The sequence below is a fragment of the Saccostrea cucullata genome, unplaced genomic scaffold (assembly GCF_032062105.1).
Source record: "Saccostrea cucullata isolate Sc308-1 unplaced genomic scaffold, CSIRO_AGI_Scuc_v1 ctg803, whole genome shotgun sequence".
Classification (NCBI taxonomy): domain Eukaryota; kingdom Metazoa; phylum Mollusca; class Bivalvia; order Ostreida; family Ostreidae; genus Saccostrea; species Saccostrea cuccullata.
This window is the reverse complement of record NW_026925701.1, coordinates 150,558-202,500: the sequence shown is the minus strand read 5'-3', so window position 1 is coordinate 202,500 and position 51,943 is coordinate 150,558. Positions and strand designations below refer to the sequence as shown.

At 34.4% G+C, this 51,943-nt stretch overlaps 4 protein-coding genes and 1 long non-coding RNA gene across 5 annotated transcripts in view; 3 read left to right on the top strand and 2 right to left on the bottom strand.

Moving 5' to 3' along the window:
* Nucleotides 1–1,599, top strand: part of LOC134269630 (transcription factor ATOH8-like) — a 2,290-nt gene extending 691 nt beyond the window's left edge. Inside the window, exon 1 of the mRNA XM_062751835.1 lies at nucleotides 1–1,599. This exon is cut by the window's left edge and continues 691 nt beyond it. Within this exon, the coding sequence (XP_062607819.1) occupies nucleotides 1–861 (861 nt within the window). The 3' untranslated portion in view covers nucleotides 862–1,599.
* Nucleotides 1,600–6,169: 4,570 nt separating this feature from the next.
* On the top strand, nucleotides 6,170–47,499 carry LOC134269622 (uncharacterized). Its single transcript, XR_009992614.1, has 2 exons — nucleotides 6,170–6,224; nucleotides 47,464–47,499. It is a non-coding gene; the product is annotated as an uncharacterized LOC134269622 (long non-coding RNA).
* LOC134269620 (phenazine biosynthesis-like domain-containing protein 1) lies at nucleotides 23,537–30,416 on the top strand. Its single transcript, XM_062751825.1, has 9 exons — nucleotides 23,537–23,721; nucleotides 23,907–24,006; nucleotides 24,949–25,047; nucleotides 25,882–25,991; nucleotides 27,593–27,622; nucleotides 27,871–27,959; nucleotides 28,189–28,382; nucleotides 29,577–29,639; nucleotides 30,302–30,416. The coding sequence occupies exons 1-9, from the start codon at nucleotides 23,632–23,634 to the stop codon at nucleotides 30,412–30,414; spliced, it is 888 nt and encodes a 295-aa protein (XP_062607809.1). The 5' UTR covers nucleotides 23,537–23,631; the 3' UTR covers nucleotides 30,415–30,416.
* Nucleotides 32,362–36,679, bottom strand: LOC134269616 (uncharacterized). The gene is made up of 2 exons (XM_062751820.1): nucleotides 36,298–36,679; nucleotides 32,362–32,957 (listed from the first exon to the last, which is right to left on the bottom strand). Exons 1-2 carry the CDS (start codon nucleotides 36,545–36,547, stop codon nucleotides 32,362–32,364), a joined length of 846 nt encoding a protein of 281 aa, XP_062607804.1. The 5' UTR covers nucleotides 36,548–36,679.
* Nucleotides 47,200–49,723, bottom strand: LOC134269621 (complement C1q tumor necrosis factor-related protein 4-like). Its single transcript, XM_062751826.1, has 4 exons — nucleotides 49,540–49,723; nucleotides 48,954–49,393; nucleotides 47,783–47,951; nucleotides 47,200–47,689 (listed from the first exon to the last, which is right to left on the bottom strand). The coding sequence occupies exons 1-4, from the start codon at nucleotides 49,718–49,720 to the stop codon at nucleotides 47,250–47,252; spliced, it is 1,230 nt and encodes a 409-aa protein (XP_062607810.1). The 5' UTR covers nucleotides 49,721–49,723; the 3' UTR covers nucleotides 47,200–47,249.
* Nucleotides 49,724–51,943: the final 2,220 nt, after the last annotated feature.

The window sequence follows — 51,943 nt, the reverse complement described above, 5'->3', positions numbered from 1 at the left end:
AGTGAACCTAAGAAGAGGACGGATTTCAGCATCAAGCGATTCTGTCCGGATAGCCCAAGTCCTGGAAGCACGTGTTCGGACAGTGGCCGGAGTGAGGACACGGACAATAATAATGACTCTCCTCACTCCCCCGCAAGATGTCCGAGCGGAATGATCCTTCACGAGAGGGAAGAACCGCGCGGGGGACACCAAAGTGATTCTAACGGTTCTCCGCCCGTACCTCATGGACTTATGTTATTTCCCACACACATCCCTCCGGGGTATTTAATTCCAGGATTTCCTTACGGACACCCGGCATTACCTTTTCCACCCCAGCATCCTCATTTAAATGTTCCCAGAGTGGATTACTTAAACAGAAACAATACCTCAAATTATGTACCCCCGCCTGAAAAGGTGGAGGCTCGAAATCGTGTGAATAAATCTAGTGAAAATAAAAATGTGACTTCTAGTGAAAAAAGAAGCAATATTGCAAGTACAAGTAGTAATATCGCTGAAGAAGATCAAGAGGACGGATATGTCTCGGACGGTATGTGTAAAAATGGAAACAAAAAATCCAGGAAAAATTACAAAAATATGACGAGAGAACGTCGAATTGAGGCGAATGCCCGAGAAAGAACTCGAGTCCACACAATTAGTGCTGCTTTTGATAATCTAAGAAGAGCCGTCCCGTCCTATTCCTATAACCAGAAATTATCCAAACTCGCCATCCTGAGAATAGCAAGTAGTTATATCATGGCTCTTGGAAGATTAGCTGAAATTGACAATTTTGATAATAAGGAATCGCGGAGTGAATTTGGTGAGTGTGTTGATTTGTGTACACGGACAATTCAAACAGAAGGAAGAGCAAGAAGAAGACATTGATTTACTATTAATTAACTTGTTAATTAAATAATCTTGGAAAACATTCAAACTTTCTAAGAAATATGAAATAATATTTCTGTTGCATTTTGAAGGAAAAATTAGATTTTTTAACCGTCGGAGAGAAAGAAATATATTATTTGCTTCGGAGGAAATTTACAAGTGAAACATCTGGTTGAATTATTATTGCTTCTGTCGATAACGGTGCGGAGGGAAAAACTTGGCTGCAGGATTAACGTCGGAACCACTGACTGTAGATCATTTATGATATGATCAAACGGGCATCCAGATGGTGTTTTCGGCATATTGTGTTGCACAAATAAGCCCCTGTATTCGCAGCGCTTTATGAATACGTTTATTTTTGTTTTACACGCCGCCCGTTTGATGCGGCGCCAGCTGCTAAACTAAGAAACCCAATACTTGTTGAGACATTGTTAGAACACACGTTATAGGAAAGAAACTGGTCAGGACTCGAGGTTCATGCCTCATTTCATAGTCAATTTTATTTCTAGTGTTGATTCCTTCCTTTGTTGCAAAGATTGTTTTTTGTCCATAACTGTGATACAGTCAATTTTTTTGTTTGTTTGTTTCACTTGAGAAAAAGAAACTCTTGAGAAAAAAATCAAGTGAATATTGAAAACATTATGTGCAATGATCCTCATATTTTTTTGATGTGAGAAAAAGGAAATGTGCTTGAATATAAATCGGTGCTAGAAAAATAAAATATGTAATTACCCTTTATCTATATTGTTTTGTATTTTATTGTTTTTCAAGTATTTCTGGAAGTGTGATATTTATTAACCAAAAAATTTAATGAATTATTTTTTTCATTTATGGTGAAGTCATCTGAGCAATTTTTCAAATATACACAATACAAATTTATATGAGAGATTATCTAACGAGTCAGCAAAAAAGAAAATAAATAATTTTTAAATTAATCTTGTACATGTATAAATTACATTGATTGAATTCCTAAAAATTATAGAATTCTCTCATTAATGAAATTCAAATAAAATGCAGGTTTTGGCCTGTAGTTCCTTTTTAAGCAGGTGATTTCCACCTTTTATAATTTGAAGTAAAACATTCTTGTGTTTACATCGTAGGCCTCACGAGGCGCTGAATGGCATGTCATTAAACGAAATCAGACATCGCGACGACAGGTGTTTATTTCGCTGTGTGACGGTCAACACCTTGGAGTGCCGTCTGCCTTTGTTCATAGGCTGATTTCACCTTATCGTGTCTTATCCCGTTTATTTAATCAGAAAATAACGAAGGTTGAGAAAAGAAAAACAGACCGAATTTTAAGGTAGAAAGCGAAAAGATTGTAGAAATGTGTAAAAGATGGAAAGTGACAATAAAAACCACTAAGAGGTAAACCAATAGCGCTGTGTAATTTGATGCGGTAAAGCAAAAGTAACCATTTGTTAGCGTTCCGCTCCGTTAACCCCAGGTGGAGTTCGGTTTCTAATTATTGCTCCTCTTACGAGCTCCTTGGCGCCAGTTAGACCGGGGGCGATACTGTCCTAGTGTATACCAACAAGTGCACGACTATTGTTAGCGCATGTTTCATGCAAAGGGGGTCATGCCTTCACTGATTTCAAGGTGGTTTCTCATCTCCGACATTCCGATGTTTAATTCACGACTCCAACAATCTGGTGGCAGCGGTTGGACCTTCAATAAAAAGTCGGCTATCCTACCTTTTTTGTTGCGATTATTTTCACAGGAAAAAAATATTTTAGGCCAGAAAACGTGTCTACTCTTAATGAATTCTTTTTGTTCGATGACTATTTGTAAAGTACTTATCTGCGAACCCCTGCTCTTTAAACGGTGATCATAGTAATTAAAAAGAGCATGTCTTTAAATCAAGAAACACATTGAAAAAGCACGGATGGGCGATAGATATAATGTCATCATATATCAAGCAAATACTTGGCAAACATCAAAACTGTTCACAGGTGACAATTTGAGAATCTAATCAATGTGAATGCACCATGTCTATCAGATGTCTACATCAAGCCTGAAGACAAGATAACGCGTAGTGTGGCGACACATAAACACCCAGGATTCAATATCAATCACATGATTTATTGCCGTATTAATTGAGGAACGAATGAATACTTCGAAAAGAAATATATAAAGAATCATCGCACGGTCGTTATTTTTTGTCTGTATAGGAAAGCTGGTACTCGTCACGTGATTTTTTTTTATCTGATAGTTATCGCCCCTTGGAATAGTTTATCAAACCACCTGTTGGGGCATGGAGTCACCAGCAATTTTATCCCTCCCCTACCAAGACAAGGAAACTAATCATTTGATGGCATCAGCCGATAGTTCTAAGCAGGTCTGCTTGGTATCATATCGACCGTGCATTACATTTACACAGATGGTAGTTTTGTCCTCCTAGATAAGAGCAACCAAATAGTTTGTATTCACACGGTACCATGACTGTTAAAAATGTCTGTAAGACCTCACTATACACGCTGCGATAATACAAACACGACTCTCATGGTACAGCATATCCTTGTTATCAATTAGTGCGATTAGGCCGTATGAAATACATCACACCTGTCGGTTGAGCAATATTATCTGATATACACCGAGGGGCACATAAAGGTGATGATATTCACCTATAGATCAGTCGTGGGAGGCTATTGTCATATTAACATCGCCTCAGCGGCCCGAAGGAATAGCTTCTTAGCTTCCACCTACCTATTTATGGTCTATATTTATGTATCGATGACATTTTTATGATCGTGTTGAACATCTGTAATACAAGTGATATGCTTACTTGATGAAATTTTTATTTGGTTGTTGATGAACTGCAGGAACACTCAATGATTGATTAAGTTAATATATATTAAATCTGAAAAAGAATCCCAGATTTACAGCTTAATTTTTTTTTTTAATTATCAATCAAAATTCTAATAATACAAATCAATATAAGATCTTTTAACAAAACTATGTACTTCTGAACGTTTACAGAATGGTCCTGAATAAATCAATTTGACAATGCTTATGAGACAAAATGATTTTCTCTATCCCGCAGTTAGATAAACATCCCACATCTTCTACGTATAATGGTTCTATCAATCATAATACAAGTCTTCTCTTGGTCTAAAGAGACCTATAAAAGAAATGCATGGAAAAGACCGACTCCTTGTTCTGCTGTGACCAATGTCGTTGATAAATCAACTTTTTTTAACCAAAAAAACTCGAGGGGGCGGACAGTGGTGAATAGAAAGAAAAACGTTCCAGAGCAATTATTATTGAAAATTCGTTCCGAAATAATTGCTACTTAATCACATGGGGACCAGTTTATATTGATGCATTGTAACACATCTGTCAAAAACAAATTAATCGAAAATGCTCACAGGGCATTTGTTTTGATTAATATTACTTGTAGTTAGTACATGTATTGACAAGGGAGGCAATAACTTTAGGTGACAAACAGTACATACTACTTCAAAGCTTTTACTTTAATCACATGATTTTAATCATTGTGGGTACTCCAAGTAACCCCGAAAGATAAAATTAATACAAAAATAACGTGTATTTGTAAACAAATTAGATGTATATTGCATTGTATCTCGATATCTAAGAGTCATCTCGAGGATACTTTCAGCAAATGCTGTAAATTATACATACTTCTGAAGAATAGAGCACAGGATGAATAGACACCATTCAATCACTGGAATATTCACTGAAAGTCTGGAAAAGTCACTGAATGGTAGAGCTATACCATTCAGTCACCTTTCAGTGGAAATTCAGTGGTCATTCAGTAAAACTTAAACCACTATGTCTCATCCTGTGCAGCATACTAGTAATGTACGGACAGAGTAGGAAAACAAATCTAGTCACATCCTAAATAGGCCGACCCCTTCCTCAATTATAACATGGTCTAGGGCATCTATTTGTCTGTGTAAGTTCTGAAAAGATTTGCACAAATCTGTTCATAAATAATATACATGGTTTATTGCAGTTCTGCACTGTAAAGCATGCCACTTCACTATCAACATAAACTAAATGGTTCAAAGTTTGAACAATTTTTGATAGCACCCCACCCCTGGTTCCAGTGCGAGGTTTCGAATCCGCTAGAAACAGAAGCGGATTTAACACAATAATTTTGATTAGATTGCAGAGAGGGTATAAATGAAAACTTGTAGCAACATTTTTGCAAATGCCCAAAATCGGGAACAAATACAGAAACCAGTTACGGAGTTTTATATTATGGGTCTTTATTGAATTTTGCGCTGACATTATATATTTCGTAATCACATTCATCCACTGGATTATGAAGAACTGATGTAGAAAATGAAAAAAAAACTTCCATTTAAAAAATATATTGGTCAATAATTCAGCATCGCGATCAAGTTTCCTTTGTACCTGTTTGAACCGTATTTACTGTATTGGTTTGTTTGACACTTATTGATACATTTTAATGTATATTTTTCTATAGACAATTAGTGCAAATTACAATAAACTTTGACGGAATATATGGTGTTCATAGTATAATAGGTTTATGTATAATAAGTTTATAAATAATAAACAAGACAGAGGTGAAGCATACAAAAAGAATATCTTTCTTTACAGTGCTCTTGAGCACAAAAATAGCGAACGAAATATTCATCTGGCCTCTGTTTTTGTTTATAGAACTAATAATAAATCATACAAATGAAATATGATAAACATTTTTTTCATGAAAGTGTCCAAATTTCATTATATCTGATAACCATTTCTTGTTTCATATATGGCTTCAAAATTCCCACTTATTGTTTTAGAAGCACATCAAGATTTTACACAACACGAATAGGGTATCAAATTCACTTTGTTTTCATATTGTTTCTTCTTATATTTCATATTTTCATTTGACTTTTGCAAACACGGGAGGGAAATTTTGTACAAACGATAGGTGTCGAGCATTTCTTCCAGTTGTTTCATGCTCTCTGACCCAAGACTAAAACAATGAAAACAAACTAAAAAAAAAAACTAACTCAAGTTGGTTTTAAATTTCTTAGTATCTACCACGAAGAAAATCTTAATACCCTTGAAATCAAAAAGGTACAAATTGATTTTAACAGGTATTTGACAAGAGCAGGAACTATACTATACTTTGATTTCAGACTATGCCGTGTGTATCTCGTGAAGTTATTTGTGTATAATTTAAAACCCATTCCCACTCTCAGGTAACGACCCTACAGGTTCCAGACTGACTATGTTTGCATGTTAACGGTAACACCAATTCTCCATATATCTTATCAAAAATTATCTTCTCCTTTGACATATGCTATTAAACTTACAATAGCCATGGATCTCGTTTTCACTGATCTATCTCAAAACGCATCGCACCTGTCGCCATACTGGTAAAGGTAATTCTATATTGAAAGATTTTTCAGCCTGATAGATTTTTATATTTAAAGTTACCTGTACAATTGGTCGCCTGATGCACGACTTGTGGGGCCACCTGACAAAAAAAAAAGGAAACCTGCTAAAAATGCACCAGTGCGGCACGCTTTAAATCTCACTTTATATTATACGTAGATTGCTTGGTGTAGTATTTTACGCAGTATAGCTTTTAAAGAGAGATTTTATTGCCATTTTATGATTTTATATGAAACGCATATTTTGCGTTAGATTATCAATATTATTAATCAGTGATTAAAACATGAAAAGAAGTATTCTGGAAATGAATGAATTCTCTTCCAGCTATTTGCAAAAAGGTGACAGTGTTTTGTTCCTAAAGGTGGTTCCAAAAACAGTTTACTCTCAATAGTAATACAAAAGTCCATTAACTGATGAAACAAACTCTTTTAAATGTACTGTTATACCAAGTATATTTGCAGGGTCCATTTCATACAGTAATTGTAAAGTATTTCTATCATTTGTGACAAGCTATACCTCATAATTATGATTAATCTCGTTTAAAGTGAAATGGCGAGATTTAGACCTTAAAAATCGTAAAATTAAACAAAAGAATTGCCATAAAGTGTGTCTTTGTCTCAAGCTTTCTATCTTAGTTTCTTTTCTTTTGTCATTTACCGTAATTCCGTAACCCTACATTTTTTTTTTACAGTGAAAGCTGTGACCATGATAAATGCTTTGAAAACCATTACAAGATTTGTTTAAACTCGGACCTCAGAGGCATTCCTTATTGCAATAGGAACCCTTATTTCTATCTTTCATTGTTAAAATTATCCATGATAATTATACCCTTATTTAAAAAGTTTATTTAATTATTACCATTAGCATATCTTTTCAATGATTGATAAGTCCTAAAAAATTTTTTTATAGGATTGTCTAACGTTAGTTTTAAAATTCTCAGATACTGCATGATTTTGATTATTTTCCCTTTTGCTTCAATATATTTCAGTTTTTCCTACAGCGATAAATTTAAATATGATATTATTTCATTTAAAAAAAATTACGGATATAATATATCAGCGATTTGAATTTTCACCTCCTTTTTGCATTACTTAAGCAATCGTTCAATGCTCCATCAAGGTTCCCTTTTATGTGGTTTTGACGTGGTGGTTTTCCATGCTATAACAGTCGTTGAAGTCGTCATGGTTTTTGACCACTCGCTCAGAAGAAGACATTTATTTTTAGCTATCATAAGTTGAGGAGTTCCTTCTGGCCAGATGGAGACCACACGCTTCGATTTCATCCAGATATTTCAAAAACGTTTTAAAATCGAATGTCGATTGTATAAATCGAAGGAATTCTTGTGTTGTAAAATTTTAGTTTACCAGGTTGGTAGAAAATACAAATGTTATTTTTGCAATTATTGGCACCAATCAAAATTAACACGAAGAAAAATAAAGAATTGTAAAATTTTACAAAAAAATTACCGGCAGTTCTTCAATTTAAAGTCAGTACAATAATCCAGAAGGGGTATATTGATTGATTAGTTGATTGTACATTGTTTTACTTCCCATTCGAGAATCTTTAACTCATATTGAGACGTCATCATATACCGATGAAGGGCTTCAAGTTTTGACCTTTACTCGGCACTCAGGTCCATTGAGCAGAGACGGATCTTTATCGTGCCAATGTTTGCAATGTCAAGGGACCTCGGTTTTTAAGGTCTCATCCGAATTACCCATAATCATCATGCTGTAAATTTTGAATTTACTAGGGGGGGGGGGGTAAATGCAAAATTTACAACATGATAAACATGCTACCTATTTTTTTATTGACTTAGGTCAGTCGCGGCCGAGATTCGAACTAATGACCTTTCAATCACGAAGGTCAAAGAAAATACACGTATTTGCATTATATTACATATATACTGCATGTGGACATACATGTATAACATTTATGGTTTGAATGGTTTCTCCAGCAAAAAATCATACTTAAAAGAATAAATATATGGATAAATGAATGAGAGATGAAATCTACTTGATGTTACATTTCAAAGACAGTTTGAACTCTGAATCGAGTTTTGAATTATTAAAAGTTACAGTCATGAATTACATACATGTATCAAAATCAGTTATCCTGTAGAAATTGTTCAAAAGTCGTGCTAGAGACAAATTCTTTAGCAACAAATGATTAAAGAGGCTGGGGGTGGCAGCCATTTTCAGACTATTTCGATCTCATTTAAAAGAAGAGCTCCATATAATGATATACAAAAATGATAAAATTTTAAAACTAAAATGTATGAATTTTTTCATTCCCAAATGATAGTTGACAGGTTAAGATACCGTACCTAAAAAAATAAGTTAAATCTGGTGGTTAATTTGTAGTTTATTTGTTGACCCCCCAGCCTCCTTAAGAAATCAATAGGAATCAAATTAGAATCTTGTAAAAGAAAATTGATTAAAATCAGTATTGATTAAAGATGTAGGCAGTACCTAACTCAAATAATTTTTTCGCTATCCCACCTTAAAATTTTTAATCTTTTTTTGTCAAAAATATGACATTATAACCTAATGTTGTGATATATGTGATTGGGAGACTTATTTGTCTTGTTAATAACCCTTTTTCAAGTCAGGAACAGTTATGGTCTACCTAAATAATGCTTAAACAAAAATCTTTCTTTTTTTTTTTTTTACAATGTGAAATAACTGTATACGATGAAACCTATGTATTAAGAAGGTGTAACAAAAGGATAGGCATAGTTGCTTTCCAACTGTATATGGCCTCTATATAATCTAGAGGTAATTAAACGACACATCTGTTCTTTGTTTTTGGCGATAAAGCTGTGATAAATAAAAGTTCTGTCTTCCAATTAAAAACGCAAGCACCAGGAAATTATTCTTACTGCAGCCATTAATCATATTAAACTACTCACTTCCATTTTTGGAAACTTTTTTGTTCCATTTTTTTGTTTTGGAAACTACTTTTGCCTGTTTGGGTCATCGTGCTTAAGTTCATAGACATAAGATATATTATCTCAAAACATAAGTACATTTCCGGTCCAATACCACCCTTCTACAACTAACGCGTACATGTACATGTCTTGTCCAATACCACCCGTGTTTGGTAAAACTTTTACAATACACGTGCATTCCCTGTCTTCTACCACCCGTGTTTGGTTAAACTGTTAAAATACATGTATATTTCCGGTCCAGTACCACCCGTGTGATTGGTTCAACTGTTAAGGATATCCGATCCTCAGCCAGGAAGGATAACCCCAAAAATTCATATTAAATTGAAATGCATCAAAATGTAGCTTGAAAATGAAATTTTTTTCATGCAACAATTTTCTTTATATTAATCTTAATAAGATTCAAGGTTTCTGGAAGTCTTAGAGAAGGTCTTATAAAAGTTGACATTTGTACCCTATAAAAGGAAAAAAGTTAATATAGTTTTAGAGAAATAAGATTTTCTTGAATCCAGCCTTAGATACCAATGATTATTAGCATGATATAAAATGAGAAGTGATTTGTGGTGTCTTGCAATGATAGCAAAAGCCTTTTACACTATGTATTATACAATACATGACGGAAACAGAAGACAAAAAATACCAAATAAGTATAAAAATCATGACAATTTCTCTGAATGCCTGGATACCTATCGTTTTTTAACCTAAAATATATTTGTTGATCAATTTGCAATTAGAAAATGCACAGCTGATATTCCTATTCGTTTTTTCTGCAAAAATATTGGAGATTTGACGATTTTCCCTATATAGTATGATTAACTTTAATCTTTAACTTAGAAGAAATACTGTGGATAAATTTACATGACTCTGTGGATTCTAAGATACTTTTATGAGTATTTTTGATTACTTAACTGCTTATTTTATAAACCTGAGGATCGGACTACCTTAAGATACACATATATGAACATGAATGCCAATACCTCGATGCATGTATTCGTGTCAAGGAATCTACATGAAGAGAAGTTCAGTTATTATACTATTTACACAACTTTAACATTGATTAAAAAAAATGAACGGTTGGAGTACGTACATGTATCTCTACTTATGGTGATCATTTACACTTTTTGCAAGTCGGAAGAGAACACTACTAGCTTGGAATCTTAAAGAAATATATCTAAACAATCTTTTTTAAAAAGGCAGTTATGTTTCTATTGCCTTTTTTCTTTGATTTTGTAGTGCGACTTCATGCATTTATTTGATTTTGAATTATAAATTGCACTTGACATTTTTTTTTAATTTTGTATAATGTCACGTGATAAGCCTATACTCAGAGAGCCCCTATCCCAACCAATGACCTTATTTAAAGAATTGTCCAAGATATATCCCCAACTTAAGCTTAAACAATGTCTGGTTATTGGACATGGCATATCCTTCGCCATTTTTTGCCTTATCTGTAAACTTGTTGAAATGTTGCAGGCAAATCTCACTAGGGACACTGAACTGAAAAAAAAAAACCCTCTACGTGTGACTTCTGGCGTGGAGATGATGGACTTTTTCCTATAGATAGAATCCCCGGACACACGTTTTTCATCTTGCTTTTTTCTATATGATCGGATTTGCTCATTCACTGGAATTTTGTCATTACTCTCGTTCAACCGGACTCAAATTCGTCACATATAGAACCCCGACGACTAGAGCGGGAGACTCTAGCTCTTCGTCGTTCTCCAGAGACAGCAAACATTTAGTTGATTTGAATGAGCACTACATCAGTAAAGTCCTATTTGCAATGCATCCGTACTTCGGACATAGAATCTTTTTGTACTTTTTTTAAATTCTGATACTTTCACTTCAAGAAGTACGATAACTACACCCAATGTAAGGGACATACATGTATCATTTCAAGTTGAACTTCCGCTTATGAGGCATCAGGGTGGGGTATAAAAATAAAAGTTAACTTGGCCTATGTTAACAATGCAACCAGATGTCTACAATATGCGCGGTTTTGATGCCATATCTGATAACACTGGAAGAGGTGCTGGCATATTTTAATGGGAGATTTAAGGGGTGGGGATTGAATTGAAGGTAAAGAAAGTACTGGTGACTTTTGAATACATTGGTTTTGTTGTCTTATATAATCTGGTTTTTCTTTGTTTTTTAAGGATTGTTATTCAATTTCAAAGTTCAATTCAGAATTATTTTTTAAATGGCATTTGATAAAAGCGAAACTTTAATTTCCTATTTTAACAACATGGAACATTGACTCACGCAATGCATTTAAATACATTTTACGTAATGCTTTATATGAAAAATGTTCTGAGCAAAAGGTCCGGTACTGCTATCTATATTTGAAGAATGGGGGTGGTTTATCTTTGCAGATTTTCAATGTTGTGCTAAACTATTTTACTATCAGTTTATTGCTGGAGATATTTGTTAAACCCAGTAGAGCGAATATCGCCAATAAAACAAATCAATCCCGAAAGCACCTACCACCTCGGTCTTTTTTCTCGAAAATATCGCAAATAACACGTCAACGAAAGGTTATTTCAATAAATGTAATTATTTTTCATTAACGCAATTACTTCATCGTATCAATACTGCGTTGTGCATTGGCTATCGATTAGACCGTGCGTTATTAAGTCGCATTCATTGGCCGGGTAGAGAACTCTTTGACACCCATCTGATCCCATCATAACTGGTTTAAAATGTCAATAACTCAATACGTATTGAAAAAAAAGTTATTATGGATGGTATTTTTTTTCCTCACTGGCAGATAAGGTAAAGAGAGGGGTTTATCAGTAGTAAATTACATCGCCAGCTTCCAGCTTCACGGGAAAAGGTCATATTCGATATGCAATTGATCTTATTCTGGGTGTAAAAGATACGCCGTTTTGGCTACACAGCTGATGGAAACTATAATAGGCAGAATTTTTTTTTCAAAATCACACTCCCGCTCGCTCGACTTATATAGGATTTCCTTGATCGAGATCAGTTTCTTAAAGACCAACTAAAACAAGCTGAGAAAACAACAACACCCATATTTAATGAACTTGACTACAAAATATCTTTCAATGAAATAAGTAAAGCAATAGGTAAACTAAAAAATGGTAAGGCAGCTGGTACTGATAGAATATGTAATGAAATGCTTAAACATGGTCAAACGGTCTTGGTACCAATATTACTGAAAATCTTTAATGGTTGCTTAACTCATGGATATTATCCTTCTTCTTGGTGTGAAGGATACATTACTCCAGTATACAAATCTAACAATACTAATGATCCCAACAATTATAGAGGAATCACAATAACCAGCTCAATTGGCAAACTGTTTAACTATATTCTTAACTCAAGATTAGATAAATATTTAAAATGCAATGATAAAATCAATCCTTGTCAAATAGGATTTACAAAACAAGCTAGAACTTCAGATCATGTTTTTGTCTTGAAAACACTTGTTGAAAAATACTGCAAATCAAAAAAAGGGAAGCTATATGCTTGCTTTGTTGACTTTCATAAGGCCTTCGATAGTATAAACCATGCTGGTCTGAAGCTTAAACTACTAAAAGCTGGTATTAGCACTAAATTTTACTCAGTTGTTAAGGATATGTATTCTAAAAGCTATTCTTCTATTAAACTGGGTAACAAATTAATTGGTCACTTCCGTACTTACAATGGGGTTAGACAAGGTGATAACATGAGCCCAAACCTATTCAAGATTTATCTCGATGATCTATCAAATTATCTGTCAAATTCTAAAAGTTTTGTAAAATTAAACAATGATTCATCTATGTCCATTCATTGCCTAATGTATGCTGATGACATGGTACTTCTCTCCCCAACTGCTGAAGGTCTACAAGAAAAACTCGATATACTAAGTACATACTGTAAGGACTGGAGTCTCAAAGTTAATACAAAGAAAACAAAAATTATAGTCTTCAATTCATCTGGTAAACACGTTAAAATTCCCTTTCATCTGGATAACAACAATATTGAATGTGTTAAACAATACAAGTATCTGGGTCTGACTGTTAATGCATCTGGAACACTAAGTAATGCTAAAAATGATTGTTGTAACAAAGCCAAAAAAGCCTATTTCAAACTTCAAAAAGACTTTCTCACATTTAATCCATCAATTAGAACTGCTTTAAATGTATTTGACCACACTATTAAACCCATTATCCTGTATGGTTCGGAGTTATGGGGTTTTTTTGACCCAACAACCTCTAAATTTAAGAGAAATCCAAATATAACACTAGACAAAATATACCATAGCTTAGAAGGCGAAATTCTAAATCTTAAATTTTACAAACATTTACTAATGGTTCATGGTAAAAGCAGCAATTTTGCTGTAAGATCTGAGCTAGGACGTTTGAATTTACATTTTGATGTCATTAAAAATATGTTGTTATACTGGCATAGATTAGAGAATCTAGATGGTGAATTTCCCTTGCTTAGTGAGGCTTTCAACTGCTCTAAAACACTACACCAAAATGGTTTTACTTCATGGTATTCTTGTGTTAACTTCTTACTTAACCATATTGATATTAAAATTAGTGATTTCCTAGGTATGTCAACCCCACAATTTAAAACCAATTTGAAAAGAATATTACTGAATTTCTATAAATTAAAATGGGAAAAAGACAGGAATTTACATAAAGATGGCAAATTGTCTACCTTTACCAGCATAAAGACTAAATTTTGTTTTGAACCTTATCTAGATATTCTTACAAACAATCAACATAGATCAGTTTTAACAAAGTTAAGAATATCGGCTCACAGGCTTAAAATTGAAATTGGACGTTACCAAAAAATACCAAGAGAGGAACGAATTTGTTCACTTTGTCATCACAATGAGATTCAGGATGAAATTCATTTTCTCCTTGTATGTCCTCATCTTAATGTACAAAGACTTGAACTCATAAATATTTGTAAAATTAAATGTAAAAATTTTCAATCTCTATCTTATGATAATCAATTTTATTGGCTCATGACTAATGAAGACCCAGACATCCTTAGATCACTTGCTGCATTCCTTAGTAATTTACCTTAATTGAAGATATTGTGATAAGCATAAAAAATTATATACCTCTTTCCCAGTTTCTTGCCCTTAACTATATATATATATATATATATATATATATATATATATGTATAAATTATACTGTAAACCAACTTTTATTCGCGTGCGAGTAATTTTCGCGAAGTTCGCGAGAGCCTCGTCATCGCGAATATTTCTCGCCGCGAACCGGTTCTTAAAGACTATATGTCTATTAAAAAGAGAACCTAAATAGGCTTTATCGCGAAAATTAATCGTCGCAAACTAGTTTACCCCCGGTCAATCGCGAAATAAAGTCGTCGCGAATAAAAGTTGGTTTACAGTATATATTTGTATGTAACTTACAATACAATACATGTATGTATATTCAGTATATCTCTTATATACTTTTTTTGTTTTTTTTGTTTTTTTTAACAATTGCTCTTTATTTGTAATATCATCATCATGTTTGTTCTATCATTTGGATCCTCCTCCTTCTATTTGTAAATCTTTTTGCTCCTCCGGGGGCCCAAATTGGATTAATAAAAATCTTGTATCTTGTATCTTGTATCTTATATAAAGACAAATCAATGACTACAGACCATTCCTACAAACATCTTGACAAGAGGAACATCTGTTGATTATGCATTGTATTATGCAATCTGTTCCATACCATTTCCAGGACATAATTCTAGAGCATTCTTTAGTTGTCTCTTAAGATGTGTTTCCTGTCCTATTTCCTATCAAACAAAAAGACATCGAGTCTTCGATCACTCCATTAAAACACTGTCAGAAAGAAACAGAACAACCACAGATGGAATGATTGAAAGCGTTTTGATATTTTTTTTGTAACCTTGATCGATTTTTTATTCTTTTTTCAAGATGTTCTTTTATTCTTTGGGATCTTTATAATTTACCACTAAACAAATCAACGCATTGCTTTCATACTACTGGAATTTCTCTGTTTTATGGTAAAATCCTTTCTTGCAAATTGATAGTTTTGAAAGACTTTTTTAGAAAAACAGACGATTATATAAAGATAAAGAAAATGAGAAAAAAAATTGAACCATTAGCCAGCTATGAAATTTGCTGAATCTGTCGGTCTTTTGGATCTGTTGCTGAACAGCTGGATGAGATCGATCCGGAGCCGCACTTTCCGATCGATGCCGAGTTCGGAGCCTTAGTTTGATCGTTCTCTATCACATGTGAAGAGAATCACATACTCTATTATTTGTGGAAGGATAATTGTCTTATTGAATTTTTGTCGATTTAATATATACCTTTATAGTTAGTTATCGACTTGCAAGAGCAGTTCAAAAGCATCTTGTAAAACTGATCAATTGCGGGTGTGTAGTATTTACAGTCTGGCGACTTAATGATAATTAATTAAGCAGTTTTTTAAAGGTTGCAGAAGTGTTTAGTTTCTGTTTATTGCACTGTGTCAGCCAATATACGCTTTTGAGACCTGTGGGGTGAAATAAACACCCACAACCGTCACTCAACTGATGTTGTGTACATAAAATAGTCATTAGTAGAAAATAATAAAGGTGGTTATAATTATAAAGTCATTTTACAATGATGTGTCCCGGGAATAACTTTATTTCTGAAGATAACTGCTGTAGAATTGGCTGCTGACAACTGCCCTACAAAACCTAAGCTTTTTGCTTCCATAAGTCAGTGTTAAATGTATCTTATTGCATAACCTTAAAATAATTATTTCAAAAAGTCGTGTTTATATGCGAACAGGTGTAACATGACAAAGTTTCCTAGGCACCAATGCCAGGTGTTTCCATTTCCGCGCGCGCTAAAAGCAAGGATCGATTTTATAGAACGTCCATTGTATATTTTAGATATTTGGCGCAATATTACAGCTTTTCAATATTTTGACAGTTCTACGATATTCGACTCCAGGAACAATTCAATGAGATATTTTTTTTTTAATCCAGACTTTATTTGCGGGAATTAGAAACATCTGTTGTTATCAAGTCCATTAGAAAAATTATCTCGAAATAAAGATCCATGTATTTGTATAAATGGCATGAATGGTGATTTTCATTTTATGAGTCAATATCAAATTAAACTGTAATATTTCGTCAATTTATTACTTTCTTATATAAGATTTATAATTTGTCTTGATCTTTATCAAGCATTTCAACCGATAATCCTTTCTAAGTACGCTTGTAATTGAAAGTCACTTCGAAGGGTCATGAATAATGAACTCGATATAAGTAAAATGCTTTAAGAGACTAAACCTACACACACTTGTAATGCAGATAATATACTTAACATGTCTTTAAAATAAACCAATGCCTTTGGCGATTTGCTAAATACCGGACATTAACGCTACAATAGTAAGAGGGATAAAACACTTTTGCAAAAAAAGGTGCAAGTCAAGTGGAAATAATTTTAATCGGGTATTTTTCTTGTTCTTTTGGAAGTAAAAAACCTGTTGGTAAAACCGCCAAAAGAAACGATTTATTGAAATAAGTACGGAATTTATGTCACCCTGCGTGTCAAAGTTAGCGCGTATGATCAGTCTGGGGCGAAAACCCCTGATAATCGGATCACAGTGGCGCCAGTACCTGAGCGATTTTCTAACCACCGGTATCGTGTGTTGTTTTCTTAATATGGGCATGAGTAAGTTAGAAATTGTAACCTAATGTTAGAAAAAATAAACAGTTTAATCGATAGTGTTGTATATGTTTTATACCTGTTGTCAACGAAGCGCTGACACGTGAGTTTCTTGAGGCAGAGTCTGAGATGTCATTGCGAATGAATTTTTATATTCTGAAAACCGCATAGATGATTAAATAAATGTCTTCAATTTTGTTTTTGATTAACGACTTTTAATATATTTTGCTTTAAATAATATTAAAATGACTAGTGAAGTAAATGAAATCAATGCTGAAGTTCTGCGCAAATGGCGAACAAGAGGAAGAATTGAGAGAGAGAGAGAGAGAGAGAGAGAGAGAGAGAGATTAAAAGTTCACTGTGTTTTATTACTTTTTTAAACATATTTTAATGAGAGAGAGAGTATGAGAAAGGGAAAACGAGAGAAAAAGGGAGATAGAGGGAGAGAGGCGAGGCCGGGGGGAAGAGGTAGAATTCTTACACCAATATACTGAATTTCAATTAACTTTCACAATACTAGTACTTAATAAATGAAACTTGGTAGATTTTAGACCACTTATGGGATGAAGAGTATGCATGAACCAGAAGTCTCTGACGAGACTGTACCACCAGTGGAGGAAAGGAAACACCTGGGCATGAAACGTTTTATAAATTAAATTACAGTTTTTACGAATACAAAATTATGTATCTTAATGTTTTACTAGTACAAAGGACCAAATAAATATTTTTGATTTTAAAACTTCATTGGTTTAAAGAACTGATTTTGCAATATAAATTGATAAGAATGGATCGCAACATTCAACAAGTCGGTAATAATTTTTTTTTTAATACAGAAAACAGATTTGTCAATCTATTTGATAGTAAAGGGGGGTAACAAAATCTTTAAACCTCTTTGACAAATACCAAATGTTTTTTTTTTAATAACTGTGAATTATCAATTCTTTTACAAGATAAATTATAAGACGTTTTCCAATCAACAAGGTTATGTTTTCGTATTGTAGGTCGTTCCTTGAAAAAGAATTTCCATCTGTTTTCGTGAATTTATAGAAGAAGGGGCATCATAACGTACAAAAATAAAATAAGAAGATCCATATGGCTTTACACGGTTTAATTTAAACGTCTTCCTTATATTCCAATACGTCTTTTAATTTTCCCCCAATTTTGTCGGATCAAGCATCAGTAGTCAGTAGTGTTGTTTGTAGCCAATAATATACATTGCATTTTAGAAAGGAAAATATTCTTATACATCAAATGTCATTGACCTTTAGAACCATATTTACTGCTAATCATAAAAACAAAGAACATTAACCCCCGCTTCAAATCGATTTGGTCAGCTGTGTGTTTTCTTTTGTACACATTTGATGTCAAAAACATTTGAACCAAGATATACTTCATATAAAGCTGATTTTGTCAGCGACGTATTACGTGTATTAGAAGACGAAACATTAAGTCATTCGCGTCATTGTGGACATACATGTACGTTATTCTTGTAGATATAGATAAATAGATCTTCGTGAAATATGCAGGCAACGAACAGTAATCAAGTTCAGAATTCCACTGAAACAATACAAATCAGAAGCAGAATAAACACAGACCTTTAAAACATCAGAGGTGGGATCAGCTACCATGGATGAGTACATCCCCTGTTGACTCCTCATACCCACCGTGTTCCGTTGACAATTCAATGTGAAAATGGATAGAAAAAAAAGGGGGTACGCTCCCTCGATCCCCATCGATGCTTTCTGACTGATAACAATGTGTACGAAAAACGTCAGCAGCATTCGATTCAATGATAGATTGCATTTGCTGACAATATCATCATATCGATAATTTTTTGCAAAAGGTTGATTTTAAACGGGACTGTTATTATCCTTGTTCCATCCACTTATTTGTCAATAGGTTGTTTCACTTTAGTGAAAATATATTAAGAATAACAACCTGCGGGAAAAAAAAACGTTAGTAAACATTCGACTTAATTATAAATGAAAGATTGTATAATTATATATATATATTGGTAAAACAAAGTCATTGATGATTGTCAGATAGGATTTACCAAGAAAGCTAGAACATGTGATCATATGTTTATTCTAAAATGTATTTTTGATAAATATTGCAATGAAAAGAATGGGGAACTCTATGCATGTTTTGTAGATTTTCATAAGGCTTTTGATACTGTTATACATTCTGGGATAAAAATTAAACTTCTTCAAATAGAAGTTGGACAGAAGTTTTACAATATTGTCAAAGAAATGTATCAAAGAAGTATTTCATGTATAAAAATTCATAATCGAATTACTGATTTTTTTCCAATCCAGCAAGGTGTTATGCAAGGGGTTAACTTGAGCCCAAATCTATTTAAAATATTTATAAATGATTTGCCGAAATACATGGATAACTCTTTAGATTCTGTTACTCTTAATGATCACATAATACAATGTACACCGTTTAATGTATGCTGATGATTTAATCTTGCTATCAAGCACTTCGAATGGTTTACAATCAAAACTTGATATATTGGACAAATATTGTAATGATTGGTATCTAAGCGTAACTTATCCAAGACAAACATTACGATTTTTTAACAGAACTAGAAAAAAAATATCAGAAAAGTTTTCTTTTCAAAATAAGTTGATTGAATGTGTTCAAGAATACAAATATCTTGGTATTTACTTTTGTAACTCAGGTTCTTTTACCTTTGCTCAAAATGAATTATATAAGAAGACATTGAAAGCATGTTCAAAATTAAAAAGAGAAATTATGTCCAATTGTCATATTGTCAATATTAAGCTTCATTTATTTGATCATACCATTTCTCCTATTCTTCTGTATGGTTGTGAAATTTTGGGGGCTTTCAACCCCTTTGCTTCTAAATTTCAAAACAAAGATATTACAATGGACAAAATATTTAACAAATTAAAATGTGAAACAATGCACATTAAATATTGCAAGGCCATTCTTGGAGTGCATAGAAAGTCAACTATAACTTTGCAGTTCTATCTGAGCTAGGTACTGGGTAGATTTCCACTGTATCATTCAGTTATTAAGGCTATGTTAAGTTACTGGTTTCGACTAGAAACATTACATCCATCTTTTGTCCTACTCAAAGAAGCATACTCGGTCTCAAAAAGCCTCTTCCTACAAAATAAACCATCATGGTTTGCATCCATTGAGAAAATTTTGGGTCATTTAACTGATTTCAAAAATATTGACTTATCAAAACATAGTACTTGTTCATTTAAAAAGAAGTCATCATGTATTATAAGACAATATTTTATAAACCAGTGGTATAGAGAAAATAGGCAGCAAAATGATGGTAAACTAAGAACTTATTCCATCTTCAATACCAATTTTGGAAGAGAACACTATCTCCACATTGTCAATAATTATGATCAGAGGAAAAATATAACTAAACTCCGCATTTCTGCACATCAATTAAATATTGAAAGGGGAAGATATATGCAGGACTTCCCCCTGAATCTAGAAAGTGTTCTCAATGTAATGTGCAGGAAGTTGAAGATGAACAACATTTTTTGCTTATTTGTCCAAAATATATAGCAATGAAAGGTTGCAATTAATGGAAACAATATCAAAATCAACCCAAACTTCTCTTCTTTGACACCTGCTGAAAAACTTATATGGATATTGAATAATGAAAATAAAGAAATTTTATGCTTACTTGGAAAATTTATTTCTGAAAATGGTAAAAGAACCAATGTATAAATACATAGATTCTGTCATCATGTTTATGCATGCTAACCCTTACCAAACTAAAATTATTGCAGCAATATTGCCGCTATATTGCGGCAACATTGCAGCAACACATTTTTGTCACCAGAAACAAGCTTTTTTGGGTTAGTGAAATATCACCGCTAGCGGCAACAACTTCTGGTGACATTCTGGCAATACTGCCAGAAAAAAAATTTCTGCTCAGTCATTTACTTCCTCTTTTTAAATAGAATGGAGGGTATTCAAAGGCAAGCATGTTTGCTTCATTATTGAATGGTATCAAGTTAATTGGAGTTGTTAATTGTGTACGATAGGATTAGACATGATGACTAGTAAGACTGAATAATGTGGAATAGCCAGAAAAAAAGAATTTCAGCAGTTTCCATGGCATGGCCTTCTGAAAGAATTATAGGAATGTCTAACTGTTTTCATGGTATATATATCAAACTTGGTAAGTCAAAACCATACTCTTTTATAGATGAATGATTCTATGGAGATAAAATAAGAAAAATTATGTATTTCAACTAGTGCTTGTGATGCATGTATACCATACTTGTATGTCTAATATATATCATACCACTGTTGCAGGAAAAGATGAATGCATGTTAATTATCAATTAAATGCATGAACATATATATAATTAATTTATTGCATAAATTTGAATACCTGCAAGAAAATAATGATTCTATATATGTTGGAAATTACAAACAAGCTATATATATTATACATTATACTGATTAATTGACATTTGGGAATATGTGATGGGCAGCTAATTAAGGTTATTTGAAAAATGATGCAGAGTTGCTGGACATTTTCATATTGGCATATTGATATTTTTTATATACACATTTTTTATGTGCCTGGATTGATAGATTGGGGGCGCATATTGTTTTTGTCCTGTCTGTTTGTAAACTTCAACCTTTGCCATAAGTGATAACTTTTGAACCAATGAGAGATAGAGACTTCTTATTTTGGTATGCATACTCCACTTATTAAGTCCTTTCAAATGACACCTTTGTCAATGACGTTGTGACCTTGACTGTGACCTATATGTTAAAAATAGTTTTTTTTATTGAATATTCACCATAATTTAAAGACCATGAGAAATAGAGACTATATATTTAGCAACCTTGGCTGTGACCCATATGCTTAAAATAGATTTTTTGAACCTTTGACATAACTTTTGAACCATGAAAGATGGCAACCTTATATTTGGTATGCATTCTCCACTAATTATGCTCTTTCAAATGACACCAAGGTCAATGACCTAAACCTCCACCATAAATTTTGAACCATAAGAGATAGAGACTTCATATTTAGGATGCATATTCCACTAATTAAGTTCTTTCAAATGACACCAAGATCAATGACCTTGTGACTTTGACTGTGACCTATATTCTAAAAATGGTTTTTCAAACTTTGTTGCCTCTTGGGGCATATAGTGTTTCAAAAACACATCTTTTTTCAACAAAATTTTTCTATCTTTTCAAAGAATAGCATAAGCTATTAAAAGTAGCTATTTCTTACTGACTCTGTAGCTTATTATGCTATTGATTTTTATGTTCCTCAGCACAATTTGTCAATTGTTAGACTGATAGATCATTTTTTCTATTAAATACAGTACCAATTTATATAGGTTGTACTGCAGTGTCCCAATATTGTTGCAGCAAAACCTGAAATAATACATGTACTGCAATTGCTTTGCAGCAACATTGCCGCAACACCTTTCTGGCAATATTGCCGCAAATCTAATTTACATACGAAAAACGAAATTGCTGCAATATTGCTGCAATATACTGCCAGAATGTTGCTACAATAATTTGCCGCAATATTGCCGCATCACTTTTCTGGCAATATTGCCGAAAATCTAATTTACATACGAAAAACGATATTGCCGCAATATTGCTGCAATGTATTGCCAGAATGTTGCTGCAATATTGCGGCAATAATGCTAGAAGATGTTGCCAGAAGGTGAGTATTTTGGTAAGGGAAGCCATTTAAATGTATACATGTTTAGTTTACATGTATTGTTTTGTGATCATTGACATTCTTCTGGACACTTGTATTATGTATGATCATTGACACTCAGAACAATATTATTATGTAACTTGGTCATTTACATAAATGTTTATTTTTTAAAAAAAATTATATTGTTAAAAAAATGTTTAAATTGTACATTTATGTATGTTGAAATGCCGTTCGGGGCCCTTGGTAAATAAAATATCTTGTGTCTTGGTACAGATAAAACTACTGCATTGGCGTTGCGAAACTGTTAATGATAAAATATTCAGTCGAGAAAAATAATCCGTGAGTTGCAGTACCATAATTAAACTAAACATTGGTTGAAATATTTTATCTAGACTTTTGGCATTTTTTCTCTTTAATTTGTATGTATAAGAGGAGACAACTCCCATATATTCCAAATATATATATAACGGAGACTTTTATTGTTAAAGCCTGGTACTGCTGTCAAATAATTTTAATTGAATGTTTAAAGAGAAAATTGAATCAGTAATTTCACCAGACGTTTTTATTAGAATGTATGCTTTCCATAGTATACAATATATCGACAAAATTAGGGCCCCTCCCCCTCCCCCGGTTCCTACGGCCATGACAAATAAGGCTATGGTTTTATTACCTCAAGAAGCGATTTAGTTGCTCAGCACATTTCAGAACTACATGCTTTCTTGTTGTGTTTGCTTAGTAGTTAATACACCATGTACACTGGGGGATTTCAGTGCTGAACCGAGCTTCGATATAAACTGAATCAAGGATTAGATAAAAAAGTAACCATCTCCTTTGTTTTGTTTTCAATTTGTGTTTTATTATTATATTTTTTTTTTACTTTTATAAGGGAGATCAATGATCAACAATATATGTAAAACCTACTGTTTAACTCAAATGTTAAAGCACGACCTATCAAGAATGGGGAAATTGAATGAACGTAAGACTTATCAAAAGAAAAGTTTGTATGCCGATCCCGACTTTAAACAGTTAAGAGGAAATTCGAACGTTTCAAAAAATATTTCAAGTTTCAGTCCGTTTCCGATCTTTCCTGGACATGGAAATTCCTATTTATACAGTGGATGCGTTCACACGGGTAGCATTTGAGGGGAATCCAGCAGCAATTTGTTTAGTTTCTCCAGAGCACGTTAGTTGACAGTTTTCCTAATTTCTTATTTTATTTTTTAAATTTACAAATTTTACATTTTTGACTCATTGTGGGTCTCTCTTGTGTTAAGATGCTGGGCATTACGTTAAATACAGTCAGATTTCTTTTACTATTTTAAGTGATTAATTATTATTTTGCATTAACTGATTAATATTTTATTTTAGGACTTGTCCGAAGAGCAGATGCAGAGAATTGCAGCAGAGATGAATTTGTCAGAAACCGTTTTCCTGCGCAACAAAGAGAAGAATGGCTCATTTTCAAAGGGTATATTTCAGTTATCCACATAAGTCATGGATTTTGAGTCCAATCATAGCCATGGGACTTCTAAAAAGATCGTTTTTTTGGGGGGGGGGTGCAGTTGTGCAGTTTCTAATCGAGATACAAAGGTAAAAAAAATTAAGCAGTTGGCAACGCAACAGTTCAATGCAAATGTTACACTTGTTTGTCACTGAAAAGCTTTGTTATATGTCAGTAGATTAGAATACAATCATGGATTTGTAATTTCTATAATTGACATAGCTGCAGTCAACCTGTAAAAACTTGTCTGGTTTCCCTGCCACATGTAGACTGGACCCCTGACATTGTGAGGATGACTTCAGTGATAATTTGAAACTTTTATGTAACAACTTGAAATCTTGTTATTTGTGAATAATTTAATTCTGGTTGTAACGCTGTATTTGATTGGATAAAAAATTTACTCTATATCATGTAAAATGGGTTGCCTACGTCACAATGACTTGCGTCAAAAACGTATCAATCCACCTGACGTTACATTCAAATTTTGTACAAATTGAAGTCATTTTATTACAACAATCATCTTATTTTCTTACATCAAATGAATGAAAATTAAATTATAAGGAATGAGTTTACCCATTTTATACGGTATAAACTGGGTTGGGGCAGTTTATAAACCTAAAAGAGAATGTATGTAAACATGTACAAGTTGTAACTTGTATATTGTTACGCCCTTTGATGTCTTTTTAGCAATTGTGGTGGCTGAATATTGTAGGTCCCTTTAGGGCTACCCCTTTTGTACTCAAGATAAGGTGTTGTCCTGTAACAGCTTGGGAACGTGTTGCTTTCTTTGAATACAGGCAATTTTTTTAGCTATACCAATTGGTGGGTTCAGGAATTCATGATAAAAAAAGAGAGATGTAATTAGGCATTTTCAAGCAAAAATAGGTAAAGTGTATTTCTCATTTATAGGTAATCGATTTCATATCCGATGGTTTACTCCAACCAATGAAGTGAATTTATGTGGACATGCTACACTGGCAACTGCTGCAGTATTATACAATGAGTTAGGTAATGTTGTATTACTTATTAACAATTTTGTTCATGATCAAAGAATATACCATTATGATGACAATGCATAATATGTTGAAGTTTCTATAGTATACTTTAAGGGTCACCACTCTCCGTCCTTTATGGGAAAAAAATATAAAGGTGACAATATGAGGATGCAAGAATGTGAGGATGGCAAAGCAAAGACATCATGTTATAGCCTTCTGTTCACATGGGGAATTTTATCTTAATCACCCTCTCTTCCTCAAATTGTCACATCTCTTTCTACCTCACATTCTCATTCCAAAGCTCCCTCATGTTATAGCCTTCTGTTCACATGGGGAATTTTATCTTAATCACCCTCTCTTTCTCAAATTGTCACATCTCTTTCTACCTCACATTCTCATTCCAAAGCTCGCTCAGTTAATTAGGCTGTCAGCCTCACATTCTCACACCCTGGCCTGAAATTTAAGAATGTAATGGAACTACCCTACCAGTACACTAGACATGTGATGTCAATATGATTTGTTATTGCTCTGAAGAACTTAAATGACTGGATTCATCCAGATTATATAAACATTGTTTTAAGGAAGTGCCAGGAACGAATGTTTTTGCTTCTCTATAAGCATTATTGTTTATGTCTGTCCAGTTTAAAATGTATAATAATGTCATGGGGAGTGAAAATCAGTTTGCTGTAAGTGTCAATTCATTATAAGGGAGTTCATAACCATGTTTTACTGTATACAAAAATGCCGCTCCTTTTGACATATGTCTTAGTATTGATAGTATATTTTAACCTACATTAGTGCATTTCATAGATGTATTAATAATTTAATTATCTCCATCACTTTCCAGGTAATCCCTCATCAAGTGTGACTTTTGACTCTCTCAGTGGTGAATTGGTGGTAACCAAAGATGGAAATGGATTTGTTATGAATTTTCCTTTGAATGAAACAGTTTCACAGGTGAGTTCAGTCGCTAATACATAAAAAAATCTCCATTTATGACAGAGGTTGCATGGTCTACATGTATACCAGTGCAGAGAGCTGAATCAGCTTATAACTGCTAAGGTCTGTAGTGCTTGATTTTTCCAATATGTGCAAATGTACAAGTCAAAGAAAAGTGTTTTCAAACATGAAATATTCAATATCTAAGTTTATGAAAAAATGTGCAAAATTTTTTTTCAAAAAGATACCATACACTGGCGGATTTAGAGGGGGACCTAGGCCCCTTTTATGTCCAAAATATACATAAGATTTAATAAATCAATATTTTTAGCTCACCTGAGCCGTCCGTCCGTCCGTCTGTCCGACCGTCCGTCTGTAAACTTTTCACATTTTCGACTTCTTCTCAAGAACCAATGGGCCAATTTTAACCAAACTTGGTACAAAGCATCCTTGGGTAAAGGGGAGCTTAAATTCTTAAAATGAAGGGCCAAGTCCCCTTACAAGGGGAGATAATCAAGAAAAGACAAAAATAGGGTGGGGTCACTAAAAAATCTTCTTCTCAAGAACCACTGAGCCAGGAAAGCTGAAACTTATGTGGAAGCATCCTTGGGTAGTGTAGATATTAAGTTGTTAAAATCATGACCCCCGGGGGTAGGGCGGGACCACAATAGGGAATCCAAGTTTTACATAGAAATATATAGAACAAATCTTTAAAAATCTTCTTCTCAAGAACTACTGGGCCAGGAAAACTGAAACTTATATGGAAGCATCCTTGGGTAGTGTATATATTAAATTGTTGAAATCATGACCCCCTGGGGTAGGGCGGGGCCACGATAGGAAATCCAAGTTTTACATAGAAATATATAGAACAAATCTTTAAAAATCTTCTTCTCAAGAACTACTGGGCCAGGAATGCTGAAACTTATGTGGGAGCATCCTTGGGTAGTGTATATATTAAATTTTTAAAATAGTGACCCCCGGGGGTAGGGCCGGGCCACAATAGGGAATCCAAGTTTTACATAGAAATATATAGAACAAATCTTTAAAAATCTTCTTCTCAAGAACCAAGGGGCCAGGGAAGCTGAAACTTATGTGGAAGCATCCTTGGGTAGTGTAGATATTAAATTGTTAAAATCATGACCCCTGGGGGTGGGGCGGGACCACAATAGGGAATCCAAGTTTTACATAGAAATATGTAGAACAAATCTTTAAAAAATCTTCTTCTCAAGAACCACTGGGCCAGGAAAGCTGAAACTGATGTGGAAGCATCCTTGGGTAGTGTAGATTCTAAAGTTTTAAAATAAAAAAGGGAAGGGGGTTGTTGGGCATGATAGATATAGCAAGAGGGGGAATCTGGTAAAGATCTGCCTCACCCAAGTTACTCAGGTGAGCGATGTGGCCCATGGGCCTCTTGTTTGGTTTGGCTGTGGGCCCTGACCCCAAACTTGTAAAAAAAAATTCAAATGATTTTGTACCAGAGGATTGAACTGAAATTTTAATTTTGTGGAAGTATGACCCCTGGGAAAAAGTGTCTTTACAGTATTATTGTATGCCTTTTTTCAATGCTTCAGAAAAATTTTAGAACTCATGTGATATTTTATTTGCCTCTTTTTATGCAGGACAAAGCTGATTACAGCAAGTTATTAGATGTAAGTAGGCCTTGTTATGTGGATTGTTAGAAGATGAGGTGAGTTTGTCAGTAGGATTACTAGCATTTTCCCTCTCACATATCTCCATATTTTATCTCAAACCTATAAATTTAGAAGTACATGTGTAAACTTTCAGTCGGTATCTCAAGAAAATTTTCTATCATTCACCAATTGATTAAAGTTTAATGATTATTTTTTGATTTTAATTACATTTATTATTTGATAAAGAAGTTTTCACCATTTTTCAGTTGATCATATCTAGGGAGTGTATAGAGGCATTGGAATATTCCCCCATAACAAAGAAACTTCTTGTGAGACTTACAGACAATATGACAAGGTAGATAACTGCATAGAAAATTAATGAAGAATAATTTTTACGGAAGAAAATTTATATGAGTAACATTTTAATTGGTATGTGTACATACCAGATATGCCAGAAATTTGCACTTACTCTAATGAGGGTACATTTTACATATACTGGTATATTAGACAAGACCCGAATTTCATATATTAAATGTTATATACTGGTAATTCAAATATAACATAACATAACTTTTCCTTTTTAGAAACCAGCTAGAATCTCTGAGACCAGACATTTCCAGCATGGTGGCTGCCGAGGCAACTGGAAAGGTCAAGGGTGTTATAGTGACCTTGAGAGGAGGTCAGGAAAACGGGGCTGTCAGTTTAGAAGGGGAGGTTTATGACTTTGTTTCTCGATATTTTGCTCCCTGGAATGGCATTCCAGAAGACCCTGTTACAGGTATATTTAATAAGTTTTCATGATCCCAATACATGTAGTTCTGTACAAATACTTTATCTCAAAACAGGGCATTTGAATTAAAATTGATTATTTTTAAATGCAAGTATTTATCACAGGCAATAAATGTCAAATCTTCTTGGTTGTTATAATATTTTAGGGTATTTTGGATACTAAGTGTAACTAAGTATACCTACTTATTTAGATTCGCTTTGTAATTTAATCTTAGATAACTTTAATTAAGATTTTGGGAACTGTTATGTATAAAAGGGACCTAGATTTCATATTCGTTTAATTCTAATGAGATGGTAGTATATGTATGTAAGACTCCAAAGTGCGATGGTGACGCCAAAGTCTGATGGTCTCGCAAAACCCCGATGGTCTGCGCCAAACCCCAATGGTTCGGTGTCTTAACGGACGCCAAAGTCCGATGGTCATGCTAAACTCCGATGGCTCGTTTCCTATGAGACACGTTGCTCTAAAGTGCGATGGTCTGATACGCCAAAGTCCAATGGTGCGAAGGAACAATCAACATTTATGACGTCACACTAGTCCGACGTCATGACGTTGCCCTGCATTCAAAATCCATTGATTTAGTATTTGTCTGGCATACAATTTTACTGATTTTGCTTATTGTTTTCGCCCATGAGAGCTATTAGGGTTAGTCCTTGTACACCATTCGACTGATTAAGGGTTAGTTCTTGAACACCAGTATGTTTCTTCGAACTCACCCGAGAGATTTTATGGTTAGTCCTCTCACACTATTGGACTGATTTGGGTTAGTCCTGCACCCATCCAAGATATCTAGCTTATAGTTGTTACACAATTTTTGAGTGATAAGTGCTAGTCTCGCACCTATATCCAAAAGATTAGGGTTAATCTTTGCATTTAATATTTATTTGTATTTATTTTAAACAATCAGGCCTTGGCATGGCACAGCATCGCATTTTTTGCACAGTAGTACTATGACGTCATAAACGTTAATTGTTTTTAGCCCCATTGGACTTTGGCGTGTCACACCATCGGGGTTTGGCGCAGACCATCGGACTTTGGTGTGGCCATCAGACTTTGGAGTCCCATCGCACTTTGGAGTCCTACATGTATAGGGCAGGAAAGATTGCACAGATTCACAAAAAAAAAATAAATAAACGGTTTCAAAAGGTTTTATTCTGATTTACAATTTTATGATCTACTTAGGTTCAGCCCACACAGTTTTGGCCCACTACTGGGGGAAAGTTCTCTCTAAAAAAGAATTATTTGGTAAGTAACTTGTAAAATTATTGAATTTGAAACAGATTTTGTCTGGAGTTTGATTATAATTAACTGGATGTAGATTTGTTATTTTAATATGCAGTGATGTGCTTTTTGTATAGACAGTATGTGTATGTTTAAAATAATGTGGTTTAAAAAAATACAGTATAAACCTATGAACATCAGGGAATATCATGGTTATGTGGGACATTGTGGGTATTACTGGGAAATTTACTTAACATTTTCTTGCATGGAATCTTAGTATGAAATGTTAAAAATGTTCAAGTTTTACCATGCATAACTTAAATAAGCTAGACTTTGTTACTTTATTAACATAGATCCATCTAAATAAAGTTAAAAGGAATGTTTACTGGAAAATTAAATTTGTAGATTGGCTTATATTTATTTTTCTATCATCATTATCAAATCAATCTTAAGATTTACTATATGGGTATTTTAAAAAAAGTGGGTTCTACCCAGACAACAAAGTGCTAATTCATGAATACCATTAACAAATGGAAAACACAGCACTTAAATGTGATGCACTATTCATGATTACACCAGCTCCTCAGTACTTAGTGATTGAGCTTAATTTCAAATATGTCAGTTTACGTACATGCACATTAACTTTCTTATTTAAAACCATTTTTTAAGATTCTGCCTTTATTTAGCTCGGCAGTGTTCACAACGTGGGGGTGATGTCAGAATGAGGATCCTGGAGGGGGACAGAGTGGACCTCATTGGCCAGGCTGTTACGGTCCTCAGGGGATCCCTACTATTGTGACAAATTTTCATTTGTTTCATTACTTATTAATTCTGGATGGGCCATTCATATTCTGTGGACAATTCTGTTGTTCCTTTTTATAAGCCATAGTATTGGTTGTAATTGGTTCAGTGGAGAGGAAGCTGAAAATGTTCAAATGTGCCTGAAATAAAGTTCAAAAACAACACAACGCAAAATTTAATAAATTTATAAATAAATGTAAAAAGAACAGATAAACACGAAATGAATTTAAGATGATATAGAAAGCTAGATAAATGGAAATAGATTGAGTTTCAACTGTGCTTGAAAAATTCTGTTTTGGTATATATATATAACGATTGAAGAGAGTCTCATATTTCCATACACTTTGCAAGACCATGCACCCAACACTGACTAACTACCAGTATGTACCGGTAGTCAGCTCGTGTTTTATTGCCATCAAACAAGCTATTCTTTCCCTTGGCAGTATTCTCCTGGTCCAACAATGATATCATTGCAATTACACTGTAATTTTCCAGTCTTGGAAGAGTGATAAAATGTGTGGATAGTTTAAAAAATTCTCCACCACTCTTCTCTCATTCGTGTTAGAATCCCTCTCTTTGCTGGAGGAGCTTGGGATGTTTCAATGTTGGTTTCAGTTGAATTAACATACACATTATTTCGCGACATTGGACTTGGACGACAACAGAAACAAACATGATCAGATAAACCCTGTAAAAGGTTAAGGATGTCTAAAAATAGTCAATAAAACAAGTCAATAATTGTTTTGGCGTGCTTGTCATGGCCATTTAATAAAATATTAGATATAATACAATGTATGCGCCGATGATGATTATATGGCAGCATAGGTAAATGAATATGGATAATCATAAGCAAGAGAAATACCATCTTGATCCAAGGAGCCTGGAAAAAACAGTACCCCCCGGAGACAGCATTCTTTGCAAAATTATGCTTAACAAAGTTAAAAACACCACAAACAACTGGAACTTTGAAAGGTCTGCCAAGCACATCAATAAGGTGGATCCTATTCAGCATTTGATCCATGCCATGACGCTGAAACGAGAAATTAAACGAAAACGAGAAAAACACCAAAAGAAAATTTACATTGCAATAAATCATGACATATATGCTTAAGGGGAATATAAAATCGACTTAGGGGGAGGGAGGGTGGGTTTAAAAATTTTGAGCGTCTGCTTCACTCTCAAATTATGGAATAGAAAGGAATATTCTAGAAGACATGCGCATTCAACAAATATTTTTGAGCACCGAACCCGATGAATTATGAACGTAATGATTAGGAGTAATCGATCTTAGCACATGTAAAAAACTAAGCTGCGGGAAATAACCAGGTTTATCCATATTTGATAAACTCCATTATTTCGCGACATTGGACTTGGACGACAACAGAAACAAACATGATCAGATAAACCCTGTAAAAGGTTAAGGATGTCTAAAAATAGTCAATAAAACAAGTCAATAATTGTTTTGGCGTGCTTGTCATGGCCATTTAATAAAATATTAGATATAATACAATGTATGCGCCGATGATGATTATATGGCAGCATAGGTAAATGAATATGGATAATCATAAGCAAGAGAAATACCATCTTGATCCAAGGAGCCTGGAAAAAAACAGCACCCCCCGGAGACAGCATTCTTTGCAAAATTATGCCAAATGGGTCAAGGGACCAAGTCACATGAGCCATCCGCCACAAACTAACATTGGGGCGGCAATTTTGCAGCCCAAAGTAACAATAAAAGCACAAATTGTGCACACAAAATTAGGTACCAATTGCACCGAAATTATGCCAAATCGGCTAAGTCACATAAGGCACAAATTGTGCACAAAAAATAAGGTACAAATTGCACCAAAATTATGCCAAATCGGCTCAAGTCATTTAAAGCACAAATTGTGCACACAAAATAAGGTACAAATTGCACCAAAATACAACTGGCTCATGACAAGCATCAAGGAAATGTTGACGAAACAAAATTACAACCAATGAAATGATCCAAAGCATTCCTCAAAATATTGATAAAAATACTGTTTCCCAAATCTGACAAATGAACTCCATCTTTTCTAAATAATTCCTTGCATTGAGCTCTAATATCTGGATAACTGACTGATGCACCCCGACCCTGAAACTTATTTAGCACAAATGTAGCACAGGCACTATTAATTCTACGTCTACAGTTTTGTCCTTCTGTATTTGCAAGACAATTAATCCAATTATTTCGAGGCAAAATATGTGACCAAATTATAAAAGTTTGTGGAAGTAAATTAGCAATATTTGCCAAAGTTGACTTGTAATATTTTTGAAGACCCCTTAATGTATTGTGAGCCTGACCAATATTATTGCCCCCACAATGTATAATAATAATCTTTGGCTTCTTGTTACGAGCTAACAAAAATTCAATTGTGGGATATAATTGCTCCCAGACCATACCCCGAATTCCATGCCACAAGATGTTGGAAGACTCCTGCCCAAGATTCTCTTGATTTGAATTCTTCGCATATATGTGAGCCCAATGAATAATTGACGAGCCTATGATCCAAATCGAATCTAAATATAACATTTAAAATTGATGAGCAAATTAAACACTTATTATTATTATTATTTTTTTTTTGAATTGTAACTTTGTGTCATATGACAATACATATACAGTGTAACTCAATGTAAATTTACAACGAACATGGTCTTATGTACGATTTGTAAGCTGCTGACTGCCACCTTCCCATCTGCTTAATATGATCCTCTGAAAACCCTTTTGTATACAAGTGGGTCGCACCCCCAATGCGAAATGAGTGCGTCTTAAATTGAGTTGACTGTATATTCAGAAACTGCAAAGCTTTGTTTAACATGGACGAAAACTGGTATTCGGTTAAGGGTTTGGAATTTAAATGAGAAAAATAGGACACCCTTTTTACATTGGTACTTAATGCAGCAAACTTCTGCAAAGATTGAAACAATAAATTTGTATCATTTGATTTTTTCACATGCACAAATGCCCCCGCACCAATTTGATCAGTCTTAGATGTTTTGATAAAGATTTCAATGGTATCACTAGATACAGTTATATGCTGGACACCCAAAGCCACCACTTCACTCACCCTTAGTAATGCAAAGAAAGCCAATGCAAAAGCAGACTGAAATAAAGCTGCTTCAAAATCAGAAAAACACAAATGTGGCAAAACACTGACAATGCTATTCAACAAAGGTAATGTAATTGGTTTTCTTATATCCTGAGACGGATTACATCTCTTGTAACCAGCTAACAACTTCTTAATAATAAATGAATCCACTGGATTCTGCCAACCATGCAAGTTAATGACGAAACTGATTCCTGATAAATAGCATTTGACAGTAGAAAAGGCCATATTACTCTCTGACAGATATGCTATAAAATTAATCATGTGATCAACGGGTGGGGGCCATATCTGCTGGAATGACAACTGTTGTCTAAAATTGAAAAAACTTTGCAATCCCTGACGGTATACATTCGCTGTATTTTGAGATACACTGGCCTGCAGAAGACTGGCTACAGTTCCTGAATAGCTCTCCAAAACTGAATAGGTACCATGGAGGGAAAGGGGTCTGCCCAAGGAGCCAATTGACGAAACCTGGTCCACTGAAACCGAGAAATAGCATCTGCAATTTCATTTTTAACACCTGGTATATGTTGAGCTTTTATTTGTACATTAAACTTGAGGGTCTGCAGAACTAACATCCGGACTAATATCATAATTCTTTTGTTTTTTGATGATTTGTTATTAATGATGTACACCAAAGATAAATTGTCAATATGAAGTAGGAGTTTTTTGTTCCTTAAGCTTTCAGCCCAAATCATAACCCCTAATACAATAGGTACAAGTTCTAGGAAAGTGATATCCCTGTAGCATTCCTCAGGCCAGCCATGAGGCCAATGCAGACTACACCAATGTTTACCGAACACAACACCGCAACCATGAGAACTTGAACTATCTGAATAAAAATGGAGTGAATCATCTTCCTGCCATACAAGACTAGGAAATTGTGTCCTACCATTAAAATCAGTAAGAAATTGAACCCACATTAACAAGTCTAACTTAATTTCTGCTGTAATTCTTATAAAATGGAAAGATTTTTTGACTCCTGTCATTGAACCATAAAGTCTTGAACAAAAAGCCCTTCCAGCTGGCAATGCCTTAACCACAAATGCAAGCGCCCCGGCCAATGACTGCATTTCTTTCAAAGTAACCTTTTTTGAATTAAGTATTCCATTTATCTTTGCCAATAACTCCCTAACTTTATCATCTGGAACAAATATAGTTCCGGAAATAGTATCTATGCCTAAACCTAGAAAACTCAAACGAGTAGAAGGTCCCTCTGTTTTCTCAAAAGCTAAAGGAATGCCTAAGTCTAAACATAACTCTTCAAACTGTCTCATTAAATCCAAACACTGAGATGAATTGGCCCTTCCTACAAACAAAAAATCATCTAAATAGTGAATAATGCTTTTCAATTTAGACCTCTGAGCTAATTCCCAGTGAAGGAATGTAGAAAACTTCTCAAATAAAGAGCACGACAATGAACAACCCATAGGTAAGCACTAGTCAATGTAATATGCACCAGAGTGTTGAAAGCCTAATAAACAAAAATCCTGTGGACAAACTGGTAACAGACGAAATGCACAGGAAATGTCCATTTTTGCTAATAAGGCACCCTCACCCTTACTCGCAATTAAAGAAACAGCATCATCAAAAGTGGAATAACTGACAGAACATAAATTGGGGTCTATGTAGTCATTAACACTGTCACCTGTTGGATATGACAAATTTGTGATCATTCGCCAACCACCTTGTTTTTTGGGAACTAAACCTATTGGATTACATCGCAAATTAGATATTGGGGGGTATAAAAATGGACCCATTATTCTTCCTAACTTAACTTCCTTATCAATTTTCTCCTGTATTTGAAAGCTGTACTGCATTGCAGATTTCATGTTTTTAAACTCCACCCTCCTCCTAGGACCATCAAAATTCAAGGAAAACCCAAATTTGAAACCCAAGGACAAACAATGAGCATCTTGAACATTTGGGTAAGTAGATAATATTTGATTCAAATTTTCACAATTAATAGGTGAGTGAACAAGTTCCCATAAATTCTGACAATTATGTGGCAGAATTGGACTGCGACTACTTTGAATACTGGAACCGCTGGTTCCTGGAATGGAAATGTGCACGATTATTGAAATTGGTCTGTGATGAAGATTGTTCTGACGCAGCAGTTGAATTAACCTTGAAACATTTCACCAAAGGATGAAAAGCATTACATTTTAGACAACTATGCACATAATTGCAATTTGACTTGTTGCAAATGCCCTGATAATTATAACTGTAGCATTTGTTGCGGGGCTGCAATGACTGCTGGCGTGATAAAGGGTTAGTAGGAGCAGTGGACGAATGCATATAGATCATCCACAGCTCTGCATCAACAGAAGCCCAACTTACAGCGGTGTTGTAAGATTTTTTCAGCCTAAACTGAATATCATATTCTAACCAATTTCCCTTGATTTTTTCAGCCCCCCTCTTTATCAATGACATATACTTAAACAATGAGATTGCTTCAGATGGCTGTTTGACTAAATAAACTGATGCAAAAATTGCAAAAGCATCTAGCCATTGTGATAGGTTTGAAATTTTTTGTTCCTTATGCTTAGGCTTTACCTGAAATACACCATCTTCAAACACAAGCTGATTTTGTTGTGTCGAGGTCGGATCATGAAAGAGAAGTGTACCAAAATTTATGAATTGATTATTGAAAATTTTTTCTTTCACTTTCTGAGGCAAATGCGCTGCTAGGGGTGATGCGGTGCTAATAAATGGATTTGGCAAATTATCTAAAGGGTCAAATTGAATTGTACCTTGATTAACTTCAGCTGAACTAGCGGGCTGCAGGGGAACTAAGGAGGCGACAGTGGACACAGTCTGACTTTGAGTCACGATCGGTGCCTGGTCAGTCACGATCGGTGCCTGGTCAACAATGGCGACATCATGCGGTCGAGGGAGCGTTGCTTCAGGTACACTTCGTTTTTTGGCCCTGGCTGCAGAATTTGTCGTTGTTGTCCGTGAATAGGGACTTCTAGACTTCGAAACTCTCGATGCCCGTAACATACTTATGACAACTCAAAGATGAAACTGCAGATGATGATCGATTAAATCGTCTAAAAATTTTGAGCGTCTGCTTCACTCAAATTATGGAATAGAAAGGAATATTCTAGAAGACATGCGCATTCAACAAATATTTTTGAGCACCGAACCCGATGAATTATGAACGTAATGATTAGGAGTTATCGATCTTAGCACATGTAAAAAAACTAATCTGCGCGAAATAACCAGGTTTATCCATATTTGATAAACTCCATTAAATCAATATCTCCTTCTAGCGGGACGGAAGAAATTATTGAATTCACAGTCTCCATTTTTTAGAGATAAAAGGACTATGGTTACGTGAAGGAGGTTTGTTCACAGTCTCCATTTTTTAGAGATAAAAGGACTACATATGGTTACATCGACGTCATTGTGCCATGACGTAATGATACATTACTCTGTCTTCGCTAGCCAAGAGTAATAATCTGCTCCTCCCACATTCCTTCAGATCGCTTTGATCTGACCGCCATGTATCAAAATATTTTTTAATTTAATTTGCTAGTCAGATCAGAGCGATCTGAAGGCCCGTAAAATGATGTATTTTAAAAATTTTACGAAATAGTTTGAATACATTTGAAAAGTTTTTGCCATTTTTACCTTTATTTCATTCACCTGTCAAAACAAGCAATCGGGACCTTATCTTCATCTAATGATAAAAGACAAGTCACTGCTGGGCTTTTGACCACTGATATCAAGGATGGTATTTTATCTAACGATAAAATTATGGAGCTTGTAGCTGAAAGGTGAGATAAGCTTTCTAACCCAGCATGAACTTCCGATGAAGAATCGCAGGACTTGCTGCTGATGGTGAATGCAATTTCTTTCAATTTTTCTTTATTCTCCACCACACTTCCTTCATTCATGTCATAATCCTTCTCTTTGCTTAACGCCCATTCTCAGCAATAAGGTGCAATTAATGTCGTTCCCTTGTTACTCGATATTTAATAATATAAGAATGTTTTTCAGTACGAGCAAGTAAACATAGGTTATGGTCTGTAAACATCCGCAAAAATGAGCAAAATCGGGAAAAGTCTTCCGAGATAAATACGTCTCTGAATTTATGAAAACGATACATACGTTACTGTCGCCAAATCCGTATTTCAAAAATAAAACATAATTGAAAAACTCAAATCTAATAAACGTGTATTTTTATGCACAGAAATTTACTGCACACCATATGAGAGTAAAAAATAATTATAAAAATAAAACATAAATCACATGTAAATGACAATTTTTTTGCAGCATGTCGTTGTCGCCCAGTTGTTTGATACCTACGTAACGCCATCATATAACTGAGCTTGTAAATTATGTTTATGCAAATATATTTTCATTTTCAAGAAAATCAAACAGTAGACACCTTGTACTATCTTGTAAAATTTATCTGATATTTACTTTCCCTGAAATATTTTCAAACGACTTATATGCATTATAAAACTTCGTCGGTTGTATTTTCGCAAATACATACGTTATACATCTTTCTAAAAGTATATAAATGTGTTTGGCCCTATTAATGGTACTTATATGATTAGGAAATGGTTCATATTTTTATTGCGTACACATTTTTAAATCATTCTCAACATTTGAAAAATGTACAGTGTATTAACTTACCGGAATTTACATACGTTACCAATACTTACGTTACTGAAAGAATATTACGCATTTTCTTGTATTACGTGTTTTCCATATAATGTACCTCATTACTTGATGTTTAAAGTAAGAAAATCATGGTTGTAAATACAGATATGCAATAAATATCAATGTAGTACATGCATATCAGTAAATCTTAAAGAGCTTCGATATTTTCGGATACCTACATAACATTCGGTAACGTTGGTATTAACTGAGCCTTAATTTTTCATTTCTTTTTTTTAAATAAAAAAATTAAGGTTTTTATAATGGCAGGAGTTATGTTGACAATAAGTCTACCATTTTAAATTATAGTTAATCTCGTAAACTTTATTATCTATATACCTAATACTCTTTTTAATCACTACAAAATCTTTGATCTAATCAGAACTTCTTTGTTTATAAATTTCCCCTAGTTTATTTCAATAGATGACCAAATTTGTTGATAATGGTACAAACACAATTTGATAGTTCTATACCTTCAGAAATAAACACAAAAATTGCAAGATTTTAAACTTTAACCCAACAAATCATATAAAATCTTTTGTCATAGCTAGTAACGTATGTAACGATTTTACGTTACGACAATAACGTAATATTTTATCATTTGTTTTCATATTCTGATTCAGTTATAGTCTGGATTTTCAAAATGGTATGTAAACTTATCCATATGAAGCATTCAAACAGTGTAATCTAATTACGGTTGCTAGTTACCAAATTACCTTATTAGTTAATACTTACGTTACTTTAGACGTACACAATTCCGAGACCGTATATTATTCTTTATAAATATTATAATTATGACTGTTTTTAAATTTATTGATTTTTCCATCGTCCACTTATCTCAATTTGATACAGGTCATGTTTTTCATGAAGGCAATTAAAAGTAATAAGTAACGTAACATACTACATTATTCAGTGATTATTAAAAGTGTTCTTCAGTTGTTCTAAAAACAAGGTTTATTGACTCTTATGCCTTAAAAAGTATAGATTATTTGCCCTTGCATCGAATACAAATTATATTCCTGCATATAAATGTTTTCTAAAGTAGTCAAAATGCCTTAAACATTGTATTTCCTATATCAATATACACAGTAACGTATATATTGGGGTGATTTTAAAGAAAAAATACCATGTATTTCAATTTGTCATAATTTTGTCATCAACAAATTGGTGTTATGGATATTTTACCATATAACTCAGAATTATCTGGAGAAAACTTTGCAGGAAAAAAATTGAGCGTATACTCAAGTTGAATTTTACGTCTCTGATATACCGTAACTGCACATTATTACTGAGAATGGGCGTTAAGCAGCGTGGGATGTTTTGATGTCAGTGTCAGTAGCGTCAACGTATACATTGAACCGATTTCTCCTTCTAGCGGGACGAATTTCTTGAATCTACGAGGCTTGGTTACAGTCTCCATTTTATTTCTGAGATAAATCAGGACTTTTTTTAGGTCATTGTCCCATTAGGTGAAGTTGCTTTACCCTATCTTCGCCCGTCCCCTCAGATCTTCAGATCGCTTTGATCTGACCGACATGTATAAACAATATTTTTAATACAATTTTTCGGTCAGATAAAAGCGATCTGAAGGCATGTTAAATGATGAATTTTCAAAGTGTTATGAAATACGCTGAAATTTTTTTAAGTACATGTGTATTTGCTATTAGTATTGTAACCTTTATTTCATTCACCTATCAAAGCAAGAAATCAGGACCTAAACTGAATTTTCTTCAACTGTTAAAAGACAAGTCGCAGCCGGACTTGCGGCAATTGAAAGCAAATATATGTATAGAGTTTTTGTAACAGCTAAATGAGATGAGCTCTCTAACTCAGCATAACTTTCCGATGAAAAATTGGAGGACTCTTGCGGTTGTGGATGAACACATTTTTTTCCCCCAGCTTTCTTTAGTCTCCTCCACGCAATCCCCATTTGTGTTAGAATCCCTTTCTTTGCTGGAGGAGCCTGGGATGTGTCAGTGTCAGTAGAGTCGTAGCTGGGCCTTTGACCAATGAAATCCAGGAAGTTTTTTTTTTATCTTTCTACAAAATTACGGAGCGTGCATTGTAACTGATAGGTGAGGTGGGCTCAGTCTCTAATTCAGCATTCAGCAGAGGAACGATTTGTGCCTCCCTATAGACCTTCAGATAGCTTTAATCCGACAGACATGTAACAAATATTTTTTTCAATACAATTTATCAGTCAGATCGAAGCGGTCTGAGGGCCCGTGAAATGATATATTTTCAATGTTTTAAGTTAAATACATCTGAAAAGTAAATGCTTTCTTAATTTTTATTTCATTCACTTATCAAAACAAGCAATCGGGTCCTTATCAACATTTTCACCAAGAAAGAAGTTCATGAATCGTCGAGGTTTGTTCACCGTATCCATTTTGTTGCCGAGATAAATCAGGACTATTGTGATGTCATTGTCCCATCCTCTTACAAAATCACCTTTGATTGCCAAGAGTGACGATCCGCTCCTCCTCACATACCTTTAGATATGGAGGCATGTGAAATGATGTATTTTCAAAGTTTTGTGAAATATGTTGAATACAATTTAAAAGTAAAATTTTATTATTATTACCTTTATTTCCTTCACCTATCAAAACAAGCAATCAGGACTTTTCAGAATCTTCATCGAATGTTAAAAGACAAGTCGCAGCCGGACTTCCGCATATTGAAATGAATTTAAGGATGAGGTTTTATCTTTCGACAAAACATGGACCTTGTTACTGAGAGTAGAGGTGAGCTCTCTAACTCAGCATGATCTTTCGGTAACGAATCGGAGGACTCTTGCGGCTGAGGGTGAACACTTCTCCCAATTTTCTTTATTCTCTTATAAGCATCTCGTTCATGTTACAATCCCTCTAGCTCCTTGATATAGGAGCTTCCAAGGATGTTTCAATGTCGGTCTAAGTAGAGTCAACGTATACATTGACCCGATTTTTCCTTCTAGCGCGATGAATTTGTTGAATCGACGAGAGCTTTTACACAATCTCCATATTGTTGATTAGTTAAATTAGGATTTTTTGACGTCAGAACACTGTGAAGATACTTTGCAAATTATCTTTTGCTAGCCAAGGGTGACCATCCTCTTCTCCCCAGAGGCCTTAGGATCACTTTGATCTGGCCGACATCTTTAAAAATATTTTCTTAAATACAATTCGTAGCTCAGATCAAAGCGATCTGAAGACCTGTGACTTGATGTATTTTCAAAGTTTTACGATAAATGTTGAATATATTTTAAAAGTAATTGCTATTATTACCTTTATTTCATTCACCTTTCAAACCAAGCAATTGTAGAACCTTCTCAGAATCTTCATCGAATGTTTACAGGCAAGTCGCAACCGGACTTCCGAATATTGAATTTAAGGATGAGCTCGGTTTTATCTATTGACAAAACATGGAGCTTGTAACTGAGAGGTGAGGTGGGCTTTCTGACTCAGCATGAGCTTCCGGTAAAGAATCGATGGACTCTTGCGGCAGAGGGTGAAAATGATTTCTTACAATTTTCTTTATTCTCCAGGAATCCCTCATTTGAGAATCCTTGTCTCTGCAGAAGAAGCTTGGGATGTTTCGATGTCAGTAGCGTCAACGTACACATTGAACCGATTTCTCCTTCTAGCGAGTCGGAAAAAATTCTTGAATCGACGAGGTTTGTTTACAATCTCCATTTTTTGCAGAGATAAATCAGGACTATTGTGATGTCCCTGTCACATTATGTCGTTGTGAAAATGCTTAATTCATTTCCCTTCCTCTTTCAAAGTCATCTTTTCTTGCCAAGGATGACGATCCGCTTCTTTTCACAGATTTTTCAGAACGCTTTGATCTGACTGAAATGTATAAAAATATTTTTTCATACATGTCTGTCATATCAAAGCGATCAGAAGGCCTGTGAACAGATTTACATTATTTTCAAAGTTTTGTGAAATATTTGGAATACATTTTAAATAGTAATTCCTATTTTTACCTTTATTTCATTCACCAATCAAAACAAACAGTCAAGACTTTTTCGGAATCTTCATCCAATGTTAAAAGACAAGTCGCAGACAGGCTTGCGACACCTGAAAACAAGGATGGTGTTTTATCTGTCGACAAAGCTATGGAACTCGGAACTGATAGGGAATATGATTTTTTTTTTAACTCAGAACAATCTTCTGTTGAAGAATCGGAGGATTCTTGCGACTGGAGGTAAACACAATGTCTTCATATTTCGTTATTTTCCTCCACGCATCCCTCATTCGTGTGAGAATCCCTGTCTTTGCGGGAGGAGTTTGGGATGTTTCAATGTTGGTCTCAGTAGAGTGGACATATACACATTACTAGTAACCCTATTTCTCCTAGTGGGACGAAAGAAATACTTAAATCGATCAGAATGATGTGTTCACGATCTTGATTTCGTTGCTGTGATAAATCAGACACATTACATCATAGTGATGATACTAATTGCAAATCATCTTCCAAGTTTTTATCTGCCAAAAACAAATATTTGACGTCAACGTATGTCAAGCTTTTGTTCCATTTTTTTTCTTTAGGTCATCTGCATGGGTGTCTTATTGCTATTAAAAAATCATCCGTTTTTTCGTTCATCGTCAAAAACATGACTGTGAACATTTTCAGCTTCTTCTCCGAAACAAATTTAATTAACCAATCCTATCAGTTAAATTTGCTGTAGCCCCCTTCACGGAGGCCTTGGGGGCTAGACTAAACATATCCAAATTAGTGTAATCTTTATAAATCTTCTTCTTTGCACAGCGCAGTCTTGAAAACTCGATCATGGTATGATTATATTTAGCATTGAATCTCAACGAAAATTATGAAATTCATGAACCTAGGGTCAGGTGTTCTGGAGTTAGGAAGGGCTGTTACAACGCACTTTGAAAAATTACGCACTTTGAAAAAATTTTTCAAAGTGCGTTAATTTTTGGGACCAGGTTAACGCACTTTGAAAAATTTTTTCATAGTGCGTTGAATTTGGGAAAATCAACGCACTTTGAAAAATTTTTTCAAAGTGCGTTAAGACTGTACATCATAATTTTACACCATGTAAACACTTAACGCACTTTGAAAAAATTTTCATGAAACAAAAGGAATTTGACATATATTTTAGAAATAGACAACAGTATTATCCCCTCGCAACGTATGATGGGATATAGTGATGAACTTTCAAGAATCGCCATATTTTGAAATAATCATAAATATGATAACATGTATCTAATATCTTTTCTCATGTCTTACGCAAATAAATAAAGCATATATAAATTAATAAAATACAATTATTTAGTTTTAAATAGCTTTAAAATTGGTGAAAAATAAGCAATTTTTTTCGTGATTTGTCTATAAACATATGCCCCCCCCCCCCCCGTGAAACACAAAAAGCTTTGGCATAAATTTGTAAAATGACAGTCCATATTACCTGTAAATAAGGAATTTTTTTTTCACGGGGGGGGGGGGGGAGATGTTTTAACAATATTTTCAGTTTTCCGTTGATTTCTATAGTGAAAAACACAAGTTTTGCCAAAAATATAGAGTTATCTCTCTTTGGTATCCCAAATAAGTAAAGTTTTATGAAAATTCATATGAATATCTATAAAAATTTTGAGAATCATTGCAATATGTTAACTTTTGAGAATTGACTTAGAGATAGGCGGAAGAAAAATACTATCCTTCGTAGTTCTTTACGCCCTTGAATCTTGACCTTTTGACCCCAAATTCAAAAGGGGTCTTCCTTAGGCCACAAGGATTCTGTTATGTTAAATTTCATTGCAAAAGCTCAAAGGTTGTCGAGATATCGTGTGGAAACGAAAGCGTTACAGAAAGACGGATGGACGGACAGCTAGACGGACGGACGGACAGATCCCAAATTAATGTCCCCCACTTTTCAAGCGGGGGACAAAAAGTATAAATCAGGTTCAAATGATAATTTATCATACCTGAGATTTGTAGGAATATTGACTAAGCCATGCAGAATTTTTTTTCAAAGTGCGTTAATATGGTCGATATTAACGCACTTTGAAAAAAAAAATTTTTTTTCAAAGTGCGTTAACATGGTCCCAAAAATTAACGCACTTTGAAAAAATTTTTCAAAGTGCGTAATTTTTTCAAAGTGCGTTGCCACAAAGGGCTCTAATGATCATATAGCCTGTAAATTATGATGAAAATGCATTAATTCTTTCAAAGTTTTATTTTCTTACCGAAATGTATGGTTACGATCAGTTATAATAAACAAAAGTGCCCCAGTCTTCCAAAGTTGTGAAATTTAAAGCAGCCCTTGGTTGTAAGGGGGGAGGGGTCTATAGGAAGGTAGCAATATTGATTATATATTGATTTATTGATAAATTAAAAAAATGAAATATAAGACTACTTGCACTTGATATTTCCAATAAATCTGTATGTTCTAAATCTAGAAAAGAATATTTAAGAATTTTAAAGAATCTTTCGAAATTGAAGCGGGCGGATTTTCAAATCCATGTATTTCAAAAGAATGTTATTTCCCGAACTTTTGCAAAACTGTTGTAGAAAATGGAATACATTCTGTATAGTGTTATACATGTACCCTTGTATAAAGATTTACGAAAAATTGATGTTAACATGTTGAAAAAATTATTGTTAAATATTTTATTATGCTGTCTATGCAGTTCATTCAGTATAGCTAGAAGAATGTGTGAAAAGTTTATGAATGTTTTTAATTTTGTCCTAAAAATTAAGCGCAATAACACATACATGTACATGTATTTGATATATTGATACGAGTACATTCATCTCTGTTCGTATTATACTGTTTGCTAAATGTTTGTTTATAACTAAAACTTGTAAACAAAGTTGAATTTACTGCATGTACACTTCTATATGTTTTTTTTTTATCACGCGTTTTAGTAATCTGAAAACGTGCAGTCATCATTCTATATAAAACACTGAAGTAAGTGTTTAAGTAATATATATATGATATCACATTGTACTTCTCATTTTATATTTATTAACTTACATGGTCGTAACAACATGACTGGTGAATTAGTAAATAAAAGTGAAATTGAATATAGTGAATGTGCATTATTTCTTTGAAAATCTCGCTTGGGTATAAACAAACAAGTGCATAGTTATACTGTTCAACGGTGTCTCTTCCAGAATTGTGAATTTCATGACCCCTGAAATAGAATGAATTCTTTGGAAATCGTTATCTCTGTTCCTAAAATTGAAGGTATTTGACCCTCTTTTTGCTATTCATCTCTGATCATCTTTTATAATTAATCAATGTAGGTAATATATGGTTGAAAGCTCGATTGAGTTAGGGAATGGTACAAGGAAGGATTTTTATTATATATAGTACAAAAAGTAGTTTCATAGGTTTAATGATCATGTAGAATTGTAAACAACTGATAAAAAGACCAAAAATGCCGTATCTTTATACATTAAATGTTCACCAAAGGACAGGAAAGGTCAATGTAAGAGGCCAATGGGATTAGTTTTTATGATGATGCTTTTGTTTTGTCTAGTCAGGCTGGTGATGGTGACAATTGGCGTTGGATTGGGTTGGGGGGAGGGGGTTTTAAGTTCTGGCAAGTGAATAGACCTATTTCAAGATTTGTTAATGACTGACGTTTTCCATACGTACTTATTGTTAATCCATTATTTATACACTGACTTAACGACGGATTTTCCCCGATCATGACAAGGAGCACACGGCGGGCGTGATCGATCGGCATGGGATGCTCAGTCCTCCATGGCACCTGATCCCACCTCTGATGTTTTGGAGGTGGGTGTTTTCTCTGCTCCTGTTTTGTATTGTTTTATGGATTTTTGATCTTGAATACTGTTCGTTATCTCCATATGTTTCATTAATGAGTTCTAGACTTATTGTTGTGTTGATCTCTCTCTGATCATCTTTGTTTTTCTTTTTGGGTAACATAAATAGCTTCCTTAAACAGTTTATTTTGTTTTTTTCTAACACGACAAATGAAGTTGGGGTATACATCGGAATCATCTTGTCCGTGCCATCTTATCATAGCGGTATCTTTGTAAAAGAAGGATATGTCCATAAAACAATACAAAATAGGAACAGAGCAAATACGGACCTCCGAAACATCAAAGGTGGGATTAGGTGCCATGGAGGAGTGAGCACCCCCTGCTGACCGGTCACACCCGCCGTGTGCTCCTTGTCATGATCAAGAAATAACCGTCTCAATTCAGTGTATAAATAATGGACAAACAATTAGTATAAAAAACGTCAGTCACCATTTGACTCAATGATAAATTGTATTTGCTGACAAGAAAATCATTGGAAGTACATACTTGATACAAAGATTGATCTGAGGGTGCGTCATAATATGAAACAATTGTCATTCCGCCAATTAGTTCAAGGCCATCCGCAGAAAAAAATGTAAAATTCTTGTTCATACTACAGACTCACTTATGGCCACAAATTTCACAACTTATGACCAGAGAGAGTTTTTTCCAAATACTTTTTGGTAGATTCAAGGTCACATTTACAAAATATAAATGGGTACTTGAAATAAAAATTATTTTAGGGTTGTATTTTGTGTATATGTACTTGCTCACAATATCCCAAGTTTTATACTTTGATGGATACTTTAAAATGTAGTAGTATATTCAAATGACTGTTTAAGCCAATAGGTCTCTTGTTGTTCCTAACCCCCTGCTCTACCATCAACTCCGTTACACTGGCGAACAAAACTTATCCGCGGGACACTGCTAGGCAACAAATACTAGTATCTGACGGACATTCCACTCATTCCAACAGCCCTTCAAGTAAAATTCCAAACTGAAAATCGTTAGGAAATAATGCACCTAAATGTGGCATGCATTTTAGAAACCTTCTTGATATCCCTCACTTTTAGAGGATGATTTCAACAAGCGTAAAGTACCCCCCCCCCCCCCCAAAAAAAAAAATAGTGAAGATTTCAAAGACCAGAAACGCAAAAGCTTTAATACATGTACCTCGAGAGGTTTTATTTTTTATATAGCTAAAGTGATGAATTGTTTTGAAAAAGAGCACTGAAAATTATTCACTAGTGCTTCAATCAGCTTGGATAAGAAACCCAGAGAAATGTGAGTGATAGGCATCGTCCGACTGTCTGTGTCCCCCTAAAGTGGAATCCCCACCGGCCTCCAACCAAACCCGATCTCCTTTCACCATATGAACCACAGTGGAAGAACTCCGTTGCAACCAGTATTGTGTGTTTCCATCCAGAAATACGTACATTTCGTTTTTGCCATTTTTCTTCAAATAGACATGCAGTCCGTGTGGTGTAGTTTGAGCTGGCGAAGAGCCAACAAATGTGAAGTGGTATGTCCCTGATGTTGGTGCAGTGAATACCCCTTGCGCTGCATCATAGGCATTGGCCATGTTCAGTTCCGTTCCTCCAAACACGAGCTTTGTACCGGCTGCTGGAGTCACAAGGTCGTTTACCAAATAGGCAAAGAAGGCCACGCTTTGATCTTTGGCTTTCATGTCTGCTGTAAGTAAAGAATTTCATTCTATTCTGAATTCAATAATTTCAGTAAAACGTGTCACTAGCATTCATTACGAAGGAAGAATGTTATATTTACCTATCTCTTTGTTTAATTCCACAACATCTCGCTGAAGACGTACAATTTCTTCCATCATGTTCTGGATATGCTGCTCCATGGCAGCATTTGGCACCGAGCTTCCATCTCCATTAACAAGAAGTCCCTCGCACACAGCAAAGCATAGCAAGAAAATAAACAACATTGTGTTCTGAATGTGTATCTGAAATGAGGAGGTGGTGCGAAATCTTTCAGATTCTAGTGGATAATCTTCGTTTGTTACTCAAAACTTGAGAACATGTTGGAGAGGATCTGATTTTCCATTGGTCATCACTGCAGTTATCTAAGTATGTCAAGAATTGGTGATAGCAGTGGACGTAAATGGGTTGCTTTCTGAGGGGTCTTATTTTGGGTATATGTCTAGTTAACTCGGGTATCAACAAACTTGCAAAAGAAACTATGACAATAATGTAATTTTAAAAAGTGATAGAACACATTTTAAACATGTTTAACCTTTACTCAATGCAACGGGTAAACGATTAAAATAATCATATTCAGTTAATTACAAATTGAGGGATAAATATTTTATCAGGAATGTTATCCCAGGCCGATGTCAGAGATTACTAGTACTAGACACCTTCGATCCCCTAAACTCCTTCTACACCTTCTCTACAGATATAGGAATTGAAACATGCAATATTTCCCATTTCCCTCCGGCCCCTTAAAAAGCTTCTTCGAGAAGCTTAGTTTGCGCATCTGGAAATCTTACAGATCAAACGGCAAACTACCCATAGTCCTCTGCGTTTCTGCACACAATCGAACTCTCGTGGAAGTTTGGATGAACTACTGCGGAACAAATACACTGAGCATCACATGAGTAAGTTTTGCATCTGTTAATCCAAGTATTAACAAAGTTAACATTATTTATAAATACGTGTATTTATATCATTTACTCATATAAATTGACTGAAAGTACATAAAATATTGTGTAATTGAATCGCACTTTTGGGTTATTTCGCTTACATTTATCAAATCATTTTAAAAGTCAGCAGGCAATTGGCTTTCGTTAATGGAATTCTGTAATGCTTTAAATTTATCTATTTAATTTTTTTTTTTTGAAAAAAAAATCAAGAATTTGAAGGAAAAATCAGATATTACATGTAGTTCACAAATATCAGGTAAAATTCACTAATGGTACACAGTTTTAATCTGCATGAATAAGAAAACCAGAAAAATGAGTATGGTATCTATCTTCTGCGGAAGAATAACCCGCCACGGTAATTTGGCCACTAACTGAACCAATTTCCATCCAAATTTGGTCACCTTTGTTCAGATGTAATACAGTTGAAGAACTTCGTTGTAACCAAAATTGAGTATGGTAATCCAGAAATATGTACATTTCTTTTTTTCCATTTTTCTTCAAGAATATATGGACTAGATGAGAAGAGGGGTTCGGGGGTACGGACGCAGTGAATGCGAAATTATATGTCCCTGATACTGGTGCTGTAAATATTCCTGTTGCAGAATCATATGCACTACCAATGTTAGTATCTAATCCGTGAAAAGTCATCTTTGTACCGGCAGATGGATGCACTATATCATTGCTAAGATAGGCAAAGAAAGCAACACTCAGGTCTTTGGCTTTCATCGTAGCTGTAAATTTCAAATATTAACATATTTTACGATTTTATATTGCTTTTTACACAAACATTATATGACTATTTATTAATATTTTTAAGGAAATACAGTAAATGTAGTACGTGTATTTACATCACAGGATAAATGATCGAAATTCTTACCGATTTGATTATTTAAATCAGTATTTTGTTTGTTTAAATCAGCAATATCTCGTTGCAGCCTGATGATTTCTGCCATTATGTCTTGGATGCGATGATCCAAGGAGGCGTCAGGAAGATCTCCACCGTCCCCATTAAGAAGCAATCCATTACAAGCAGCAACGATCAACAGAAAAAAGAGCATTTTTTTTTAAAATATCTGTTTCTGTAGACCGTGCAAAAATGAGTATTAACAAGTAGATATTTGATCTAGATAGTTATTATCTAGTTAAGTCAAAGTACAGATAATATGTTAATCAAGTTTATCCCGGAGGTAATACATGTACAGCTGAAATGCCCTGATACAATTTCTTGATGATATTTACAAAATGTAACGGTCGCAGCTGTTGAAGAAAAAATACATAATTAAATATGTAATTTTTTTCTGCAAAAATGTAATAACAACAAAGTTTTATTGTTTATATTTATATCTGTTTAAATAATCATTTAATTTAGGAAAAAAGAAAAATTATTGTATTAATGATGCTCTTCGTTTTATTGATGGAACAGCCACTGATCAAGAAATTTACAGGCGACATGCCTTGTAAATTAACGCAATGGGTTTTCTTAAGAAATAAAGGAGAAAATATTCAGTGGATGTAAATATATTATCATAGCCTATCTAAAGTAAACATTGAATTCATCTCACTGATCAGACCTATAGAAAGTGGGGAGGGGCGCAGCGTAGAGGTTGGGACCTTTATTATTTCTAAAAAAAAAGATTTTGTTTTAAAGTCGCCAACGTAAAGCAGTGCATAAATACAGCGTTTGCTCTCGAGTTGCGTAGTAAGGAGTTGATGATTACGTCACGGGTTTGAATACCGGTGCCACTGCGGGACGTTGAGACCGGACCTTCGGATTGGATCGTTTAAACTGAGGTTCCGGTCTCAGTAGATGCTGCGGGTTATATTTATATTTCAGCAAAGGAAGAAAGGACAACAAATAAGAGCCATGAAAAGTAAACTACCTGGAAAGAAGCCTGTAAGACCATAGGACACATGGAGGAGGGCCGCTGAAACAGAAACAGGATACCGCAAAACGAAGTTTCCTCTCGCAAAGAGCATATCTATAAATCTATAGACAACATTTGACATCGATTTCGATGCAAATTATGATAATTTCATTTCTCACAGGACACTCTAACACACCTCACACGCACAGAAGCCGTTACTTTATTCTCTTCAACTCCTTCGCGGAGCTTTGCAAACACCAGAGGTGGGATCAGGTGCCCAGTAAGCTTCTTTCAAACCAAATGCCAAAGGCTGAGTAAGTAGTCAATGTCACATTTATTAAGAGGCTGTGTTAATTCGTTTTATTACTACTTCAAATCTTGACACCTCAATAAGATATTAAGAACAAAGCCTTTGACGTACAAGTGCTCATGGAAAACATTCTATTTCTTGTAAAAATGGTGGGAAAATTTTGCAGTGAATGTGTACCTGTTATTTAATACCATAAACTTAATAAACAAGATTATGTGTACTGATAAAATCCCTAAATTGGACATACTAATGCCTTACACGAAAACAAGTTTATATATTCAAATAATACCCGATAATCGGTGATTCATCTGACTCGGCAAAAAGTAAATGGCTTAAATGATTATTTTAAGTTCGTTATTAATCCCTCTATAAATGCACAAATCTCTGAAAATCACATTTTGCTGCATGCATTATTCAACATTATACAGGTGCTTGAGTTTGAATTAGAGAAACTAACATGACGGAAGTTGCACAGTCTCCTGTGAGGAAAATTTCTTTCTCTTCGGATATTTCCGATCTTCCTCCGACGGATGATATAGATGAGAGGATCGCTAAGATTAAGGAGGCTATTCAAAAATCGGAAATAAAACGTCAGCTTCGAGTTAAGCATTTTCGAATTCGGTTAAAACAGTGCCTCGATAGGATCGAGACTTTAGAGGAAAAACAAGTGGATAGGTTAGCTAAGGATGGAATCATTATTTCTTTAGAGAAAGTGAAAGCGGAAGCGTCTAGCGAAGTTCAAAAAGAAAAAAAGTTCCAATATCAAAGGAATCAAGAAGTTTACGAACAACAGGTACGTGAAATAGAAAGACAAAAGGTGGAGAGTCCTCCGGAAACCGAAATAAATGAATGGCCTCAGAATACAAAGGAAGAGAGGATTGATAAAGAAGACACGAAGAATCTAGCAAATCTTTCTAATGAAAAATTAGTTTACAGTGTAAAAGAAGAACTTGCCAAACTAAACTTAAATGCAAATGCAAATAAGAACAAAAAGACAAGTCGAAATAAAAAGGATAAAAAAGATCCAAAAAATAAAGAACCAATTGTGCTCCCAGTTGCCAAGAACGAAAAACCGGTTCATGCTGGAAGACGAGGATCTCTACAGC

What these genes read in the sequence shown, in the direction of transcription:
- LOC134269620 (XM_062751825.1), top strand. Translation starts at nt 23,632, where the DNA reads ATGGAAATTCCTATTTATACAGTGGATGCGTTCACACGGGTAGCATTT. An exon ending in AGTATTATACAATGAGTTAG is followed by an intron (nt 25,048 to 25,881) that starts GTAATGTTGTAT and finishes ATCACTTTCCAG; the next exon opens with GTAATCCCTCATCAAGTGTG. An exon ending in TCCAGAAGACCCTGTTACAG is followed by an intron (nt 28,383 to 29,576) that starts GTATATTTAATA and finishes TGATCTACTTAG; the next exon opens with GTTCAGCCCACACAGTTTTG.
- LOC134269616 (XM_062751820.1), bottom strand. Translation starts at nt 36,547, where the DNA reads ATGTTACGGGCATCGAGAGTTTCGAAGTCTAGAAGTCCCTATTCACGG. An exon ending in TTCAGCTGAAGTTAATCAAG is followed by an intron (nt 32,958 to 36,297) that starts GTACAATTCAAT and finishes TGTTATATTTAG; the next exon opens with ATTCGATTTGGATCATAGGC.
- LOC134269621 (XM_062751826.1), bottom strand. Translation starts at nt 49,720, where the DNA reads ATGCTCTTTTTTCTGTTGATCGTTGCTGCTTGTAATGGATTGCTTCTT. An exon ending in TTTCTGGTTTTCTTATTCAT is followed by an intron (nt 47,952 to 48,953) that starts GCAGATTAAAAC and finishes ATACACATTCAG; the next exon opens with AACACAATGTTGTTTATTTT. An exon ending in GGAATTAAACAAAGAGATAG is followed by an intron (nt 47,690 to 47,782) that starts GTAAATATAACA and finishes CTTTACTTACAG; the next exon opens with CAGACATGAAAGCCAAAGAT.